This window comes from Solanum verrucosum, unplaced genomic scaffold (assembly GCF_900185275.1).
Source record: "Solanum verrucosum unplaced genomic scaffold, falcon-dt-bn FXZP01000296.1, whole genome shotgun sequence".
Lineage (NCBI taxonomy): Eukaryota > Viridiplantae > Streptophyta > Magnoliopsida > Solanales > Solanaceae > Solanum > Solanum verrucosum.
In genome coordinates, this window is record NW_026020470.1 from 1,839,893 (window position 1) to 1,911,981 (window position 72,089).

At 35.0% G+C, this 72,089-nt stretch overlaps 2 protein-coding genes and 2 pseudogenes across 2 annotated transcripts; 1 reads left to right on the plus strand and 3 right to left on the minus strand.

Moving 5' to 3' along the window:
- Positions 1 to 15,498: 15,498 nt before the first annotated feature.
- On the plus strand, positions 15,499 to 17,835 carry LOC125809046 (uncharacterized; annotated as a pseudogene).
- A 171-nt stretch (positions 17,836 to 18,006) lies between these two features.
- LOC125809029 (boron transporter 1-like) lies at positions 18,007 to 21,882 on the minus strand. The gene is made up of 13 exons (XM_049488702.1): positions 21,792 to 21,882; positions 21,535 to 21,707; positions 21,312 to 21,394; positions 21,036 to 21,228; positions 20,817 to 20,955; positions 20,480 to 20,645; positions 20,205 to 20,371; positions 19,947 to 20,120; positions 19,761 to 19,856; positions 19,514 to 19,651; positions 19,091 to 19,410; positions 18,697 to 18,967; positions 18,007 to 18,530 (listed from the first exon to the last, which is right to left on the minus strand). Exons 2-13 carry the CDS (start codon positions 21,636 to 21,638, stop codon positions 18,243 to 18,245), a joined length of 2,139 nt encoding a protein of 712 aa, XP_049344659.1. The 5' UTR covers positions 21,639 to 21,707; positions 21,792 to 21,882; the 3' UTR covers positions 18,007 to 18,242.
- Positions 21,883 to 34,554: 12,672 nt separating this feature from the next.
- On the minus strand, positions 34,555 to 42,860 carry LOC125809026 (DEAD-box ATP-dependent RNA helicase 46-like). The gene is made up of 7 exons (XM_049488699.1): positions 41,629 to 42,860; positions 41,018 to 41,248; positions 38,582 to 38,650; positions 37,766 to 38,035; positions 37,336 to 37,686; positions 36,411 to 36,688; positions 34,555 to 36,247 (listed from the first exon to the last, which is right to left on the minus strand). The coding sequence occupies exons 1-7, from the start codon at positions 42,826 to 42,828 to the stop codon at positions 35,158 to 35,160; spliced, it is 3,489 nt and encodes a 1,162-aa protein (XP_049344656.1). The 5' UTR covers positions 42,829 to 42,860; the 3' UTR covers positions 34,555 to 35,157.
- A 12,747-nt stretch (positions 42,861 to 55,607) lies between these two features.
- LOC125809067 (uncharacterized) lies at positions 55,608 to 65,038 on the minus strand (annotated as a pseudogene).
- Between the last annotated feature and the right edge of the window lie 7,051 nt (positions 65,039 to 72,089).

The window sequence follows — 72,089 nt, forward strand, 5'->3', positions numbered from 1 at the left end:
TTGTAAGAGTTCTCTGTTAAATTAAAGTGGCAGACATATTGCACTAGAAGCATGACATTGCTTGATCAAATTGTTGTTGGCTATGATTTCGATCTTACATCTTAATCTTTCTCTTGAGTCGTTAAGACTGGCTTCGAGTGAGTGTGAGTCCTAAGTTTGTTAAAGTTGAATATCTAAATTTTCCTAGTTGTATCTGTGAGAATGAAGATGTAATCATATACAATACATGTAGTTGTTCCTCTTTTCGTGAATACGTTTAGACTTCCCCTGTTGTTTAGAACATGTAACAATGTAGCTCTATTTTTTTCAGCACACTAACTCCTGATAAAATTTTACAGAGAAAAAGGGATTTTTGACTATTTAAGGATTTTCAAGTGAGGATAAGAAACTCATTTCGAAGATGTAAGCTCTTCTTCCTCTCTTAACTTTAACTTTTTGCCTAAGTATTGTTCATTGTAAATTTTGATTTGCAATTGCCGTTTATTGATGACATTAGTTAGTATGATGTACTTAGTGCTACAATCTGATCTTACTTTCGGTAAAGTAAACTAAATATGTTAAAATACATGAGAAAAAGCTCAAAATAGTCCATAATCTTTAGTCATCTTTGAACTAGGCTAGTCCATAATCTTTAGTCATCTTTGAACTAGGCTCAAAATGATTCTATTTCTGTCACATGGAGTACTAATAATCCCTATCCTTAGATCAAGTGTTACACTTTTAGTCCTATCTTTAAACAAGCAGAATGTCCTCTGTTCTACATTAAGCAAACAAAATGTCCTACAGAATGTCTTGAGTATTATGCTAAGATATACATGTATATGCTTTCCTACAGGTGGTGTGAGTTAAGTGAGAAGAGGAGTTATGACTGAAAATGCACCACTTTAAAAAAGAACAAGGATTATTAGTGCTCCTGGAAAAGAAATAGAATTATTTTAAGCCTAAGTCCAAAAACAGTGGACAATTTTGAGCCTTTTCTCTAAAATGCACAGTTAAAAGAATGCGAAGGAAGAGTTACAGCTGCTACAACCATTAGTTTCAAGGTTGTTTCTTTGATTCTTTAATTAGTTTCATCGTTGCTTTAAGATTCCCAAACAACAATTTGTAGGGATGGCTATGGATGCCTTCCTCCTTCGGCTTCTTTTCTGTAATATTTGGTCACCACAATATTGCAGTAATTAGTGTTGCAGCAATTGTTACAGCTGCTACAACCATTGATTTAGTTAACAAAATCACATGCACAGATTTTATGCCTTAGAGTAAAACTCCTTCAGTTTATTTAGAAATTGTTATTTGATTTAATCACCTCTTCCTGTCTAAATGAAAGTTCTAATTCTGTTACAGATTTTGGATGCTGAAATTTGCAAAAAGTCGATGTTAAACATGTAGATTGACCATTTTTTGCTGGGAAGGTGAATGCAACTTTGGATTATAGTTTAAGGATCGTATATGATTTTTTTGCTAAGGATTCATGATCACAATATTGTTACTAGCTTACCTCATTGTTGTATAGTGCGATGACTTCTAAGGTGAGTATAATTATACTCACCATATTTTGTAATTACATTATATATGAAAGCGACAACTTTATATTAATTATCGTATTTTCTAGTTGCATATTCAATGTGATTGAAGGACTAGATTTTCAGTCCTTAAAATCCTTTTGAGTAGGAAATCTGTAATGGTTGTGAAATGATTTATGGACCACCTTCAAAATGGTCCCGAAATGATTTAGGGACCAGCTTGACAGTTTTCCTAAATTGATTTATAGACGAGCTACATACTGGTCGCAAAATAATTATGGACCAGCTTCAAAGTTGTCTCTAAGTGATATATGGACCAGTTAGAAACTAGTCGCAAAATGATAACGACCAGGATTTCAATTCCAATAAGTGAGAATAAGTACCAGATATATGGTCCCTAAAAGTATTTTAAGGACCAGTATTGTACTAGTCGCGAAAGAGAATCAGCGACCAGCCCGATAAACTCGTCTCTAATGGTCCTTAGCGACTAAGCCTGTAAGGACAAGTGTAACTGGTCGCTATTGCTATTTTGGGACCAGATTCTCACTTATAGCGACCAGTTTTCCCTTCGCTATTGAGCAGTTTTCTTGTAGTGTTAGTGTTCTAGGCTTGCTTGAGAAAAAGGTTTTAGAACTAAGGTTATCTATTGATGATTGTGGTGATTGGGTTGTTTTGGGTTCATCTCGAGAGAGTGAATCTTAACTCAATCCTACCTATCTAGCTCGAGAGAGTAGATAAATTGAGGTATTGGGCTACTTATAGTGTTATGCTTGTCGAGGTTTGAGAGAACTCACTTGAGTCATAATAGTTGTTCGAGAGAAAGCTATTGCATCCATAGCCTAGCCTACTCACTAAGATTCAGCAATTGTTAGTAAATTATAACTACCCATATAGCGAAATTAGCCTTTAATCGATCACATCCCTAAGTATCTCCTATATATTTGATTACTCCCTTGTTTTTCTTAGTTATTAATTGACAATCCTAAACCCCCCTCCCCCATTTGACACTTGTTGTCGACCCTTAGATTTAATTGAATTATTTCAATAATTTATATTCCTACAATTGATTAGATCACATTTATAACTACGTAACTGAATACTAACTTGTATCACTCCATGTGGGATCGACCCAACTCTTTGTTGGGTTTATACTAGATTGTGATCGCATACACCTAGTATTGGATGAGGTGTAGTTGAGTGGTTATCGGTTCTCTTTAGTGGTAAAGGCTACACTTTATAAGTGTTACCACATCATAATATAATTGGCAACACCTATTTACACATATAACTACACTTTTAAAGTGTTCTATTTTTATCATTCTAAAACAACATTTTACAAGTGTGGCCGTTAGTTTTCCTAAATTTTCACTAAAATATTGTTTTCCCTCCAATATATTTAACTCTCCCTTCAATTTTCAATTGGCCAAAAAAATTTAAAATAATTAACTCTAAGAAAATTTTCCCCAAATCACTCTCAAAAAGCTCTCTCAAGTGACTTCTCAGAAAATTCTCATAATTGACTTTTCACAATTAGTGCCCAAATTCTTTACGAAATTAGTGCCCAATTTCTTTAAGATATCACTTCATCTCAACAATTACAGATCTTTAGATGAGATATCTGATTTACAAAAGAACATGATGAACATCCATTTCATCTCGGAATGATTTTTGTTGGAATAGAGTTTATCAAGCAAAATTTTCTATTGTTAAAGATATGGGTGAAACCGAATGATTTTTTTAGAGTAACTAGAGAAGTACTCAACCAGCTAACATCAAGGTTTATTGTGTGACTTTTAATTTTCTTGTTTTCGTGATCTAAAGGACACCCTATTTAATTTTCTTGTTGTCATGATCTAAAGTACACTATATAATTCATCCAAATTACTCCCTAGACGTAAACATCATTCACAGCTTCATAGATTCTTCATAAATTCATGAAAATTAGGGTTCATAGTCAAAATCATGATCAATGCATGGGTTCATATGGAATTGATTGGAAAGCATGTAATTGGATCTAAATAATCATAATATGATCAAAATCATACAATTTATCCATACAAATAGAACCCATGAGGAATTGAATGAAAACCTAACCAATTTAGGGAAATTGAATTGGAGAATTGGAGAAGTCATTGAAACTCAATGGGTGAATGGGACCCATTGATGAACTCTTACATATCTTGACCTTGAATCCCTAAGCAATTGAGACTTGAACTTGAAGAATCATAAATCCTTGAGAGTCTTTGAGAGAAAACCTTCGAGAGGAAATTTTAGGATTTTGGGGAAACGAAGGAGAATGGATAGATTTTAGGTGTAAATTAGTTATTGGGTCTTATTTATAGGCAAAACGACGTAGTATAGGAATTAGGTGCATACGAAAAGACCCAAATACCCTATAAAAATAATTGTTTGCAGACCCTACGGACTGTACTAGTCAACCGTAAGTCGAGTGACTAGGCCTAAATCTTGGGAAAATCGCACAACTCATTTCAATAAAACGTCAAACTTCTTATGGTCCATAAACCCCATCTGTAGACCTCAACTTTCAACTAAATAATTGACTTAATATGGGACCCTTCTACGGGACCTTCCTACATGTTGTAGTCCATTCGACTGATTGTCCTGGTCAATCGTAATATGAGTTACTAGGGCTTGATTTCCAAAATATTTCTCCCACTTTCTACAAATCGTAGACTTGAACCAATAACCATATTTTCGCCTTCTTTCCTTTACCAAATTCTAAGGTGTTACAATATCTCCTACCCCCCAAGAACATTCGTCCTTGAATGAGACTCAAACTAGCATGAGTAGAGTAGGAGAGAAACTTATAACTCAACATGAATGAAATTTCATCAAAATGCACAGAAACATGGAGAATCACTCCAAGCTAACTCATAATATCAAAAATCAAGTTTTTTAACATGCATACATATGAAAACATGAGAATGACTGAAACACATGCATCCAAAAGAATGAACGATGAGGTACTGATACCTCAAGCTAGTGTAGGTGCGGAGGGAAACAAATGAGGATACTGGGACATCATATTGGCTTCGCCCTCCCAAGTAGCACCCTCAACTATTTGATTCCTCCAAATAACCTTCACGGAGGCAACTTTCTTATTTCTCAACTTCCGGACTTGTCAATCTAAAATCTCAATCGAAACCTCTTCATAAGAAAGATTCTCTTTAACTCCCAAACCTTCCAAAGGTATAATGGATGTCGGATCTCCAACACATATTTTCAATAAGGAAACATAAAACACCGGATGTACTGATGCTGAATCATTAGGCAACTCAAGTTCATAAGCAACTTTGTGAATATGCCTCACAATATGATATGGGCCATCATATCGGGGACTAAGCTTCCCTTTCTTTTCAAATCTCATGACACCCTTTGTGGGTACAAAATTTAAGTAGACCCAATCATTAACCTCAAATTCTATTTCTCTTCTCCTAACATCTAACATCAGAATAAGACTTTTGTCGACTTTGATCTATTTCGAACCTCTTAAAAATAGGTCAAACCTTTTCCATAGCCTCAACCACCAACTCTGGCCCTATCAAATCAACCTCACCAACTTCAAACCAAACTATAGGAGACCTACATCTCGTACCATAAAGAGCCTTATACGGTGCCATCCCAATGCTAGAATGATAGGTATTATTATAAGCAAACTCAATCAAAGGTAAGTGATCATGCTAATTACCTTTGAAATCAATTACCCAAGATCTTAGCATATCCTCTAAGGTTTGAATATGCTTGGCTTTTCCATTCGTTTGTGGATGAAAAGTTGTTCTAAGTTTCACTTAAGTACCAAAACCTTTCTGCAACAACTTCAAAACAGAGATATAAATTAAGTACCACAAATAAAGATAATGGACAACGATACTCCATGCAACCTTTCCATTTCCCTAATATAAAGTTTGGCATAATATTCTGATGAGAATGAGTCTTAACGAGAAGAAAGTGAGCCAATTTCATCATTTTATCCAGTATAAGACCCTAATCAAATAAAATTGTTGGCTAAGTGTGAGATAAAATTGTAATAAAGTCCATATTCAAATCTTCTCACTTCCATTTAGTAATACTAATGTTTTGATCCAAACCATCCGGTTTCTGATGCTCAACTTTCACTTATTGACAATTTGGACATTTAGCCATAAATTGTTCAATGTTTTTCTCCATCCCATTCCAGCAATAGACTTCCCAAAAATCGCAGTACATCTTGGTGTCTCTCAAGTGAATACAATATCGAGAACTGTGTGCTTATGTCAGAAACTGATTCCTCAACTCATCATTGTTGGGAACATATAAATGACCTTGGTATAGAAGGAAAACATCTCCCCCTAGGGAGAAAGCCTTAATGACTTTTTGGAAACATAATTCTTCAATTCAACTAATACCTGATGAAGATCTTTCTTAGCCTTCACATTAGATACAAAGATGATTTTGAACCATTATAAACAACTACACCACCTATATTATAATCAACCAAATTAACACTCAATTGGGCCAGTCTATGAATATCACAAAATGACTCCTTCTTATCATCCTCAACATGAGAAACACTACCCATCGAAGGTTGACTAAGAGCATTCTTCACCAGATTCGCCTTTTTAGGATGATATAAGACATCATGTCGTAATCCTTTAATAACTCAAGTTACCTCATTTGGCGAAGATTTAGATCTTTTTAGAAAACACATATCTTAAGCCCTTGTGGGTGGTGAATACATCTACATGAACACCATACAAGTAGTGTCTCCATAGATTTAGAGAAAACACCACCACTACTAACTCCGAATCATGAGTTGGATAATTTTTTTCATGCACTTTCAATTGACTTGAAACATAAGCAATGACTTTTCCATGTTGCATCAAAACACAACCAAGACCAATCCGTGAAGCATCACAATAAACCACAAAACCATTTGATCCTTCGGGCAAAGTCAAAATAGGGGTCAAAGTGAGTATATCCTTCAACTCTTGGAAACTCTTCCACAAGTTTCCGACACAAGATATTTTACCTTATTTTGAGTCAATGTCGTCAAAGGTGAATCAATAGAGTAAAACCCTTCCACGAACCTTCTATAAGAACCTGCCAAACCCAACAAACTTTATATATCCGAAGCGGACAAAGGTCTAGGACAATTCTTAATCATCTCAGTTTTTCGTAGGATCAACTTGAATACCTTCGCTGGAGACAATATGGCCAAGGAAAGAAATTGACCTCAACAAAAACTCACACTTGCTAAATTTAGCGTACAATTTCGGATCCTTGAGGATTTTCAACACAATTCTCAAATGCTCAACATGTTCATCCTCACACCATGAGTAAATTAAGATATCTTAGATAAACACAATCACAAACATGTCAAGATATTTCTTAAACACTCTATTTATCAAATCCATAAATGTTGTCGGGGGATTATCAAACCAAAAGACATAACCAAAAACTCACAATGACCATACCTAGTCCAAAAATTCATCTTCAGAATGTCACTCTCTTGCACCCTCAATTGGTGATAACCCGATCGAAGGTCAATCTTAGAGAAGTAACTTGCTCCTTGGAGTTGATCAAACTAATCATCAATCCATGTAATAGGATACTTATTCTTAATGGTAACTTTGTTTAATTTCCGATAGTCAACGCACATTCAGAGGGAACCATCCTTCTTTCGAACAAACAACACCGGAGCACCCCATGGAGAGATCCTCGTCTTGATAAAATCCTTATCCAACAAATCTTTGAATTGGTCCTTTAACTCCTTAAGTTTTGTTGGAAACATACGATAAGAAAGAATAGAGATAAGTTGCATATCTGGGAGAAGGTCAATACCAAAGTCTATTTCCCTTTAGAGAACAGTACTTTCAAAAACTCATTCATTACCGGGACTGACTCAAGAGTAGGGGTTTAAGAATTGATATCCCTAGCCTGAACAAGATGATAAATGTAACCCTTAGAAATCATTTTCCTAGATTTTAGGGTCATGTCATTTGGTTTGACCAATGCACCCTCAACTTTTCAATCACTAAAGAATGATATTTTCAAAGATCATTTGCAAAAAATTATTTTAGTATTCTTTGATGATATTTTGATTTACACTAAAGATTATGCTTCACATCTTGGGAATTTGAAGGTTGTTTTGGATATTCTCAAACAGAATCAACAAGAAAAAATGCATGTTTGGTCATCTTAAACTTGAATATTTGGGTCATATCATCTCCTCTGAAGGAGTGCATGCTGACCCCTCTAAGATTGATAGTGATATCTTGGTCATTCCTAGAGATATAAAGTCTTTACGGGGATTTTTGGGACTCACTAGATATTACAGAAAATTTGTCAAAGATTATGGTAAGATTACTGCCCCTTTAACTGATTTACTAAAAAGGGATGCCTTTTCATGGGAAGAACGGGCTCAACAAGCTTTTGAGGCATTGTTGTTTGCTATGACTCAAGTGCTTGTTTTAACGATGCCATACTTTTCTCAACCCTTTGTAATTGAAGTTGATGCTTCTGGATTTGGTGTTGGTGCAGTTTTAATGCAAAATGGTAAAGTTATTTCCTATTTCAGTAGAATGCTTTCTTCCAGAGCGAGACAATATTCGGTATATGAACGAGAGCTAATGGCTATTGTGTTGGCTTTCAAGAGATGGAATCACTACTTGCTGGGGCATAATTTCATCATTAAAACTAACCAAAAAAAACCCTTAAATTGTTGTTAGGACAAAGGGTTATGGAAGAGAATCAGCAGAAATAGGTTTCCAAGCTCATGGCTTATAAGTTTGAGATCAAGTACAAATTGGGTGTTGAAAATAGACGTTGATGCTTTGTTAAGATACGGGGAATCTTTATAGTTATACGTGTTTTCATTTTGGCAATATAAAGACAAGGAGGAATGGGACCAGGAAGCACAATGAGACAAATGGCTTCTATTTTGCAAAATGCAATTTCAAGACAACAAGAAGATGACAACTACAACTTGAAGAATGGATGTCTACTATTCAAAGAACGCTTGGTTTTGCCAAAAGGATCATCTCGAATACCTATGCTATTGAAAGAGTTTCATTCTTCTTCTACATGGGGCCATTAAGGGTATCTTTGCACATATAAAAGGTTGTCTAAGAATATCTACCGAGAGGTATGAAAAGTGATGTGCAAGACTTTATTGCTAGGTGTGAAATCTGTCAAAAGAATAAGTCTCAAGCTTTGAGTCATGAGGGGTTACTCCAACATTAGCCTATGCCTCATTGTGTGTGGGAGGATGTAAGTATTGACTTCATTATTGTACTTCCTAAATCCATAGGTTTGATATTAGTTTGTTTGTAGTGGATCGTCTTACCAAGTATGCACATTTTATTCCATTTTCACATCATTTTAAAGCGAAAGATGTGGTAACTGTTTTCATTAAGGAAGTGGTTAAATTGTGTGGATTTCCTAAGTCTATTGTGTTTGATTGTGACCATGTATTCATAAGACAATTTTGGAAGGAACTGTTCAAACTAGCAAGTATTACCTTACAGTGTAGCTCTTCCTATCATCCAGAAATCGATAGGCAAACAGAAGTGGTCAATAGGAGTTTGGAGACATATCTTTGTTGTATGGAAGGAGAAAATCCTAAGGAATGGTCCCACTGGTTATCTTGGGTTGAGTATTGGTTTAATACATCATTTAACAGATCTACAGGTATGACACCCTTTAAAGCATTATACAAAAGGGATCTATCATCAATTTTTCACATGGATGACACTACTTCAGCGGTGGAAGAAGTAAATGAGAAGGTGTTCACTAAAAATCTGATATTAACCGAACTCAAAGAACATTTGTTACAAGCACAATAAATAATTAAGAATCAAGTTGATCGACATCATAGAGAACTGACTTTTGAGATTGTTGAAATGGTATATCTCTTCGTTCCTACAAACTATGTTCTTTGGCTAAGAAGATCAATGAAAAACTCAGTCCCCACTTTTATGGTCCTTTCAAGATTCTAGAAAATATTGATCTCGTAGATTATCGGTTGGATTTAACAGTTGGATCATGCATTCATTCTGTGTTTCATGATTCACAATTGAGAAAATGCTTGCTTCCAACTACTCCTGCTCAAAACCTGCCTCCATTTCTTACCCAAGAATTGGAGCTTCAAGTTGATCCTGAGTTAGTGAGGCATATCATTAAGCTAATCAATGGTAAATTGGAAGTGTTAATCAAGTGGAAGACCCTGCCAGAATTTGAGAATACTTGGGAGGAATATGCAATCATCGATCAACAATTTCCGAACTTTCACCTTAAGGACAAGGTGACTTTTATAGGGAAGGGTAATGATGAGCCTAAAGTTATAAGAACTTATTCTAGGAGGCCAAAATAAACAATTAAGAAACTTAGTAACTGTCATGATGTATTGGGTGATTTTTTTCGATAGAAAAAGGACAACGCAGTTAGAAAAAGAAGATTCAGAAAATAAAGAAGAGGGAATTCTGGGAGAGTTTCTAGCCTCTCGAATATCTATAAAGGTTGTGATCCTTGTGATTATATAACTAAAGTTCATTACTGTCTTAGGATGTAATTTATGATGTCAATAGTATACTGGTAATTATTTTATTTTCAGATTTCTTGTTGTAATATCAGTGTATCTAGTGTGAAAATACTTTCCTTTATTTACTATTTCAGCAGTAAGGTATATATATTCTCATTTGTTTTATAATAGTAAGTCATTTTGTGCTTCATTCTTCTTCTTTATCTTTTTGTTCTTTGTTGGATTGTTCACTGGGAGGTTACTGATGTCTTTAATTGAAAATATAAAGCTAACGTAGGTTTTATAGATTTTATGTGTGGTTGGAGACACATTCCCACTCAAGGTATGATACATGAATCAATTATTTCCATGTATGAGACTTCATACAGGTAGATGTTTTAGAGTCCACTAGTCTTCATCTTCTTCTAGAAGGGATGATAATTGGTTCATGTTGCTTGAATCTCAAGACACTTGTGGTTGTATCACTGCTTCTTACATTTACAAGAATATGTAAGAGAACTTCTATGTATCAATATTTGTACATGTTGTTCACAGAAACTCTTTTATAAGATGGACTTCAGAGTTATCAAAATTTTGAAGAAATAGTCGATAATGCGCCAAGGGAAGTGTGTAGAAAGGAACATCCTGTTCGACTTGAATTCTATGGTAGATCAATGACAACAAGTTCTCTAAAAAGAAATGAGGATACCAATAAGGTTAAACAAAAGCATGCCAATGAAGTTATTTTCTCAAGGAAGAAATGCATGAAATGAGAGAAGAAATGCAATATGTTTTAGTCAATTGATGCAAAACAACCCTTGATTAAATGTTCAAGATATACTAAGGTGTATCGGATCACATGCTGATGCAAGCAGTGCATGAGTTGTAAGAGGGAAAATCACTCAAATTCTTCCATCTTAATTCATCTTTTGGTTCTTGAAAAGGTATTTCATATTTCACAGAGACTTAAATCCAGTACTTTTAAATCTAACCTTAATTTAAAACCTATTTAAGATAAAGATCAAATCATTTGATCAGGTTAACACATGATGATTGCCTCATTGAAATGTGGGTATATTTATATATGTTATAGTAGGTGTTGACAGCTTCCATACGTCTAACACTATTAATTTTTTTTTGTGTTGGAGTAGTGCTTTTCTTCATTTGTTGTCATCTTGTTGAAATCTTTTGATCTGTTGTGTTGGAGTAGCGCTTTTCTTCATTATAAATTTTAATTTGATAGTAGTTTTTTCTGTTCTTCATTGTTGAATTTTTTTTACTATTGATAGTAATCTTTTTTGTTCTTTATTGTTGATTTTTTTTCACAGTACATATATCTGGTCTTTTTTATATATCAAGTTCTAAATGTAGGGTATCAGTAATGTGCACTTGATACGAGGATTGAACTTTCAAAAGAATTAGTTGAATCTTGCCCATTTCTATGCCTTCTATGCAGTTTTTTGTCTTTCCTTCTTTGTACAGTTGATCGACATAATCCTGCAAATGTTAACATATAACACTATCAATTAACCTAATACAAATCTTGACATCTAAATCTGGTTATTAATTTTACATATAGTCATTGATAACTTCATTCACAAAACCAGTTTTTGACGTTGAACTTTATCCACTATATGTCACTAAAACTTTAATTTTATTTTGAATGAGTAGGTAAATGTTTGTGATCAAATTTGAATGATGGCCACAAGTCAACTCGATCTATTGAAGTGAAAGATGATATATTTTTCAACTATTGTGATATATGTTTGGATACATTTAATTTTTTGAAATTTATTGCACGATCAGATCTCTTTAAAATATTATTTTCTATGTGTAATACAACACATATTTTTCGAATTTATTGCAAATTTGTACAGTTGAATTATTTATGAGCACCTTTCACATTTAGCAAACATAAAAATCATATTTGTATGTTATAACTATAGTTTGCATAATTGCGCTCCATAGCAAACTTTATGTTTGCTATGGAGCATCAGATTGTAGAAATCGTTAGGGGCATCAGATTTGTATAAAATCGCTCGCAGCCTCTCATTTGAATAAATTGTTGGCAGCTTCTCGTTTGTATAATTCGTTGGCAGCCTTTCAATTCAATTTTATGTGTTTGTATATCTGCATAAAATTTGAATTTGTATACAATTGAATCGAAATAAATGTTTGTATATCAAATCTCTCTCTCTCGCTTTATACAAACACAAATTATACATTATATTTTGTATAATATGTGTTTGTATAAAGCGAGAAAGAGAGAAAGGCAAAAGAGAACTAGGCAGGGGAAGATTTGTATTGTATAATTATAAGTGTATAGGATGAAGATATATGTATTTGCATGTGTATATACAATTTGATCTCGCTTTATACAAACAAAAACGTGATTTATACATTTGTGTTTGTATAAAGTGAGAGATGCGAGGGAGAGACTGGCGATCAAGAGAGGGAGAGTGGCGAGCGAGAATTTCAGGGAGAGAGGTGAATGGCAACAGTTTGCTACGGGTTACAATTAAATCAAACTGTAGATATAACATTTAATTTGAATTAATAGTTTGCCATTACATACAATTTTCCCATTATTTATTAGTTTATACGGATGATGAGATTATTTATTTATATAATTATGTGATTTGTAAATATTATGCAAACCAAAATTATTATTTTTCAATTAGAAATTGTGGCAATAAAATTTCTAGACAACGTTTCCACACTTCAAAAGTGTAGCTATAGAAATGTCAATTGTGTGACTTATTGATTATAAATTGTAGCACGTACATAAAAAAAAAGGGTTATACTTTATAAGTGTTGTTGTAGAAGAGGTATAAAAGGCTACACTTTTAAAGCGTGGCCAATAACAACACAAAGATCACTCTTGAAAGTGTAGTTTTATCAAATTAAAATATTTTTAATAGCATACAACAATGCGTGGCCTTTGTACTTAAAAAGACACTTTATAAGCATAGATACTAGGGAAAAAGGACAAATATACCCCCGAACTATTATAAATGGTATATAAATACTCTCCGTTATACTTTTAGAACTCTGATGCCCCTACCGTCTATTTTTTGGAACATATATACCCTTTGGACTAACGGAGGAACACGTGTCACGATCTTAACAACCTATTCAAGATTTATTTAATTTTTAATTCTAATTAAAAAAATTGACCCGAATAATAAAAAACCCACCGAATAATTTTAGACTCGCACCGAAATTATAACCAAAACCCCAAGAGACCATCTTCTCTAATCTTTTCCTTTCTACAGAGAATCCATTAGAGATTTTCTTTTGTTCTTTAGTTAAATCTCATATATTACATATTCCAATTTAGTAAGATATTCTCATCAACACAACATTTGGTAAGATATTCTCATCAACACAACATTTAGTAAGATTCACTTACTTTTTTTTTTAACAAAATAAAGAACAGAAACAGAGTTGGAAACTCATCCATACAACACTTTGGGTGGTTTTCAGTTTGATGAAATTAAGTTTGGTTTTTTTCTGGTGTTAGAGGCAATTTTCCGTCGTTTTTTCTTCTTGCTTACCCATAAATCCTTTTTTGTGGTACATTTTAGAATGTAAGAACATTTCCTCGCCGCAGATTAGCTGTGAATTACAGAGTATTTTCTTGACCTCCATTGTTGAAGCTCTGTAAAGAAAGCTAGAGGTATGTTTGTTCTCTATCCTCCCATATTTTTCTTGTCTGATTTATGACTGATTTTATTTTATATTTCTTAGTGTAGTGTGATTGTTGATTTTTGGATTTTCAGAGATCTCTTTTCTTGACTTTCAGCCCTACAATCTTCATTTTTCAAAGTTTTAGCTATGTAAAAAAGTTATTGAGTTTTGCGACTATAAATCCATTACAAGGTTGCTGGTTTGGTTCGCCGGATCTGTTGGAGCAATGGTGAGGGAGAGATGGGTGAGTGGTGGTCAGGTTTCATGGTGGATTAAAGGTCACTACCCCACTGATTTCGCTGGTTTGAGGGAGGTTAGGTTCGATAGCAATTAGAGATGGTTTCGTATTTGGAGCTACGCCGGAGAAGATGGAGTCGCTGCAGTTCGTCGTGTAACTGGTTCTTGGACCAGAGAAGAAAGGAAAAATTAGATTTATTTGGGTGCGGGTCTAAAATTATTTGGGTGGGTTTTTTATTATTTGGGTCAAATTTTTAATTGGAAATAAAAATTAAATATATTTTGGATAGATTGTTAAAATTGTGACACGTGTCCCTCCGTTAGTCCAAAGGGTATACACGTTCCAAAAATTAGACGGTAGGGGCATCAAAGTTCTAAGAGTATAACGGAGGGTATTTAGATACCATTTACGATAGTTGGGGATATATTTGTCCTTTTTCCCTAGATACTATGACACTTGAAAAGTGTGGCCTCAGTCAAAGGTTACGCCTTTTTTTTTTTGCCACCCCATAAAAGCTTTGCCTAAAGATAAAAAGTCTGGCCTTTTCTCAAAGTCCACATTTTTTTGCTAGTTTAGGCCACAATTATTAGTTGAATGCATTTCTGTTCAATTTCTATCCCTTGGACATTTTTATCCTTTTTCAAAGATAAAATAATATTTTAATCAAATTATTTTGACATTTAAAAAAAGTTGGAGAAATACATAATTATATCAACATGTAAAGAAGAAATGAAAAAAAATAGCATTTGAAAGTTGATTATTTGTAAAAGAGTAATAATCTAAACAAAGTCTTGAGAGTTGTTTAGTTAAATCTTGCTGATTTGTTATATTTGATTAAAAGAAGAGGTATAGGTATAAGAATCTCCACTGTTTGCTTAGAATTGGGTTCGGACATATCTACTCCCATTCTTTAGATTTGATTTGTTGAAACAGTTATAGTTATACATTTGAGTTCTCACATGTGTGGGTAGGCGGAGCTAGGAGTTTAGAGGTTTTAAATTAATTTTTTTGGGTTCATATGTTAATATACATATATTTCTATAATTTTTTAATACAAATATAAAATCTACGAAAAAACTAGTAGATTTGTCCGAACCCATGAACGTAGCTTTGCAAGTGGGTTTCCATCTGGTTTAAAACAGAGAAGCTTCACTTGTGTTAGTTTGATGCTGTAGAATTGTGATATACAGGATTTATGTGTGATTGATTGATTGATTGATTGATTGATTGATTGATTGATTAGTACTGTTGAAAGGACCCTTTGTTTGGGTTTTTCAAATAGTGCACTCAAGGTGTTTGATCAAATGGCTTTATGGTTTTTTTGAGCTGAAACTCATCTTTTTCTCTAATTGTTGCACAACTCCTCCCCACGCCCCTGAAAAAGTAAATTGTAAGGTGTTGCAGATTGGGTATTACATTTTAATTTTCTGGATTTCAATTATGTGCATTTTGAATTCGTTATATTGAAATCAATCTTGAAAACCAACAGGGCTTATATCTCTGTTTTTTTTCATAGGAACCAATTAAACCGAGTTGCATAATGCCATCTCTCCAAACAGCATTGCCTCGGGAACTAGCCAATAATGCTATCGGAGTTGGTATCGTTTAACTGTTAGCTATTTGAATATATGCAGCCTCTACAATTGTTTGCAAAGTCATTTAAGTATCTTTCTTTCTTTTGCTTTGTCCCTTAGCTTTATCGGGAGTGTCTCCGACGAGCAAAATACATTGGCAGTAAGGTATGTTTTCTTCTTTTTGTTGCTCTGAAATTATATTAGTTGTTGTCTAAATGTGGTCCTTAAAATTCAAATGCATGATTAAGTTGCGCAATCTGTTTATGTGATCTAAGATTCTGCTTATGGTATTAATTTCTTTACTTCTATCACATGTAATTAGTTAACTCCATGACATATTGCCCTTCCTCACACCATCGAGTGAACCCTATAGGTCTGAAGATGTACTTCCTCTGAAGAACAAGGATGACTTTTATCTCCAAATGAAATTTTTTAGGTGAAAATCTGAATTTCACTTGTGGAATCATGTTCTCGGATTTGACATTTACTTCAAACTGTAGTTTTCAAGAGCGGAAGTAAGGAACATATTTTTCTTCATTCCTCATAGGAGAGATGACGTGTTTTAGCAAGAGAAGCCAAAAATGAAAAAGGTTGATGCCCATAACCTAAAACCTACCTTTTGGGGTCAGAAAGAGTGGTCATGATTATGTTGGCTTGTGATTTTACAGTCTGGGAAGAGGAGGTGAAGTGAGGAAAAGAAAGGCAGTTCTGCCGTTGTAATTAATTGCAGACATCAAATGTGGTGCAAGTGTGAAATTGGAGCCAGTGCCAGATTCTTGTATTGAAAGTGCCAAAATTACTCCTTTGTTTACTTTGTATTTTGAAATTTGAATACAAAACAAATGTTGTTATACTAATAACACCAAGTACATTTTCTGTTGTTGAGGGTGTGGCTCTATGCCGTTGGCATACGTAAGACATGGATCCATTGGTATGCGAAATCTGTACAACAATAAGAAATGACTTTAAGCTTTCCCCTTTTCTTCTGTTAGTCAAATCCAGTTCTAGAGGGTCCAAGGATGAGCGGTTACCTTCATATTTGATGGCATGCCTGTTTGGAATATGGTACCTAGTTCTTGGAGAATCTACCATATCTGATATCCCTTCATGTTTACTTTGTTTGTAATTCCTCACTTTTCTCAAAGAAGAAAGATAAGGTGGAATACTTGGATGTGGATTGTGACTAAAGCCTAGGCTTAACTCACCTCTCTTTAGGCTTCACGTTTATCTGCAGGGATGGGTTTCCCTTATTTTGTTTTTATTTTCGTAAAGTCGATTTTCGTAAGGTCGATATTTCTACCTGTTAAAGAGCTGCTTCACCTAACATTAGATGCTGGACTTTTAACTCGGACATCGGGCATGAGGAAAAGCTATTACGTAAAAAATCGTAGAATCAATTGAAGCACTTGCACAAGAGCTAGACTTTTTCGTCTATGGCACGGAACTGTCATTTTGCTTACCTACTGTGATTCCATAGCTCTGATGGTTAAGCCAAATCCAGAGTTGTGCTTCCTTTTTCTTTTCAAATAATATTTGACTTGTTTGAACTGAGAGTTGTTCCAATAACGAAAATATAAAAATAAACTCCATTTTCAGTACTTATATAGTTTTGCCTGTCCTTGATTTGCAGCAACATAACACAGAGCTTCTTGTTGGTATGGTGAGAGCAGTTCAAAAAGCAAATGCATGAGACTGATCCGGATAAAATTCAGAAATTAAAGGATGAGTAAGTTCATTATGTCTTCTTCTTTATTTTATTTTTCTTGTTTTTCAATAAAGCACATGTCTTCCAAACTGGTGTGAATTTTCTAATGATTTTAACTTGGATATTCACATCATGAACCACCTACTGATTGAATGATTCTTCAACAAATTTCTATCTCATCCAATATGGTTGTTTGATACTCCTCCTCTTGCAGTTGAAAGTTACTTGTAGGACAACATAAAGTTCTTTGACCTACTGTTCCTTCTAAACTTGATATACTTCACTGCATCCTGATTCTACCTACTTGATACATTTCTTTAAAAAAATTATACGTACTTTCTGAAAAATAAATCCATTCTCATTGTCATCTCTTAAAAAAATAGTTTTTCTGATGATTGCCTTTCTTTGGTGTAGCAGTGCTGCGAATGGGCTAATAAATCACATGTTGCATGAATCTGAAAAGATGACTGGCCGGAAATTCAGCCAGAATTGTTGAATTTGCCTGTTAGCAAACTGCTACAAGGAATTCCAAGATACCAGTCTCAATCTTGGTTTAGGATGTACTAAAAGTTTTCGATCAGTACTAAACCTTGGAGATTACTTTTCCATACCTTAGTGATACAGATGTTGTGTCTAAATTTATAAAGTATTTTAATGATGAATAGTTTTTTCTTTGCAAAGTAGTTAAATGTTCTGAAACTGAAAATCATATAGTGACAACTTTCAGAAATGGTGAAGATTCTCAGGCAAAGTTATCATTGTCTGGCACACAAATAATTTCTTATACTCAATAGTACTACTACATGCTTCATATTCTCTATAAGCATACGCAAAAGAGCCACCTAAAATGCGCGTATGTTAATAATGCTTCATTCCTTTGATAAATCAGAAGATGAAAAAATTGTACAAGAATAATGGCCTAAACTAACTGCGTCTATGAAACAATATTTGGTTGTTTGTGAATGTGGATATTGTAGAGTACTTGGTGCTAGTTTTAATTGAAACTATGAGTTTTTGACAGATTTGATCGTCTTGCTTCCCCAGTTCTGGAACCGAAGGATCCTCCTCGACCAAGAGAAGGACTTTCCCCTTTTATTTCACTAACGCGAGGACTATATACCTTGTTAGAAAGCCTTGGGCTTTGGATGCTAACAGAATCTCTTGTTGGTGTCGCATTGCAGCTTGTAACCTTTGAACTGCACATACGTCGAATCTCACCTCGACTTCTTGTCATCATGCCATCCATAATCTCCCCATCATCTCCAAATGAACCTTCATTTTCCTGCTAAAAGGTTATGAAGATACCGACTTAGTACTAATCACTTCATAGAGACATTTTATGGCATCAAAACTTGTCACACGAAGAGTTACATAAATGATTTATACCCTTTTTCTTTAACTTCTGTTGATAGATACATAAATGCGGATGGAAAATGGGTGAAGCTTACTCTAGTCATGCTGCATGATGATAACGGTGGTGCTTCTTCATACTCAGCAGCATCTAATTCCTGAAGATGTGCTCCTTTGAAGAACCTAGGTAGTAGGTACTGTCTGACTGGAACTAAAAGCATGATCATTAGTGGGAAGAGAACGCCAGCAATGGGAACCCATGTTATCCCAAAACAGATTAGTAAATAGATGCTCTGGAAAATGGTGAAGAACGCTACTGTCTTGTAAGGTACAGTTTCAATGAACACAGCATGACACTCTTCAATTACTCTGTCAAAAGAAAACAAAATGTTCATGAGATCACAATAATAATGCGTGCATTTTCTTTTACTGTCGAATACAAAGTGAAGCACAGCCGGAAAGCAAGTCTAGAAGGATGATAGAGGGAGTTACTTGTATCTTCGGCTTGGAGCTGTGAATAGCAATAGGATCCGTTCCCAGAACTGATTTCCTGGTAAGCTTTCAATGGCCATGAAACCAAAGTATCCCCAAAGGACTGATGTCGGAATCATTTTGAGAAGAGGCATGGCGGCCACACATCCTCCCACCATGGCGGACTGAAGCAAGTTGCTCAACCTTTGCTCCTTTACTTCAACGGGCAACAAGTCATCTATCTCCTTCTCAACATCAAAGATCGTCTCATCAACAGGTTCATCCCTGTTGCCTATCCTTGAAGCCAATTGAATCGTAGACTCTTTCAACTCTTTTAACCCCTGTCCATGAATTAGATATTACTGGATAGTCCTACAATTTGCAAGATCCAGGAAAGGAAAACAGTTGTGTTGAATGAAAGATGTGAAATGGACTACATCATACCCGAGATGATGGTTCTTGGTGAATCAATGGACTCTGCATCTGTTGATAGGCTTCTTGCATACTTTCATACACTTCAGCCAAATTACCATTCTCAGTCATACATTTCCGTGCTTTTGCAACTAGTCGATTACGAAGCAACTGCATAACAAAGAAGGTAAGTCAAAGGATAGCTGGTCCTCTTTCCCTCATATATGTTCAAACACCTGATGATTTTGACACACAACTTGCTCTTGTCAAATGGGCATACCTGATGCTTCAGTGTGGCCAAACTCTTTGTATGCATTGGAGATTGTGGAATGACTCCATTTGCCGGGGGGATTCCTAGAAGACCACAAATGATAACCTGCCATAACAACAGCATTAGATCATATAAGTTGTTGACATTTAATGAAGTAAAAGGCCAATTGATGGTAGGGAGAATCTAACTGCACACCATAAATCCCAGTAACAGCAGATCATAATGGTAGGAAGATGGCTTTCTAAGGTTAAACTCTTTTTGCTGAGCAAGTTGAGATGCCACGCTGTGATCAAAATAATACAGGACCGCTACCATTGTTGCTGGAATAAAAGCACCAATTATGTGAAGTACTGGGACGTCTAGCATATCCTACAAATTTGAAGAGTAAATAAAGTGTCAAGAGATGGAAGATAAGTTTGCTAGATACAGAACAATTTAAAATGGTAGGCATGCCTTTATCACTGTCCAATTCTCATAGGCACCAGGTGACCATGGATTTGGACTGAAAAGTCGTCTTGGAATCCCGGTTGGAACATTTTTACCAGGAATGTAAGAGACAGCTGTCCAGATTAAAACCATGAGTGGCACTCCGTAATCTGCTATGAAACCCCGAAGACAGCCTGGAAGAGGGACAAATAGTTCAACATCATGTCTAGAACTAAATGAACATTTCAATCTTGTCCTATTTAAATGAAAGCTATTGAAGTTAGTTTTACAAAAGAACTCACCAGAGCCATATCGCCAAGATCTTGCCTTTCGACTCCTTAGAGCTGTGAGTAGAAGACCAAACGACAAAACCAATGCAAACATGCCATTTGCAAACCTCCATGAAGGTTGGAACTCAGGGAGATTTGGGTTTTCTCTCTCTGGTACACGAAATTCATATACCAGTCCCTACAATCCATGACAAGTCAAATCACTAACTAAATTCCATCATACTGTATTATCTAAACCTTGTGCAACTAAGTATGGTTTTTCAGCAACCTTACAAATGAACTAACTAACTAAGTATGGTTTTTCAGCAACCTTACAAATGAACTAACTAACTATATATGTTTTTCTTACTTTGATTGCTTGCTGCATGAAAAGCATTGCAATTAGAAGGCCAAACAGTTCCCCAGCAATACGTGTAAACCTATTGATAATGGAACAAGCTCCTAGGACAGCCAGAAGGAAAAGCAAGATTGCAGTCCAAACACACACCCTGATGATGGAAATTAACAATGAAGAAAGGTAATGAAATATGGTATTTGGTGGATAGTTGAAAAAAGAAATGGTATATACCATGCTGTCCAAGCTAAAAAGAGCTTTGGTCCCAGTTCTGGTCTATCTTTTGCAAAGTTGTACATGAATGTGTACATAAGCACAGTTGGTTCTGCAACTCCAAGAATTAACAGAGGTTGGCCTCCAATTATAGAGTGCATAATCCCACATAATGCAGTTGAAGCAAGAGTCTGAACTGCAGTTATCAATCCATCTGCAACTCTAAACTTGTCAAATCAACTCAATATATACTTATTTCTCTACAAAAGTTACAAGAAATACAAGAAGAAAACATACCAGTACTTCTTTCCAACTGCTCACCAAATGATATTACTGGAATTGCTGAAGCAAAAAATATATAGGTAGTGGGAGCTAAAATCCTACACGAATCAAACATGGTTAATGAACTAACTGTTCATGTAATATACCACACATTGAGGGGTAATACCTCTGGTTAAGGATGACTTAACACTCCACAACTTACTATCTAGGTAATGGCATAAAAAAGAAAGAGTTGTACCTGAAGCCTGCGGTGAGACCACTAGTCCAATCTTGTTTAAAGCACATTAATCTCCCTTTGAGGTCATTTTTAATTCCACGAAATGGCACAAAATTATCTTCCATTTTACAAACAACTGATTCTCTTCTTCAATCCAACAGTCTTCACCAGTTCAATTGACTACTTGAGTAAATCTGACAACAATACATTACACACTATTATATTGAAGATCCTAAAATGGAGAAAGCATCCAAGAAAGTAGTAGTATATATATTTACCTTTGTGGAAATGGATACTCATCAAAAGATCTGATGATAACTAAAGGGTAGAATATACAAAGCACCAAAATGCAGTGTAGGGTACACTAGTGTCTGGTCAAGACTCTCAAGGCTGCTTTTATTTTGCATGAGAGAGAAAAGAAAAGGGATTGACAGAACATGACAAGCTGGTCTCTTACCGTGTTGCTTTACTCTTTTGTCTTCATTCTCCATGTCCCACGTCACCAACAACAACATTGTTTACCCTTCACCAATGTTTAACTTGGACTCGAGACATCCATTAAGACTCATAAGAGTCGTTTTGTAGGGAGTATTAAGAGAAATAATATATGTATTAGGTATGATATTATTTAGTACTATGTTTGGTAGGAATTTTGAACCTATGTATAACTAATTTATGAATTAGTTATACACCTTATATGGTATTATAGGATGTATAACTAATATATTTCATTTGATGGTATTAGTAATGCATAGGATTTAATGCCATGAGATTAGTCTATGTAAAGACAAAAATATCCCTCAAATCCTTTTAATCATTTTATTTATTTATTTGATTTTATATTTTATATTTGTACTAGGAAATTTATTTAAATAAATTAGCTTACAAATTTTATTATTTAGAGAGAGTTGTTTGTTGCTAAATAAATCGAATACAAGTCAAATAAATAATTCACTACAAATTCATGTTGGGTATATAACAAGAGTTAATGGGAAATGGAGGGAAGATGAACAGAGAGGAACTTGAAAAGTTTTCTTATACTTTAGTAAAAAGGCATTTCTCTCTCATTGGTTGTGGAAAGAAAAATAGAAGAGGTTAAATAGAGAAACACTTCTATTAGTTGTTAAGAGGTTACATCCACGAAGTTTCTAATGTGCTCATGGGGATCCTCATGAGCCAAACCACTGAAAAGCCCTTTTAGTTGCAAGAGTTGCAACATAGTACTCGTGATGTGGAACACCGCATTTCCTTCGTCCGGAGGCAAGCAAATGGCACCAATACCTCCCATGAGATGGGGGTCATTAGCATGAGGCTCATTGACATCGTTGAGGTTTCTGATGTCATCTGGATGGCCTACTTGGCTACCATTGCTGTCGTTCACACTCATACTTCCATTTTAACACACAAACAAGTAAAACAAAACTAAAATTAGGTAAGTATCTCTATAACTAACAAGAAAAAAGTCCAACTTAACTAAAAATTCTTAAGTAACACCACTCCCTTGCAGCGGCTGCATTTTGATTTCATGTATCAGGACACTACTTCCAGCTCAAGTGCCAAAGATCGTGAGTAGTAATATAACCCAACTAGGGAGTTGGGGTCGAGTCCCAAGGGAGTGGTTCATACTCAAGAATCAATAGAAAAACATAAATATGCTCAAGTCAATTATAGCTAAAACCATTTACGAAGAAAAACATAATTCAAGTTTGGAGTGACACAAGTATCAAATATCAAAGGGGGTTTTGTAATCAATTATCAACTAAGACAACAAATAATATGAAAATACGAATATGGAGACGGGATTCTTGAGATGTGATAGGATTATGGGGCAAGGTAAACAACCGGGTAGTTGCAATTAATAGTAAACAACTGCAAATCAGTGAATAAGCTAGACTTTAGTGGGGGTAAACTTTCTCTCGAACAATTTACCCCGAATCGAATTGGTTTCTCTCGAACACCAATAAGCCGCAATGAAGCATAACCTTCACTTTAGTCCATTCACTCTCTCGAGTTGAATATGTGGAAAAGGGTTTAGGATTCACTATCTCGAGCTGAACCCATGACAACCCAATACCCACAGACCATCGATTCAACAATTTTGGTTTTAAAACCTCTCTCTCGAGCAAGCCAAAAACACGAAGTTAAGATTGTATTTGCAACTACAACCCATTAAATTCAACCACGATTACTGAATGAAATCACTTTTAAACAGCAAATAAACTATCAATTAGCAATACCCAGTAGTTAATTCAACCCATAATCACACCTCAAGAATTGGGGTTTTAGCTAGACATAGTAAAAAGATAGAAATCGATACCAAAATATGTTTCCATCAACTGGGTACGATTAATATTGTCTTTACAAACGTCTAAGATAAAGAATCTTCAATACCCACTTCCAATTTCTTAGAAATAAAAATCTTCAAATCTTCAAAGCTAAAGAAAAATGTCTCTCAAACTCAGTTCTACGTTCTAAACTTCAAAAACTGAGTAATAATATGATTCCCTACAAAATCTGATACTAAGCTAAAAATTTAAACAAGTATTTATAGTTGTCAAAAAGTGTGTTGCGAAGGTTCAGTCAGCGCAGTTAGTTGGGATCGCCGATCCACTCGGCGATCCACCCTTTGGTCATTTGTCTCACCTTTTTGCTTTTGCCTTCAGCATCCTTGAGGTCCTGTAACTTTGGGCGATAAGGCACTGCATCGCGAAATTGTTCGGCGACTCACCGACTGCTCATTTCTATCGCCGACTTGATTTTCTCCTTCAGGGCTTGACACACTGGAATATTAGGCGAGACCAAGGTCATTCGACGACTCGCCCAATGGTTTAGGCGATCCTCAGGCCTTCTTTTCTTCGTTCTTTCAGTTGCCTTGTTCCTTTTTGCTCAATAGTGTCCAGGCTTTTGTCCCTAAGTCCAAATACCTGAAATCAAGGATTTACATCAGTTATTGAGACAAAATATGCATTCGAGGGCACTAAATCTATTAAAATAAAGCCCTAAATGAATTCAAATCGTGGACTCATCAATTGGCCAACTAAAGAACTTGCCCATTTACCTTTATTTAGCTTGAAAAATTCAATTGGGATTGAGAAAGATTAATTGGTGCTAATTTGAGGTGTAATCTCTCATATGATGGATTTGAGCTAGAAATGGTGAAATCCTTATATTGCCTAAAATTAAATTGTCTTAGATCATACCTAGATAGGTTTGAAAGAGTTATAAGTTGAGAAATATTTTCCTACGATGGAAAGATATATGTAGGTAATTGAGATTTCAAGGAAAATTTGATTTGACCCATGATTAATTTAGAAAGTACGAAATTAATGTGCAATGGATCGTATAGATGTTGATTGACTTTTCATTCCAAAATCTCCTTAGTATCCTTGCTTGACAAGGTCAATGTTCATCCTATCCTCTATCTAGTTATCTTTAATTGTGTTCATTTCGTCACTGAAACCCCCTCCCCCCCCCCAAAAAAAATACTTGTATTAATTGTCCAAATTCAAATTAGTAGCTTGTAATTTTTTATTTCTTCAATCGCCTATACATTGTTCTGTGTGGGGTTCGACGCCGACCTCATACATTGGATATTATTTTTCATAAGACCACTTATATTTCTAGTTTGGGAGTGTAGTTGAGCCTTATAAAAATGGAACCTTTGTCGGGGAACAGTTTGGTGTATGGAATTGATTTAGAATTTATGGTTCACTTGTTTCTATTCAAATTGTGAATAGTTATTTATGTTTTCCCGTTGTGTGTTAGTTTTATGTTTATTTTATGGCTTCTTTTGATGAAACCAAATTTGATATTTGCAACCCCAATGTTGATGACCCATCTCCTTATTAGGGAGGACCTCATGTTGGCCTTAGTTGTATGACGCCTCCCAAAGTGAAGAAGTATGTTGCAGACTGCTTATTGCGAGTCAAACTTGGCTTGTGAGCTTGACCCAACAACTTGAAAAAGGTGTGAGGCTACAAAAGGAAATACTCCAAATGAGGGATTAACATGCATCTAAATCGGTGCCATGAACTATCGAACTTAATCTTGCAATTGCGAATTTGAATACCAATGGAAAAACAAAGATTGAAACATGTGATGTTCCTCTTCAAATGGTCAAGAATAGTGAATTGGAATCTGAGTGTCAAGGAGAAGGGGTTGTGATAGATGTGGAAGAAATCTTAGGCCTTTGCAAACCAATCATGCCAATAATAATTCAAGATGTTGAAGTTGAAAAAGTGATACTAGAGTTGCAAAAAAAGTCAAAAATATCATTTTCGACAACTCTAGTTCATTTGTAAGTGAGAATGGTCATCGCTTGAAGGCCAAGAATTATGATATATAACATTCAAGAAATGACTTATTGATCTTGTAGCACCTCAAAAATTTTTAAGCTAAGACCCGAGTCATTTTTCATATGCATGTAAGGTCGTATCGAGTGGTTTTTAATTGTGCGTAGGTTTTAAGGTAAATTCTTTAGTCTGGTAAGAGATTTGGAAATGAATTAAGACCATAAGAATCCTCTAGCATTAATTTGAGTTGAAAGCTTCCTTATCGATTGAATTTCGATATAAGATTTTTCTTGTGGTCAACTTCAAATGACCATATTTGTTAGAATATGAATACTTAGATGACTCATAACCTATCAAATTAAAGGTAGTTTATTCTTCTTTCCAACCCCACTAAATTTTCAACAATCTTAGTTTGGTGTGAACAATTATGACCATTTTACTAACCTGATGTAGTGAAGTGATGTTTTGGCCAACATAAAAATATTTAAAAGGGTCATTTTTTGTCTTTTTCCCCTAGAAAAACTTTAAACGGATTTTTGAACTCTTAAAAGCCCTAAACAATTAGATTTCTATCTCTTAATTCCTTCTTCTCCTCTCTCTCTCAAACCCCAATGCAAAACTCTAAGAAAAAATAAAGCAGACGACTTCCAAGCAAGATCTTTTTCAGGATTCTTCTTCAAGGTAAGTCCTTCTCCAAAGATTTCAATCTTTCCAACTCAAATTTGTTTATACAATTATTAATCATTAATAGACGTCTTAATTCTTGGCCATAGTGTTTTCAAGAAACTAATTCAAGAATCTCAAGAAAGATATTCTTGATTGTTCTTCTTTAAGTTGGGATTCTTCTTCAAAATTCATGGAGCTTTTAAGGTATGTAAGGCTATTCATAGTGTTGGACTAAGTTCGTCCTCACATCCTACATCTAAATTCAGTCAATAAGAGTTCAATCCAGTGTTTTACCCACAGTTTCCATGAAATTATAGATATGAATTGAGTTCCTTATTCTGCCTCCTGAGTACTATTTTATGAGATTTTGATATTTTATGTATTGAGATTTGAGATTCTTGAGTTGTTGTTCATGCTTATATATTCATATGAACCCTACTTATGGAGATTTTTCTAAAAGTCTTTGAAAAAGTACCTTTTTTCCTTACATTGATTTTGGAATTTTAAAGTGAGTCCAAGTATATTTTAAAGTATTATTTTGAGAAGAGTTTTAAGGGGAATCTTAGTGGTTCCAGATGTATTAATTTTATATTTAGAAAGAAAGTATTCTTTCAAGAAAAGTATAGATAAAGAGTTCACAAGCATTTTCAATAAAATAAAATAAAGTTCAATTACCCCTTAAAGAGGTTATTGTTTTTACATTGAGCAAGAGAGTACTATTTTTTCAGAAAGAGCATAAAGAGTTTTCAAAGAGATTTAGTACAACTCAGTGACCTCTTAAAGAGGGCTTTTGAGTAATTAACTCAACCTAGGGAGTATTTTATATGAGCATACAATTATATTTTATATGCTTCTTAGCAACGTGTGTAAAATGTTGTATCATCACGAGGTTCATGGTGATGGATGTCGGTTAGAGAAACTCATGTAAAGTAAAGTATATTTATATATATTTCTTCATTATTTGTTATTATTGCATCTTCTATTGTAAAGCTTAAATGATTTTACTTCATGTTCAGACTTCACTTTCAGCCAGGTTACTTTAAGTTCTTTACAATTTATTTATTCAGTTTAGTTATTTATTTTATTCAGCCCTATTACATACAACAGATTCAGGTACTTAGAATCATCAATAGGCGTTCCGTTGATCACATCATTCGCTCATCAGCTTTTGATGAGACCTTTTTTGCTTTTAGAGGACTCTAGTTTTAGGATTTATTAGTACTAGCATTTTGCAATATCGTGGGTCTTGTCCCGATAGCTATCTTTATATAGTGAAGGCTTCATAGATAGACACTTTTGAATAGACTTTCGGTATTCAGTTTTCAAATGTTTTATTTAAAACTTTATATTTGGATGTAAAGTTTTGTGTAAATCTGAGCAAACAGGCGTTTGAGTTTTGATATGGTAGATGGGAAACTCTTGGTAGATATAAATCTTTTTTATTTATACAAATAAGCATGGATGGGTAAGCTGAAAAATATGACGATAAAATTACACTAAAAATTAAATTCTTATTTACTTACTTCAAGTCCTTAAAAAACACTCCAATTTGATGTTTGGTTCATGCAACTCACCTAATCCCCGTTTCTATTTTAAGCGAGAGAAAATAGACATAGTTGTGTAGGTTTCATGGAGATTTTCTTTGAAGCTAACAAAGAAGATAATAAAGATGAATTTTGTTAGTCATGTGCGGTCTACAATTAAATTTAATACTTTATATTTTTTATAAACCTATTAGGTTTAGAGTAAAAAAAAAACTTAAATAAACACATTTTGTTATATTTTAAAGACCATTTCAATCATATAAAATATATTAAGGACCAAAATGAACACTTTATTAAGAACTATTTCAATAAAGTGAAATATATTGATCAAAATAAAGCATTAACCATATATTAAGGATCATTTTAATCATATTCTCAGTATTTTACTATGAAAAAACATATTATTTTAAAATGTATTTTAATTTCAGAAGTTAACATACAAATCAAATGATTATTTTTAGGATGAGACTAGTAGTGTAAAATGAAGTTGTATACTTCCTCTTTGTTTCATATAAATTGATCACTTTTCATCTTCCATGATGCTTAATAAATCATAAATAAGAAGATAATTTTACTAATTTATCTTTTAAAAAACTTCTTGAATTTTTTTACAAATAAATGTGAATACTTAAAAAGAAATTAATTACAAGATTAATATAGAAAAAAATTAATTAATATTTTTTTCTTGATTGAATAAAATGATCAACTAATATGGCTATATGAGATAAATAATTATCAACTAATATAATAAGGAGCGAGTATAAACTAAAGTTGGGATTTGTTACTTACTTTGGTATGTCTGTCTAGTAATGGTTGTTCAGTTGGCAGGTGAAGAAGATCTTAATTGTTCATTAATTAGTTCACACATTCCTAAACAACTTGTTATTATAAAAATAAAATTTAAAAGACATTACAGTGAGAGATATTTGTCGTTGTCTAAAAATTGACTTGAAAGACCAAAACCGTGTACACACAAAGCATTTAAAATAGGGATGGTAAATGTGGGGTCGGGATTGGGGAAGACGTGGAGATGATTGTGGAGCAAACTCAAAAATTTTATCATGGGGAAAGGCACAATTAATAAAAAAAAATGTGTGAGGCTCCACTGTATTTTTTGACACATAAAATAGTGATCATACTTATCTTCTTTTCCAAATAAAGTAATGAATAAGAGGGAAAAACATATTTATATCATTTATGTGGATTAATCAAACATAATAAATTATTTTAATAAACTTATGTTTATACAAATATATAAAAAAAATTACTTAATCAAAATATAAATTCATGAACTTATTTTTGTTCTTTTTTACTCACTCATTTTATTTGTGCAATTATTAATTATCATCTTTTGTTGAAGTTTTAAATCAAAAAATAAGAAATTATTCGTTAATGAACCTTATTTTGGTACATAAATATCATTGATAAGATTTATTTTTTATACATAACTAATTAAACTAATTATGAGAAATTATCTATATAAGTGTGTGAGAGATTGTAATTATCAACTTTTTGCTATTTATTGCTTAAAAAAAGTATTTTGATTTTTAAAATATAAAATCAAAACCAAATCAAATTATTTCAGTTTTGTTAACATGTAAAACAAAGAAAAATCAAATAAAAATATATCAAGGTTACCTTTGATTTTTTTTTTTAAAAAAAATCGTGAACCCCCTTACCTTTATCACTTATTGAATTTTGTTTTATCAACATAGAAATATCATTCCCTTCATTCTATTTGGAGGAAATATTGAAAGAAACTTCTTATATTTTGTATATTTGACTAAATTCTTGAACAACACATACATTTTCAGAAAAATAAATATGAAAAAGTATAGAAACGAAGAAAACTAATATATATGCAAAGGTACTCTCAATTGCTCATAATTAATTATGTATAATTCTTATTGATAATCTATATGTACCAAAATAAGGTTCACTAATGAATTGTTTCTCATTTTCTAATCTGAAACATTGGCAAGAAAAGATAATTACACAAATACAATAAATGAGAAAAAAAAAGTTAATAAATTTACTATATAAACATATTTATATTTATTTAATATAATTTATTATGTTTGACATGAATTGTATAAATTCTTTCTCTTTCTTGTTCATTACTTTCATTTGAAAAAGAAGACAAATGAGATTCACTATGTAATGTATAAAAAATATGGAGCCTTACACACATTTTGATTTGTTGGTTGTACCTTACACACACTAATTACAAAATTAACAAGATCTTGAGGTAGGTGATGTTATACTACATCATGTTGCTATATTCCATCTTCCATGAAACAACTAAGATCATCCGGTCTTTCATCATAATTATAATGACTTGGCAGAATATAATACAAAGGACCAAGCCCTGTCCAGTTCTCAGATCACAGATTTGCTGAGCCAGAGTGAGGTTCCCACCAAATATACTTCTCTTAATTTCATCTCTAACTTCCATGATTGTGACCCCCTTTCCATTGGACTATGTTGGGATATATCTTTTACAATACTTATTCCACGTGTAGTTTGCTCAAAGGGATCAAGTTGTCCTAAACTTCCACCAAATTTTGCAAAAAGGGCTTTAGACACATCTAATAAGGATCTAAACCCTACACCCCCTTTTGATTTGGGATATCAAACATTCTTCCAAGAGGACCAATGACTACTCTTGCCCTCCTCCTTGTTACTCCAATAAAATCTTGTGTAATTCTGAAATGGTATATTTGGTGGGGGCTAGAGCTGATATAGATAAATTGGCATTGCTTTGTAGAACACCATTGATCAACACTGTCTTTCCTCCATATGAGAGAAACTTCCCCTTCCAAGTCTATAGATTCTCCTTCACCTTTTTAATCAAATCATTATATATAGTACTCTTTCTTTTTCCTTGAGTGAAAAATTGGACAGCTCAGGTATTAACACTCCGTTTACAAAACCCGTCATTTGTTCAACATCCTGCATCAACCTGACTGCCACATTTTTGAACATATAAAATGCACTTTTATCTCTATTAATCAATTGTTTCATATTCTTTAAGAGTTTCCATAATCAAACTGATAGAGTCCTTATATGCAGATGTGAAAATGGTAGTATCATCTGCATATCTAACACTCCACCTTGGCAATGGCCATATGATCATTTATACAACCCATTGTCATGCAGAGAATTTAGAGCCCTAGAAAGCACTTCATCTGAAAGAACAAATAAGGTTGGTGAAAGAGGATCACCCTGCTTCACACTACTAGTAGAGTTAAAAAAAAAAAACATGACACTGACCATTGAGCAAGATAGAAGCCAAATCAAATCAATGAGAACATCTTGAAACCCCATTTTCCTCAGAACCCTAGTAAGAAAATGCTAAGAGACTCTATCATAAGCCCTTGTCATATCTAACTTTATTACCGCATTAGTTGGTTTTCCCCTCTTCCTGATGTCTATAACTATCTCTCGAGTAAGTAGCACATTCTCAATTATACATCTGTCTTTCACAAAACAAGACTGATTTGAGGAGATAAGTCGCAACAGTAAAGGATCAAGTCTTCCATGCATCACCCTTGAGATTACCTTGTTAATGAAATTACTCAAACTGATTGGTCTCAAATTCTGAACCACCTCTTTTTTAGGAATTAGGACCAAGTTAGTATGAGTAAAACATTTGGGGAGAGAGTATCACCACCAAAAAATTGCCTCTACTACCTTATGAACATATATACCAACCACTAATTCCCAACAAGATTGAAAAAAACTCCGGATAGACCATCAGGTCCACTTGCACTTGACCCATCTAAAGCCAAGCTAAGGTTGTTTTTCTCAGTTCTTCCAAGACTAGTGGAATAGAGCACAACTTTGCATTATCCTCTTCAGATACCATTTCAGGAATATGATTTAGAATATTAAAATCAGAGCCCTCCTTTTCTTGCTGAAATTGATTTCTATAGAACTTGATGCCCTCTTCTGCAATTGCTGAGTCTCCCTCTATTAAATTTCCATGTGTATCGTGGATCTTTTTCACCTGTAGCCTTTCCTTCTACTATTCACTAGATTATGAAAAAATCTTGTGTTTCTATCCCCTTCCACTTGATTTCTGCTTTTCCTTTCCAAAATTCCTCCTCATAATGTAAATATTTCTTCACTTATGTCTGTGCATGGTGAAGAATCATTCTATTGTCTGAACTAGGATCCTCCTTGAATAATTGCTCCTTGATTTCGACTAACTCTTCCCTTGAAATAAATTGTTTGAAATATTTCCATAGGTATCACTGCTTCACTTAGACAGCCTTTTTGACATTTTTTTATCTTCTATTTGAACATCAGAAAGGGGTGTCCCTCAAAATCAGCAATCCAGTCCGTAGCCAAAAGGGTCACTTTTTTCTTCCAAAATGCATAAAGAGCAACTGTTTTTTTTAAAATACCAAGACGGATAAATTGCTACTGGATCAGCGATATCCTTGCTCAATTTAAACATCGTTAACACCATGTAAAAAAATTGCTTTCTTGAAATCGCTGCATGGGCAACGATTTCATTAAAAACAATTTTTTTATTAAAATTGCTTTCCGGGTAGTGATTTCCGAAAGAAATACTTTTTTAAAAAAATTTAAAATCACTCCTGGGTAGCGATTTCCAAAAAAAAAAAAAATCCCCATTTAGCCAAAAACCCTCTTTCTTCTTTCTGTGTTAAAAGAGAGTTGCAGAATCTCAAGCTTTCATCTTTACTAGTTTTCTCTTGCTAGGTAAGTGTCTTTTTTTCCTTCATCTGTGATTGTTACTCTTTAGTGGTTGCTTGAAGGTGGGATGTTAAATGGAAATCGATGTATGTTGTTTTTTAAAAAAAATTTGATGAAATTGCTGACCCCAGCAGCGAGGAAATCAAAAAAAAAATCTAATGAAATCGCTGTTGGGATTTTAAGAAAACTAATATTTTTTACACAGCGGTTAACAGTGTTAAATTTAAGTAAGTATTTCGCTGCCCCATCAGCGAATTATCCGTTTTGGTATTTTAAAAGAATCAATGGCCCTCTATGCATTTTGGAAGAAAAAATTGACTCTTTTAACTCCGGACTCCAATTTTCGCGAACTATGCTTTTGAACTCCTCCTCATATTCAGCCCAAAACGTTAAAAACTTAAAAGGTTTTCCAATATATGCATTCTAACCCCTATACTAATGAGGAGAGGGGCACGGTCCGACCATGTTCTGGATAACTGTTCAACCTCCAGATTGCCTAAACCGTCCAGTAACAATTGGTTTTTCAACACCCTATCCAACCTTTCAAAAATACAATTCATCATCAATTCTCCCATTCCACAATGTAAAATGAATCCCAATTCAAATAATTCAAAAGAGTTTATACAATGGGAAAATTCTTCACAATCGTCAGGTCTTACTGGTAGTCCTCAAATCTTCTCCACTTGAGATAAAATAACATTAAAATCCCCTCGTACCAATCAAGGAGGTGACATGTTAGAGGCAGTCAAATACATGTCATTCCACAAATCAATCCTATCAATATCATTGCATTTAACATACACTAAAGTTATAACGATGGACTGGTTGTCCTCCAGAATTAATTTTAGTGTAATTTGCTTATCTGAATCCCTAATCACTTCCATCTCTACAGAATTAAAAAATTTCATACTACAGCATACTGCAAATCTGCTAGGGCATTCATGCGATCAACTTTTCGTTCCGTCCGTTGAGTTACTGGCACTCCTTCAATATAATCTATTGTCTTTGTAGGAATGGGGACAATAGCTTCTTTGCCATGGACTTTCATACTATTAAGAGATTTAGTGCCCTTAAAATTCAAAAAAGTCTGTTCCAGGGGTTTACTAGGAGTTTGGGGGGTTTTTTGAGAGGGTAATGGAGGGAATTGAATTTGGCTAAGAGTGTTCTCAGTCACTGTCTCCGGCAAAGAGCCCGGCAATGGCTGTGGGACTATCGTAGATTTTGCTCTATTTTCATCAAATCAGAACAGCATCACCAAAAGTATGACTCCATTCATTCATAAATTCGCCTATCACAACAAAATGTAGATCTTCAAGATGATTCATTCTATCGACTTCTTCCTCTATCCATTTGTTCTGTGGACTATAGTAATTTCTTCATGAAGACTTTCATGAGATTGTTTATCTGGTTGAACAAAGAAAATCTGCAAAAAATCTCTTTAAGCAAACTAGGGTTCAAGACATTAGGATTATAGATGTCATTAGAAGACAGGTGGGAAATTTGAAGTGGCCAGCCACAATACCACAGATGATTGGGTTCATAGGCTAGGTTATGTATGCATGTTTAGGAGAGAGGAGAGAGAAGAGAGAATTTTATCACCAGATTGTAAGAAACAAGTTTGTAAAGGACTAGAAAGCCATTTCGCCCTTAGAAAGAAGTCTCACCCAAATCCAGAAATAGAAATTTATTTAGATAGTTTAAATCAATTACCCGCATTGGCCAAACTACTATTACAAAATCTACAAGTCTTGCATTAAAATGCCAATCCAACAAAGAAATGCACGTAACCCCTCAAGTATGCCCAAGGCTAACCCACTTGATCAAGAAATAAACTTCAATTTATCGAACGACATGCACAGGTTCTCATGCACTTGTAACCTTAATGATTAGGGAATAACAAACCCAAAATCCGTCCTTAAAACTAGTCTATGTTTCCCTGACCAAGCAAGAGAGATTGAAAAATGAAAATGTGAAACAACAGCTACAATTTCCCAATTGTCTCCAGTTTTTAAAATGATAACTCCATTGAGTTGATATTTAGGTATAAGCAATTTTGACAACAATTAAAGATATGATCATCTAAACCAGACATGATTCTACCCCCATCCCCTCCCCAAAGAAAACTAATGATGGCAAGTCCTCACTGAAAATAGTCTAGAGAAGTGAGTGAGCCGAAGGTTTGATAGAGAATCAATGTCTCTGTCCACCATCAGCATTCCTCCTCCCTGAAAAATAGCATATACCAGGCGCATTTAGGTCCCTTGCACATGCATATGGCTGCAGCAAAACATCAAACTCGACACTCTATCTACTGTCGTCTCTCAAGAACAGATATATGCATGCTTACTACGCAGCACCTCCCTCCCATAAGGTTGTAGAAATGCATTGATAGCATGAGTGGAGCTTCCAATTCAAGGGTTCTACTCTATGACCTCAGATCCTGGCAAGCCATTTCCTCGAGTTCCTGGAGACATAGGTGACATACCAGATTCTGGGGCTACCTCCATATTTGGTTTCGATTCCACTGACGTAGCTCCAGAAAATCCATCAACTGGTGCACCTATAGGCAACGGAGGCATCACAGATGGAGGAGCAACCTGAATGCTTGACATTCCTGGATCTGGATCCATCTGATCAAACTTACTTTGGCGAGGCCTCCTTTGATATCTATCACGACTACGACTACGGCTGCGGCTACGACTGCGCCTAGGGCTGTAGCTGCGGCTCCGGCTTCGGCTGTAACTCCTACTATAACTCCTGCTTCTGCTGCGACTCCTGCTTCTGCTTCTACTACCCCATGTTCGAACTCTCTCCGGACTAGGGCTGTAACTTCTTCCTCGACTCCGACTTGGCATGTCTCTTCTATTGTCAAAACGTCCACGCCCGCGACCTCTCCCACGTCCTCGCACATCTGAACTGTCATACCGATCATTCCTGTCCCAAACACTTTGAGCACCACCCCTGCCACCACGGCCACCAAAATTGTTGTCCCTCATCCCAACACGGCCACCAAAGTGACCATCCCTTCCACCACGGCCACCAAAGTTGCTCTCCCTTCCACCACGGCCACCAAACCCGCCATCTCTCATCCCACCAGGGCCACCAAACCCACCATCTCTCATCCCACCAGGACCACCAAACCCACCATCCCTCATACCACGGCCACCAAACCCACCATCCCTCATTCCGCCACGGCCACCAAATGCACCATCTCTCATCCCACCGCGGCCACCAGAATCCCAACGTGTGCGGACACCATCACCATCGACAAGATCAGAACGGTTCATGCCACCTCTATCCCTGCCACCAGCACGTAAAGCCATCTCCCTAACATCCGGAGGCACTTGCTGATTTGCGCCTTCCAGAACTTTAACAAGATCAGGAGCATATTTCCAGTCCTGATCAGATAAAAAGGTGTATGAAACACCAGTTGCACCAGCCCTACCAGTTCTTCCAATTCGGTGAACATAATCCTCAATCCCAGTCGGAAAATCATAGTTGATCACCACTCTGCAGCATAGTGAGAACTTAATATGATATAAATGGTCTACTACTATTTCAAATAAAAAAACAAGGGAATATTATTTAGCAGTACACATTGATAGTTTTTTTTTAAAATTTCCGAAGAAAGCATCCAACACACTCAGATATCAAATGAAAATGAGGTCCTCACCTTATATCAGGTATGTCCAGTCCTCTAGCAGCTACATCTGTTGCTACTAAAATTGGGGTCTTACCAGCGCGAAATTGATTGAGAACCCAGTCCCTCTCACCCTGGGACTTGTCTCCATGAATAGCTGCAGCTCCAAAGTTTCGACCAATACTGCGTGCAAGTTGGTCGCACAACTTCTTTGTGGAACAGAATATAATAGCTTTAGAACCCCTTTCTTGGGATCTAAGAATCTGCTCCAACCGTCTCTGCTTCTCCATTTGCGGGACTACTTCAATGTACTGCACAAGTATTTCACATTTGGAATAACCACTTCAGTATTTAAAATAGGAGGATGCTAGTTTCACAACAGAGGGATCTTTGTTTAAGCAAGCAACACTTCCATTGCTAATTAGTTTCACTCAAGATTGATGCAGGAGCTAAAACCCTCAACAGTACTCACTTGTTTGGACTACCAAAATATTTAAACTTAGTTTCCACATAAAGCATGAAGAAACAAAAAGTTAGATGGATAAATCATGTTTGGCTATCTGCATTAGTGTCATGTGTCAATGTTTCAAATTTGATAACCATCTGGGATGCAATCGCCATATCATGTTACCAAAAACTAAGAAACAAAACTCAAACAATAAAGAAAGAGGGTAATACAATTAAGTAATAATGAGAATACAGTGTCATTGCCCGTTTATCATATATCATATTCAGATTTTACAAAATCGGAAGATCAATAATTGAAGGACACGTTTCAAACCAAAAAAATATCACTTTTTAAGTAGACCATGGCAGCCTAAAATCAGTAACTAATTGCTGGGAAACATTGCTGCAGAGAAATACATAAGGGAAATGTCATGATAATATATTAGCTGGTTGCTTAACATGGATATCCAGGCATTGCACATCAGTGTGGAAATAAACTGCTTCAAATTACCTGTGTGATAGACTTGTTTGCTGCAAGCTGATCAACGTTACCAATATTAACCTGGACAGGATTTCGAAGAAGATCACCGGCTATTTTTCGCACTTCTTTGGGCCAAGTTGCTGTGTACATAAGTGTTTGTCTTTGTGGGGGTATCTCATTTACAATCTTGCGGATCTGAGGTTCAAAACCCATGTCAAGCATTCGATCAGCCTCATCTAGCACGAGAAGAGAAACCTGTCTAAAGTCAATTCTTTTCATTTCAAGGATGTCATTAAGCCGACCAGGAGTTGCAACAACAATATCTGTTCCGCGCTCTAGTTCTTTCAACTGGTGAACTTTGGGTGCACCTCCATACAAGCACTGAAATGAAAGAGTTGATCGATATCTTCTTCAAGAATCAACAGAGTTCAAATGAGAAACTGTTCATACATCAACTCACCGTGCAAGAAACCCTTGCAGATCGACCAAACTTCAGCGCTTCATCTTGTATTTGTGTGGCAAGCTCTCGTGTTGGAGATAAAACCACCACTGTCGGGCCATTTTGAGGATTGTTGCGCCGTCGTTTAAGGTGGACAAATGCAGGAATTAGATAGCCCAATGTTTTGCCAGAACCTGTCTTGGCAATGGCCACTATATCCCTATTTTGCAACGCTATGGGCCATGTTTGTGCCTGGATGGGAGTGGGTGAAGTGAATCCCGCAAACTGAATCTGCAATACATGACCCCTAATGAATAGAGAGGAGTAATGGTGAACACATCTACACATACTTAAGAATTCCAAGCACAATACTAAAGCAAGTAGCATGAAAACTAATTTAATCTTTAAAGAAGAAAAGGGAAAGATAGAAAAATGGAGGAATCCTAAAGAAACACATGGGATGCAGTTGCTTACTGAAGCAACTCGAAGCAACAAAAGGGAGCAACTAAAACAGAAGACCCGGAGCAATAAGCTAGAAACCCCAGTCATCTAGTGGAATTTGTCTTAAGGGCCAACCACCCTTCATGAGCTATGCAACAGAGGCTCCAATTTCCATTTTGCAGCCTCAAAAACTCAGAACAGTTGTTGCCAAATTATGAGGATAGCATTACAGCGTACGACATGTGCTCCTCCTGCGGAGCAGATATCGCACCTGCGACAAGCGACAATCGATAAGCTTGTGGCATGTTCTTAAAATAAAAAATGGAAATGAGACGAAGCAGATCCTAAAATCCTTCAAATAACCAACAAGTGATCAAATTTGAGAAGAACACTTACCTCTCTTAGTATTTCTGGCGGGAAGCCAGTATCTTCAAATGTCATGAATGGAGCAGGGATATCACCACCCTAGACAATTAATTAAACCAACAAACGTCAGAATAACCAATGAAACCCCCTCGATAGCAAATGAAACACCGACAAGTGTACTCCAGACTATATAAACCACAAAGCTTATACCAATGACTGACAACAAGAAAATAACATCAAATGCAAAGAATTCTATGATAAACCTCAACTAGAACTCAGAACACTAGAAGCATAATAGTCAACACAAGGCCCCAAAAAATTATGACTTGTACTACACACTAGAACTTCAATTGCAGCTACACCAGCCATCTGCTAGCATACCCCCAAAAAAGATGATGAACAAGCTAACATGACCACAAAGATAAAGGAATTTGAACCCCTAAACACCATTAGTCTAGCTATTCAGAACAACTTGTGAAAAGATTGAGTAAGAGGTTCAAGCAGAAGAAGAAAAGACATGACAAGATTCAAAATAACATGGCATATTCAATGATTTAAAACAATCCAAGCAATAGATAAAAATAGCATGGTTATCTAACTCGCTCTTCAGTTACTTCAAAAAGTTTCAGAATCGTTTGTCATGGCTGCTGCTGCCTCTTCTTGCTTCAATGTTATCAGTTTTGTTTTGTGTCAGTGGAGGCAACCACAGTTTTTTGAGAATGTTTTAAATTGTTCTAGAACTCAAATTTAAGTACAATTCACACAAAACAAAAGTCTAATTGACAAAGACAAGCCTCTTTGACACTAACATTTTGCGTTTGTGTTGTAAGTAAAGCAAGTATTGACTTGGATGGGCACAAATTCTGTATATTCTTAGTAATATTTTGCACACTTAACTTCAAACTTGCTACTGAGAGAAGTTCAAGAAAGTTCCAACTTCCAGTCGGTCATGCTCATCTATCAACTACTTACACATATTATAGGATATAAAGAAACCATGCCAGAACAATATAAAAATGTTACACTGGCATCTAATTGTTCTCCTAGAAGAGTATAGATCACAAGTCATAGCCAAACAAGAAAGAAGAAAAATCAGAAAAACGAGATAAAAAATTTAATGAAACATATCCACTTGCTTGATGCCAAAAAAAAATAAAATCAGTAAAATTAACAGCATTCTCAACACTACTTTTTAAAAATAAACTTAGGAGATAAGATGAGCTAAGGCAGCAATAATGCCATCACGACGAAAAGTTATCCTACTAGTCAGATGGCCCTCGGTTTCAGAATCGTTTGTCATGGCTGCTGCTGCCTCTTCTTGCTTTAATGTTATCAGTTTTGTTTTGTGTCAGTGGAGACAACCACATTTTTTTGATAATGTTTTAAATTGTTCTAGAACTCAAATTTAAGTGCAATTCACACAAAACAAAAGTCTAATTGACAAAGACAAGCCTCTTTGAAACTAACATTTTACATTTGTGTTGTAAGTAAAGCAAGTATAGACTTGGATGGGCACGCATCTGTATATTCTTAGTAATATTTCTGCACACTTAACTTCAAACTTGCTACTGAGAAGTTCAAGAAAGTTCCAACTTCCAGTCGGTCATGCTCATCCATAAACTACTTATACATATTATAGGATATGAAGATACCATGCCAGAACAATATAAAAATGTTACACTGGCATCTAATTGTTCTCCTAGAAGAGTATAGATCACAAGTCATAGCCAAACAAGAAAGAAGAAAAATCAGAAAGACGAGGATAAAAAATTTTAATGAAACATATCCACTTGCTTGATGCCAAAAAAGGAATCAGTTAACAGTTAACAGCATTCTCTAACTGCTTTTTAAAAATAAACTTAGGAGATAAGATGAGCTAAGGCAGCAATAATGCCATCACGACGAAAAGTTATCCTACTAGTCAGATGGCCCTCGGTGCAACACTTTTAGTTGTGCTTCGACAAACACAATGTCACAGCCATCACATAAATTGCTAGAAATATTCCCAAAGCTATCAACTAAAGCATGCATTACAAAAAAAAATATATATATATATATATAGCATAATGAGCCCCCCTCAAACCCTCAAATCCCCTTCTCTCTTCTCAGATAGTTGAGTTCAATCCTGAGGGCATCATATTTTGGGGGGGGGGGGGGGGGGGGGGATACACATAATGCTTCGTTGATTTATTTTATATTCTAAATACACCATTACCTAACATAATGCTAGTTCTACTCCATAACTATATGGCAACCACTGATCGATCAAAAAAGCTATAAGACAAGTAATTGGATTTCAAATGATAATGTTGCTCAAAGGTGCTAATTTAGAACATTGCAGAGAGAACATGAAATATGCAAGAGCTCAAAACAAGCCACACTGACTGATAAACATGAACAGGTACCATTCCTTTAGTTGAAGGGAAAATTGGATCAAAGCACAGATGATGATGATGGGATACATACTGTTGCAGTTACTTCATGCTTCTGCAGGTAAACCTCAACAGATGATGGATGAATGGATCCTGGAGGTCCTGTGAGTGCTCCAGGTGGCCGCATGAGGTTAGGATTTGAAAAAGGAGGGCCACCAGCTGCTTGACCATAGATATTTTGCATCGGAGGACCACCCATGCTATTGAACCCACTAGGAAGAGTTGGTACTGGATTTTGAAGCGGAGGATCACCCATTCTCATTTCCTAATTAACAATTGCAACAACAAATGTCTATATTTAGCGTCGCAGTGGTTAGGAAATTTTACAAGCAATGCAAATGCCATCCCAAAACATTCTCAATTGGAAAAATATTAACTGTAAAATATCTTAAAACTGCCTAGTAATATATATCATATTTAGCACAAAACTTCCCTATTTCAAAATAAGTATGAAGTAAAACTTCCCTATTTCAAAATAAGTATGAAGCAAATATGCTTCACAATGGAGTTGACTGGTTCTGGCAACATGTCATATAAAGTTATTAACACAGACAAAATGTATTGTGCGTAGAAAGTGATGATATAAATGGACCTGGAAAGTTGCATCTAATAGAAACAGCAACAAATGATATGGAAGTAACATACATGCTGATTTCTTGCTACAGGTATAGCTGCAAGCTTGGGTTGCTGAGGTGGAGGCCTAATTCGACTATCCATGTTACTGTTGTAATAATAGTCATTTCCTCCTCTTCCGACTGTGTTTTCCTCATAACCCTTTGATCCAACTGGGGGTGTATCCAGCTCATGACCATGTGACATACTTGAGCCCATCTGACCGGGAAAGCGTGGACCAGGCGGCCTCTGACCTGAATCATTTGTATTTTGCTGCCATTGACCCAAAGATGATGGTTGTTGGACATTTACAGAAGAACCGCCAAACTGCAAAGCTTGAGCAGGCTGAGCAGACATCTGAGGTCTGATAACAGAACCAGTCCCCACTTGCGGATTCTGAGCAGATGACGCACCAGTTTGCTGAACTTGTTGTGGCGAAAACCCAACTTGTTTACCTTGGGGGAAATCAACATCTTCCCTTTGCTGAAATCCCACTTTATGCTCTTGTTGATGAGAAAACTGTTGATTCTGCGGAACGTGCTGATTTTGCTGCTGTGGAATTTGCTGTCCCTGTGGAGGCAAATTTTGTGGATACGCAACATGCTGTGCCTGCTGATGAGAAAATTGATAACCATGTGGTTGTCCCATTTGTACACTTGGGAATGCTTGTGCTTGGGAGCCTAGTTGTTGTGGCATTATTTGTTGTACTGCTGGTTGAGAAACATGCGGCCCTGGCTGATTGGGAGTTTGTCCCATTTGCAATGGCATCTGATGACCAGGTTGGTGGATCATTTGAGACCGAAGTTGTGGCATAAAGCATACCTGTTGCATGGCAGGACCAGCTGGTGATCCTTGTTGCTGCCCTGTTGAAACACCTTGTGATCCATGTGGTACCTGTTGTGTTACTTGTGGATGTTGTGACATGTGTGTCATTTGGCCTTGTTGAGCAAACGCCTGTTGGTTCTGTTGGCCTTGACTATCATATTGTTGCACAGTGCTAGCTCCTGGTATAGGAGCCAACTTAGGTGCAGAAGCTTCCGGAGGTGGACCAGGCGGCAGTGGAGGAGGTAAAGCTGATGGCTTCTCGTACTGAGTAACATTAGTTTCTGGATTCCAGAAGTACAATAACCCAGTACTACCATCAACTAAGCCCTTCCAAGGTTGGGGTAAATTTGGATCATCGGGTGCATAACGAGGTCCCAAGGAAGCCGTAGCTGCCTCAGGAGTTGTCATACTTGAGCTACCTAAGGCAATCCACGGAAAAGGTCATATATGAATTGACTAGATATAATGACAAGCAAAGGGTATTGTAGTACATACTAAACGTGAATATGCTAACAAGCATACTATCATCAAGTAAATCAGATAATAATTAAACAGATATTTCCCTATGAAAACAATCCAAAGTCCTAACCAGATTACTGTTCTCGAGCATAAAAGGCCAAATGACAGTTTATGCCTATTGAGTTGAAGTACAAACTTAGCTTAAGGAGACATTACTAGCATTCTGAGCCCCATTTCAGCTGTGAATAGTGAACATGAGTAGATAAACTGAAGGATTGGTCAATCAACTTAACAGACAATCCCCTCGTTTTGTTTGAAACAACTCAAAAAACAAAATAGCAAACGGTGCAAACTCATCATCATACACACCAAAACCAAAACGAAAAAAACAGATAAATTTTTTGTAAGAATTTCTGAGATTATAAGCCGTTCAAGCTAATCAGACCGTGCAAACTTGAATTGGAAGGACAACATGAAAGAGAGAGAAACAAAATAAACTAGATTTGCTGCTTTTAGATACTCAAAACCTAAAAACATATACAAAATGCACCACTTCAAGCCAAAAAAAATAAAAACTTTAATGGACCATCAGAACTAGGAAATTCAAACTAGTTCATGCATGTAGGAATCTTACTTCATCGCTCAACCGAAAAAAAAAACAGGCAGATAGTAGCTGAGGACAACAACGAAATTGATGAACGGAAATCAAACCTCAATTGAGTAACCTTCACGGAAGCTTTGTGTACGGCGAGCTCCAAGTGCCGAGTGCCGAGTGCCGAGTGCCGAGTGCCGAGTACCGACGGCCGACGGAAGAGGATTGTACGCTTAATTTGAAGTTTAGGGTTCAGGTCTTTCGAGAAGAAAATTGCCTGCTTGTTGGACTATATTCTTTCTTTAAATATGGACCTGTTGGGTTGGGTTGGGTTGGGTTGGGTGGGCTGATTTTCTTCTTCTAAACAATCACTTAAAAATATCTTTGCTAGAAAAATAAAATAAAAAATCAAACACTACTAATCCTTTTCCTTTCATAATTCAACTAGTCACTTTTACCATTCTTTTGTGTGATGAAAGAGGAAATTTACATTGAAAAATAAATAAATTGAATGCATAGTCATTCAAAGAACTTGTTTGGTCGTTTTTCTCATGCTCTTTTTTAACATATTTTGATTGTTGAAAGTATTTGATGGAGTATTCATAGCTAATAATTATTTGATTCATTGTCGGTTAACAGTTATTTGATTTATTCTAACAATAGTTGAATCTGTTAGTATTTACTTGATTTTAAATATTAAAATGTATTTCTTCTAAATTATTTATGGTCTGTCGGATGCTCTGTTTTAAAATTTCAATTTTTTATTGTCTGCAAAATTTAAAAAAGGATATAAAAATGTTTAGATAGAAGAATCTAGGTTGTCATCGTGTTATTGAAGTTTAACCGGTCTTTACACTGGTGATCTTTTAAAAACTTAGAACTCAAGATAAGTTATTGAAATTAAGGCGATAACTCAATGGACTGTGTCTTGTTTGTCATCAATGGATTGTGTCTTGTCTGTCAAACAAACGAGAAATTGATTGAATACATAGTCATTCGATAGAACTTGCATGGGTTGTCTTTCAAATGCTTTTTGTTAAACATATTTTGATTGTCGATAGTATTTTATATTCATAGTTGACAATCATTTGATTCATTGTCGGTTAACAGTTATCTAATTTGTTCTAACATAATAATTGAATCTGTTAGTATTTACTTGATTTTAAAAATTAAATATGTTTTTTTTCTAAATCATATATGATTTGTCAGATGCTCTGTTCTAAAATTTCAGACTTTTATTGTCTGTAGAATTTAGAAGGGGATATAGAAGATGTTTAGGTAGAATAATCTAGTTTGTTACAATATTGTTAAAGTTAAACCGATCTTTACACTACGGTTATTTTTTCATGAAAAACTTAGAACTCAAGATAAGTTGTTGAAATTAGGGATATAACTCTATGGACTATGTCTTGTCTGTCAAACAAACGAGAAAATAATTGAATGCATAGCCATTAGATAGAACTTTCTTGGGTGGTCTTTCTCATGCTCTTTTTAAAACATATTTTGATTGTCAATCGTATTTTATATTCATAGTTGATAATTATTCGATTCATTGTCGGTCAACAATTATCTGATTTGTTCTAACATAATAATTGAATTTGTTACTATTTACTTGATTTTAAAAATTAATGTATTTTTTCTAAACCATAAATGGTTTGTTAGATACTTTGTTCTAAAATTTCAAATTTTTATTGTCTGGAAAAATTTAAAAGGGGATGTAGAAATTGTTTAGGTAAAAGAATCTAGTTTGTTATAATGTTGTTTAAAGTTAAACCGGTCTTTACCCTATGGTTATTTTTTCATAAAAAACTTAGAACTCAAGATGCCTTGTCTGTCAAACAAATGTGAAATTGATTGAATGTATAGTCATTCGATAGAACTTGTTTGGATGGTATTTCTCATGTTCTTTTTAAAACATATTTTGATTGTCAATCGTATTTTATATTCATAATTGACAGTTATTTGATTCATTGTCGGTCAACAGTTATCAGATTTGTTCTAACATAATAATTGAATTTGTTAGTATTTACTTGATTTTAAAAATTAAATGTATTTCTTCTAAACCATATATGATTTGTTAGATGTTCTGTTCTAAAATTTCATCTTGCAGAATTTTAAAAGGGGACACATAAGATGTTTAGGTAGAAGAATCTAGTTTGTTACGATGTTGTTAAAGTTAAACAGGTTTTTACACTCTGGTTATTTTTTCATGAAAAACTTAAAAGTCAAGATAAGTTGTTGAAATTAGGGACATAACTAAATTAATTGTGTCTTGTCTGTCAAACAAACGAGAATATTGATTGAATGCATAGTCATTCGGTAGAACTTGTTTGGGTGATCTTTCTCATGCTCTTCTTTAAACATATTTTGATAGTCAACAGTATTTTATATTCATAGTTAACAATTATTTGATTCATTGTCTGTCAATAGTTATCTGATTTATGCTAACATAATAATTGAATTTGTTGGTATTTACTTGATTTTAAACATTAAATGTATTTCTTCTACGCCAATATGGTCTGTCAGATGCTCTGTTCTAAAATCGTAGATTTTTGTTGTTTGCAAAATTTGTAAATGGATATATAAAGTGTTTAGGTAGAAGAATATAATTTCTTCCAGTGTTTTTGAAGTTACATCGATCTTTACATTATGATTATTTTTCCATGAAAAATTCAGAACTCAAGATAACTTATTGAAATTAGGGATTTAACTCAATGAACTATGCCTTAGTTGTCAAACAAATGAGAAATTGATGATCGTCTTTTCTTCGTGTGTCCCTTCGCAAGAGATATTTGTCAAGAATTTCTCAATTGAATGTATGAACAACATGTAATTCATATATGAGATATGAAAATATACCAGCTCGAAGACTTTGAACTAAGGGTCCTATCAAGAAGATTGGACTTGGTGTAGTGATTTACATTTGTATTGAAAAAAACACTCAGATAATTTCGTAGTACTTGAATGTTGAATTACTATAATACCCCCAATTAAAAATACTTATTTTATTTTATTTATTAATTTTATTATATTGAAAGTAGATAAGTTTTCAAAATAAAGGATTGTGACTTTTTCAATGAGTTGTGCCTTTTCTGAAGGGTTGTGATTTATTTGAAGGGTTGTGACTTTTCTAAAGGGTTGTGCATTTTCTGATGAGTTGTGCCTTTTTTTAAAGGGTTGTGACTTTTCCAATAAGTAGTGACTTTTTCGAAAGGTTGTGACTTTTCGGTTAAGGCACAATTAACACATATTCATACTACTATTTGGTAGCTATAAATAGAGGGGTTTCCTCACACTTTTAAACTACAATTTCTTTAAGTTCTCTACTCTTCTTCTTCTTCTTAAAAAATCTCAAGTGTTATTTACAAAAATTGATTAAGTTCGAAATTCAACATAATTCGAGGTACCTCATACAAAAGAGTTGGTAAAAAAATTGTAGCAAATCATTCATCAATTCACACTCGTATTTTTTCTAACCATTTTCATGAGTTAACAGTGACGAAAATTTGTGGGAGAGACAATATTATTAAACAGATATGAAAAAAGTCATATGATCTGAGTAAGATATTCCTTTTTTGTTTTTTTTTTATTCTTTTCCCTCAAACGAAGGAGTTTCTTCCTAATTTTGCTAAAACAATGGGTATCAATGTAGTTCGTTGAATTATTAGTTTTGATTTTAAATTCACTATTTCAAAAATAGATTTTCACTTTTAATTATAATATGATAACATATCCATGATAATAATTATTTTTTAATAGATATGTATGTAAAAATTAACGGAGAAAGTAAAGTGTTGGTGGCAGGAGATTTAAATCAAATGGAACACTAGAGTGAATTTATCATGAACATATATTTTCGTCTTCCTTCTTCATTGGCTATGTATTGTTCCATATAATTTTTCTTTATATCACAAGATACACTCCTTACTAGCTATATAAAAATAGATAAGAAAATAGTGAATGATCATAAAATGATCTTAAATCAAATTAATGATTCTATAACTAATACTTTAAATTTAATTCATCTATTAATTTTTATTATTGAAAAATTTAAATATACAACTTCTATAAGATACTAGATACTTTCATTAGACAACAACTATATGATATCCATGCGGCAGAAAAAGGAGAAGACTACAATTTCACAAAGATAAGGTAGAAACTTAATGTAATAAAATATTTTTCACTATAGGTTATTCATAAATTAAAATTAAATTATTCTACTGAAGTATATATATATAACCATCATTCATGATAACAACCAAGTACACTTTTTTGATAAAATTACCTTTCTATGATAGCCTTACTCAAAGATTAATTGAGTAATAATATTTTGTTATAGATATGTTGCATATAAAGATAAAATATTGAAATACTTATGGTAATCCATATTAGTGTCATGCACCTACTAAATTTCAAGTATGAATATTTAAGACAAAATTTCTACTTAAATGGTGTACATTTTATATTCATAACCTCAAGAGGAAAGGCAATTGGTGACATTTTTTGAATGAATATTTTTTTTATATTTTGTTGGTTAGATTTGTTTACAAAATTGAGTGAAGTAAGAAATAATATTATTAAAGAAATGTCACTTTCTCACATATTTAAACTTTGAATGTATTTTGAAATGTTTTCATGATATCTGGTCATTTTGATCTCAAAATACAAGTAACTCTATGACAATATGTATTAATAATTAAAAAACACTTGTCCTAGGTTTGTTCAATTATAATTATTTACTAAAAAGCTTTAATTTAGTAATATTAATTCTGTTTTACAACATCATATACTACATATACGATACACATGTGCAATGCACGTGCCGTAAAATTAGTATATATACAAAAGCAAACCCTCAACCCGGTGATGTGGCGCTCTCCAAGGAAAGAATGAATATTTTTTCCTTTTCTTTTAAATCTTATATATATATATATATATATATATATATATATATATAAGATCCTAAACTCGGTGACATGGCACAATCACAAAATAGGAATTGCATTTTTTTAAAATCAAAGTTTTACCCTTTTTTCATTATTAAAATAATGAAAATATATATATTTTACTATGCCAAGATTTTTATTAAGGAGTGTCAAAATATAAAATAAAAAAGTAAATGTTGCTATCAAGAATAAAACACACAACCTAGCTCCAACTTGATCTCTATATATAATGTAATTTTTTCGATCCGCCCCTTCTTTCCGCCGCTTTACATTACACAGATAAAAAAATAAAAGAAAAACGGTTACAAATTCACCTATCTTGTCTCCACTGAATATTTAATCTCTCAACTTCATATCCTCTTTTTCCTTTCTTCATCGATCCTCTTTTAAAATCAATTAAACTAATTTGTCCTTTTTCTTGCTTCTAATGTGTTTACTTTGTTGTATTCACTTAAGTGTTTATATTCTTTTCTTATTTTCTTCTTCATCTTATGTATGCTAAGTTACTTTTGTTTTTCTTTTTTTATCCATTGATCTTTGTCAGGTTAATAGTAATAGTTATTAATAATGAAATATTTTGCTTCTTTTTTGGGAAAATACTATTTATGACAGCATTTAAAAGTTTTTTTTTAAAAATGAATTACATGCATGTGGATATATTGTTAAAGCTGTTAAATTTAGAATAATTACTTTTTTTGTAATCAATAATACTCCCTTAAGAGTGAACTTCTTGATTTCTTCATATTAAAGATAAACATTTGTCGATGATTACTTAGTACCATAATCATAATTGACGTATAAAAGATTTAACATAAACTCTTCTAAAGTATTCTCACATATTATAATTATTCTGATATTTCTAGTTTTGTGATTTTCCTGTAGCTAAGGAAATAAAGTTAATGAACTTTTTAAATTAAAATTTTATAGTACACTAATATTAAGTTTAAGATTGAATTTATTGGCTAGGCATTTCAGTCCATACTCATTATGTGAAAATAAAAAAAAACTATTTCGAAATGTTATTGTAGAAAAGACAAAGGATTGGAGTTCGAAAGTGTTTGGTAAGATATTTCAATCGGATTAGATAATTATACGTTGGTAATTTTTCTCAAATTTTGTGATATGTTTATCTTTTTAAGTATGGTAGTGTTTGGTTCGGCATAGCGGTATGTTGAATAATTCTTACTTCTAATCTGTGAATTGTGATATGTTTATCTATTCTAATATCTGATTAACAAGAAATTTTGTTTGTTTGATCATGGATTCAGAATATTTGGATGAAAATAAAACCTAATCGTTATTTGTAAGCTAATCTCTCAACTTGCACTTTTATACTTTCAACTTTTTCAATTGGTGGAGAGAAAAAAAAAACAAAAATCATGCAAAAATCAATTTCCCGGCTTAATACCGATGCAAATCATGATAATTGAACAGGGGAGGTTTACTACTATACGAAACCCCAAATTGTGCTTATGGCCTCTTTAATTTCTACCTCTTATGGTCATACCTGCATATTAAAGTGTATGACGATCTCATCTAAAGAAATAATAATTATTAGATAAAACACATTTTTATTTACTTAGCTACATCTTTAGACAAATTTACATGTTTTAAAGCAAGTTCAGAAGGGAAAATTAGGAGCCAGGATTTCAGCTCTACACGGATTAGTGGCATCTTTCGGCAAGGTATGTACTTTGTATTACTTATAGAATACTTTCTGAAAGACATTTGCATTTGAAGACGTTGATAAACATTTCGATGGGTTTATTCCAACAAAACTCTTGCAGAACACTATTTTGGGTGGAAATCTCAAAAAAAAGAAACATGAATTATAGATGTATATTACTCCCTCCGTTCAACAATATTTGTCCACTATTCTATTTTGGGATGTCCAATAATACTTATTCACTTTATAAAATCAAGGGATAATTTTACACTTAGTTCATAATTTACCCTTATCATTAATTATAGTCATTTGTCAATTACATTATTCAAAGACATTATATTTATTATATTCAAAGGATGATATAGTAAAATTAACATTTTATTTATAGTTTCTTAAGAAATGTGCAAAGTCAATAGTAGATAAATATTGTTGGATAGATGGAGTATATAAGATGAATGATTCTTAAGGATTCTACATATAACTAGGCATACACGTGCAACACACGTGCTGAGAAACTAGTACTACTAAAAGTGGGAACAAAAAAGCTGAAAGTTGAAATACCAAAATCGTATGTATGTATGTATATATATATATATATCATCATCATCATAAAAGTATTACCATTTGACCCTTCCACTAAATACAAATAGGGAAAAGACATAAATTTCTCCCTAACTTATACCGAAAAGTCACTTAAACGTTTAAACTATTATGATGACCTATTACACACCTGTACTATTCAAAAGTGAATTTAATACCACCCTGAGACGTGTAACACCACTCTCACAAGGTGTGGTGTAATACACTCGCCGCCGCATTTGCGCTACGTCAGCGCCATGTCAGAAATTATGATTTTTTATAAAAAATAAATTGTTTTTTTTATTAATTACTTTTCTTTTGTTAACAATATTTTACACTAATTAATCTCCAAATAATTATTAAAATTCTCTAATAATTATACCTTCTTCATCACAAAATCTCACCCACTCCATCTCTTATCTCATGGAAAAAATCATATCCGGCTACCTTATTCACTATTGATTCTTTGTTCTTCACCACCGCCATATCACCTTCAATTCTTCTTCTTCTTCTTTGCCATCCATCACTAAATATCACAATCACCATTTCTAATATAATTTTTTTCTTCTTCACCATCTTTAATTTCTACTCTTTTTTTTTCTAAAATTGTTACCTAGCGCCACCACACTCATAAAGTTGTCATCTTCACCAAATTCAAAAAATGATTAATCTTCTTCACCACTTTCAATTTCCTCTTCTTTTTTTCACCCATTACCTAGAACCACCATACCCATAAAGCTACAATTAGAACCAAACCTAAAAATTGATTAACAGCCAAAATTTCTTTAACAAAGTCAAAAAATAGAAAAGATAGAAACAATCAACCAAAATCACCTAAAAATAACTTAAGGATTTATATATTTAGGTTTATCCGAAATTCTTTTTAGATTAGTAAAAATGATCACAAAATACAATTATTCACTAACAAATCTATGAGAATTAACATAATTGCTAAACAAAAAGAAAAGTTGTGCTTTGAGATTGTGATGTATAAAGGATGAAGAAGATGAGATGTGAAAAAGAAGAATAGGTGTGAAGAAGAAGAGGTTTGAAGAAGAGGTGTGGGGGTAGGGGTGGGGTGGAGGAGGGTTGGGGGAGGGGGTTAAAAGCTGATTCTAATTATTATTTTTATTTTTATTTCTAACTGATGCGTTTAGTTTTTATTTTTATTTTATTTCTTTGCCAAGTCAGTTTTAAGGGGTAAATTAATTTACTTTTGAATAGTAAATATGTGTAATAGGCCATCATGATATTTTAAGCGTATAAGTGACTTTTCAATATAAGTTCAAGGTGGAATTTATGTCTTTTCTCATACAAATATTATAAAATAACTATTTATTTAATATTTTAAAAAACTAATATTATAAGTAATATTTATGGATAGAAATATAAATACTCATTAATTATAGCTCTCTTTAAAATTAAATTTACATCCCATTAAATAATAAACAAATGTATACATTCAATGAATTAATAATTGAGAAACGAAACTTTCACTATTTTAGAGAAGTTATACAAATTTCATTTATTGCTGCACCTTTTAGGCATTACATCTGTCGATTGGAATAACATCTCTTAGAAATTGATGGTCTTTTTATTATCTAATAAATGCAAGGTTGGATTATCATTTAACCCCTCTACTAAATTAAAATATTATAAATATTTAATTAATTAAATATTATATAATAATCATATCTTATTATATTAAAATGCTAAATATGGGAAAATGGTAAGTCAAAAGTTGAAAGAGGAAAATATCCATAGAAAGTTGCTACACATTTTCACCCTTTTAAAAATTAAATTAGTTACATTAAAAACTTTTTGTTATTATTTTCATTTCTCTCCTTTAACATACTTAAACACAATTTATATATATCAAAGTGATGTTGTCTTTAAAGAGAGCATTTTCTTTTTCCATCTTAAAATTAAATTGATATGTTTTTGAACAGTCACTAATACAATGAAGAGCCCAATGTAGGAATTAATAATAAATGTTTATATTGTACCATATGTTGCCTACCAAGAAATTTTGTATAAATGCGCATATTTTTTATTTCAAGATTAAAGTATATTTTTGTTCTTTCCTTATTGATTTATGTTGTTATTCTTTTTCAAATTGAACAAGTTCTCAAATTGAAATAAATAAAAAAAGACATTTTGACTAATCTTTTTCTCTTATTCATTTATTTATTATTTTACTTTTTTATTTGTTTTAAACATTCACCTTCATGACTCATATCTAATTATCTATTCAATTGCTATTTTTTAATATTCATAAATTTCATGCTTTTCATAATCATAACCTTCAAATATTTAATTTGAAACTTTAAGATATCTTTTGGTATTCCAACATTTTTATCTATATAAGTTCATTTTTTAATTTCATGAGACCCCTACCCAAGGTCATCCTTTTCATTCTATAATCAAAGCAATGAAGCGCTTATATCATTATTGTAATACTTGATTCATAATTTAGTTTGACTCAATGAAGAAGACTCTTCTATTTCGATTGGTTATGGAGGAAATTGTCGACAAGAATTCGAAAAATTATGTATTTTGTCCCTCTATATTGTTATGCTTAAAGTCTTAAAAATAATGTGTATGTTATATTTTTTTTTCTTCTATGATCACTTTATGTGTTTTCTTTATATTGGACTTCTTTGATTTAATTTTTTATCAATCTATTCATCAGTTTCAACTTTCAACTAACATTATTTTTGGCCTCCAGACGTTATGTGTAACTCATCACACATGTTCTAATAATATTATTACTTTAAAATATTTTTATACTAATTAATATTGAATACATGTACAAAGAACGTAGTTAAAATAATATTGGTGTACCCAAAATCTTCAAATCTTGGATTTGCATATATATATATATATATTACAAACACATTCTGGGTATGAAGGTAATCGAGGGAAAATGTTTTTCCAAGCAAAACAAAAAGAAACAACAAGAAAATAGAAGACTACCCCATAAAATGAAATTTAAAAGCTCCGCTCTGTTCAAATTATAAAGCTCTCCTGTACCCTCTTAAAAATAGTGAAACTTAGAGAAGTAATTGTTGAATGCCGAGTATGAACTATTGAGGGAAAAAGGTTTTCCCAAGCAAAAGAAAAAGAGAAAATAAAATAAAAAGATTCCCCAATAAAATGAAAAAAAAATTCATTCCATTCTAATTTGTATAGCACCCCAGCCACCCGTTTAGCTATGAAAATTGTGAAATTTGTAAAAAAATATTTTAAAGTGAAAAATGGTATTTGAAAATTGGACAAGTTGGAAATTCGGGAGAAGCAACACTCTTAGTCACTCTAATTCATTCTTGAAGACAAGTAGAGAAACTGATTTTTTACTTCACTTTTACTTGCTTTCTCAATTAAATGATTCTCTTTGAAGAGAAGTGGACTTCTACCAACTTTACTTACATTTTGCCTTAAGAAAATGACTATTATATCTAAATAATAATATACCTAATTTAGTGCATGTACCATCACTTAATTATATTCTTTCCTATTTTTCTTAGAGATGTATTAAACCATACATGTATCCTCGAGCTCCAAGTGACCAACAATAAGGAGATGGCATCCTTCCCATTCCAGCTTAGCATAATCGATAGAACAGGCTCCAGATGGTTTGCATTCCTCCTCCTGAATGTGAGCTACCCAGCCTTCCCGAAACCTAAGGTATGACTTCAAAATGTAAGAGGTATTTTAACCTGTATAGAACAACTGAGAATGAAAAATTAGAGGCCAATGCTCTTTACTTGAATGGTTTAGCTGAGACATGGTACCATTCATTAGTTTTGAGTAGGGGTGTGGTGACTTGGACCGATTTCAAAGAAGAGTTATGTGATAGATTTGATGCGGAACACTTAGATGATATAATGGAGGAATTTAAATGGCTCGAACAGACTGAATTTGTGGATATGTTTCTAGGCAAATTTGAAGATCTTAAGGCTTAAATGTTGGTGAGAAATCAACTTCTTATTGAGTCTCATTTTGTTTCCAGTTTTATGGGGGGTTTAAAAGAAAATATAAAGTTTGATGCAAAGATTTTTAAGTTCACATCTTTTAGATTTGCTATTGAGCAAGCTAGAATGCAAGAGAGGGCTATTGAAGCTACCCTGTAGAAGAACAAAAATACCTTCAAACCTATTGGAAATGCAGTTGTTGTTAAGAGCACTAGTATGCTAACAACTAGGCCTACTACTTACAAGTTGAACATTGACATTTATGAATACAGGAGGAACAATCACTTGTTTTTAGATAGACCTGGCCATCATGCAAGAGGAAACAACTGAACTGTCGAATAGGAGAACTTGAACCTAATCAGGTAGTAGAAGAGGCTAATGCAGAGGTTGAGGATATCACTCTGTATATAATCATTGAAGGTGATATAGAACAAGCGATACAAGAAGTTGTGTGTCTAAGTGCACTCTTAGGCAGCCATACGATGGTAAACACTATTTTGGTCAAGGGACCGTGAAAAATAGGAACCTGGCCATACTCATAGACTCTGGAAGCACATACAAATTCATTGATGAGGGTAATGTTAAAGAGACTGGTCAAAAAGTGAGTTATTGTCCTCTAATAAGAGTGACAGTTGCTGACAAAAACTATGTCATGTGCACTTCACATTGCCAAGAGTTTTCTTGGAAGATGAAGGACAGACCCCACTGAGGAATTGTGAATTATTCCTTTGGGAGGATGTGACGTACTTGGTAATGATTGAATTACCAACTCACAATCATTAATAAGAGAAGTATAAGCAAATATGGATTGTATTAAAAAATCTAAACTTATTAAACACTCTTTAGTAAAATATATTCTTAATAATAGATTTGAAATCACACTTTCTTTTGAGACATAATTAAGTTTTAGAAATCCACAAGAACACTTCCATTTTGGTATAACATAAAGAAAATAAAAGTTTGATGCTTCAATTAGTTCATAGTAAACACAGAGGCAATCCTGCTGTATCAAGCTCCCAGAAACCTCGCAAGCTGCCACCTCTCTCTTCTGTTAGGCGAAAAGCAGGAATTCGATGAGAAAACCTGAGATGCTCTGATACACATATTTTCACTGCTTTGTCAGCCTCTTCTTCTTCCACTCGAGCCTTATAGACATACTTGAAGCCTTTTACCCACTCTAAGAACTTCACATCTACATAATTATCGGAAACATCCACTATTTCAACAATCTCATATTCAAAATCTTTTAGATTATTACCTTTCATCAGCTGAGCACTCTAGTTTTTGTATACTGCCCAAACTTCACCTGTTTTGGGGAAGATCTTGTATACACCCTTCTTCAAAGGTTCTGCAACTACTACATGTGAAAAGTTGTTGGTTATAGTATATTTGTTTAGCTTACTATTTAAAAACTTAAACAATCCACAACCAATTGGCATTGTTTTATCATGCCATTGTATTGTACTTTTAGGGAGTGGACACGCATAAAACCATGCCACATGCAACACAAATTGAGGGAGAAGATCTATCTTTTTTATCAGCCCATAGTAACGGGGCAAGGCATCTTCATTGCTGTATATTGCCCAACATTGACCAATTTGAAATTTCTCTGGTGATCTCTCAACAGCAAATCTGTAAAACTCAAGTTCAGGAACCTGATTAGGTATTGGTGCAACCCAATTTTCAGCAGAATTTACAGAGTCCATGAAATTAGCTATCGTACTTTGGTCTATGGATGAAACAGAAACATCTACTTGGTAAATAGGTAAGGAGGTAGGGTCTAGTTCAAAGGATCCTTCAGGAACATCATCCCTTTCCATCCCTGTCATTTTCATAGAAGGAATTCGATGAGAGAATCTAAACATACCCTTTGCTGGAACTAGAAATGGGTCTCCTACCCTATGGAAAAGACACGTAAAGCCTTTTGTTTTATCCAAGTATGCAACATGCACACCAATAGATTCATTAAAGTTTGACAAGACCTCAACAAATTCATAGTTGAGATTTTTATTGCCCCAATCTTTTAGGAGGGCCCAAGTTTCTCCTTTCAATGGAAATATCTTTATTGTATCATTGCTGTTTCCATTTGTTGCACATACTAAATGTGAGAACATAAGATGATCTTCAATGTGGTCTAAGTTTCCTATTTTGAACCTACCATAAGAAGGTAGAAAGCCCTCATATAGCCATTTGGTTTCATTTAGCGGCTCTGGCTCTAACCATGTTATGCGCAATTTAAATTCCGGAGACAAAATCTCCCTGATGATGCCATAAAATCTAGGCATGCCATCCAAGGTATCATAAACAACCCATACTTGCCCAACCTTAAAGCAGGACTCGTCCTTGTCCTTGTCAAAATTGCTAAAATCTGGATCTGGATATTCAAATGATTTTGACTCAGTCATTGTACAAAGTCCTACACCAACACTTCTATTTGCAGTCTCAATTTCCATCTTTGTTTTCTGGAAGCTCTCTTCATAGGACAAACAATCTTTTAATGTCTTTCTCTCTCCATTAGGAGTTGCTGCATTAGACAAATGTTGCATCTCAGACACCTTAGTAGAAGATGGATATCCAACCCCCTTAAATCGCTTAGAAGAATCGTCATCATCACTTTAGATTATCACAGTAATTGATACGATGTCTACGTCGCGTAGATCTTAGTCAATTTTCCTCGTTGGGACACTGGAGAGATCAGATACTGCCTAATTTTCACTTGATTTTGTTGATGCCCTCTTTTTATTATTTCCCATCATTTCTTCAGCAACGCCTTTAGCCTTGATAGCCTTTTCTTTGTTGAAGTCCATCACTAGTCTAGACAATCTGTCAATTAATTTTTGATTTCTTTAGAAAAAAAAGACAGAGAGGATTGGAAGCAAAGGGAAAGTGAATAAATTTGCATATATAGGAAAATTGTCAAGATTATGGTAATAGATTATCTCTTGATGAGTAGGATCCTGGAGGATAAGTAATTTCTCTTAATTGCTTACAACATTTTATTTGATTTAACTTGATGAGTAGGAGTCACGAGGATAAATTCTAAACTTTATTTGATTTAAGTTGATGAGTAGTGATATACCGTGAGTTTACGGTATTTCTAATACATTTCACTTACAAGTTGTGTGTGTCTAGGGCCTTTTTATATTGGTTTTTATGTGTTTTATCATGTTTTGCAGGAAAGGTGTTCAGGCGCGGAAGTTTAGAGATAGCTGAAGGAAATGCAGAAAAAGGCATCCACGGAGGTCATCTATGGACCGTAGGTCCATTCACGGTCCGTAGATGATGACCGTAGATCAGCAGGAAGGTGTTGAGGACAAATCAGGGAAATCTGACCAAGTGTGAAACCACGGTGCCCATTGACGGTCCGTAGATTAATCTACGGACCGTACTGTTGATCCGTAGAGTAAGACTGCGAGGGTTCCAGTACCTGATTTTTGAAGATGCTAAGTATAGAGCTACGGAAGGGATTGACGGACCGTAGGTCGATCTACGGTCCGTGCTGCTGGTCCGTCGTTTGCTTCAGAGAAGCTGATGGTTGGATGCTGAAATATTTTCTAAGTCCCGAGTGACGGAAGGGACTTACGGACCGTAGATCCATCGACGGTCCGTAAGTCAGTCTCGTGGTTCGAAGACGCGTACCTGAACAGAACTTTCCTTAATTTATTTCCTTTTTTACTTAAGATTTGTTTTCTATAAATAGGGCATGTAAATCTCGTTTTTGGGGGTTAGACACTATTATTCTATTTTTGCTTTGTAACTTTGGAGATTAATTTGCAACCCTAGCAATTATTGATTTTCCAAGTTCGTTTTGAAGATTTTGGCTTTGCAATTCAAGTTAATTTTCTGGGTTTATTATTCTCTTTACGTAAGTTCATGATTTCTCCATCTACAATTATGAATTGTGTTCTTGCTAATATGAGTAACTAAATCCACAACTAGGGTTGTGGGAACCATGATCAATTAACAAAGTATGAATAGTAAATAAACAATTCTTGACTAGTATTTTGCATGCATTGATAATTCTTTCGTTTAGAAGTCTTTTTAACGGTGGCCAACGTTAGAACTCGCCTTGTTACTACTTGCCGGACCAAGGAGGTAATTAACAAGAAAAGAATTATCAACATAAATTTAGTGTGATACTATCTAATAGGCTAGTGTCGATTGGTGCGAAGTAATAACTAAGCCAAACATCGATTATGATGTCTAATATGAGGTAAACGTAAGGGTTAGTAAATTATACACACGTAGCCGGACCAAGGTGCGGGGTGAAATTCTCTAGATGCCGGACCAAGGATTTAAAGATACCTAACTTATCACTTTGCATGTAATACACTAGAAAAGGATTGCTATTACTAGGATTATTGCGTTATGAGATTATGGGGAAAACGTATACCCTAGTTATTTCTCTTATCTTGATAACAACCAAAGTTAAGTTTAATTATTGATTACAATATTAAGTATTACTATTTGTTTTACACAAGCACAACCCCTCTTTTTATTACCTGTTTTTGGAAATAATTTGACTAATCGAATATAATTGTTGGTTAAATGTAAATTCTGAACCATTTTCCTCGTGGGATCGATCCCAACCTACAAGTTGGGTTCTTTACTTGATAACAATATTGAACGTTAGTCAAATATTTCCTAATTTTTTGTTTTTTTTTTTGTTTTTGTCTCTCTCAGGTTCAGACTCTAGTGTATGCCAAGTACACGGAGCCAAGGCGAGCCACTTACTCCGTACGATCCAGAGTTGAGCAGAACTTTGCGGAGAATGAACAATCAAGGACTTCCAGTTCATCCTATCGGAGGAAATCTAGATGAAGCAGTTGAGTTACAGCAGCCAAGAGTAGTTGGTGGGGAAAATCGGGGTTTAGCTGAAAATCAATTGGGAGATGCAATGAGAGTGCATGGTCCACTAGGCCCACAACACCATGACAACTATTGGGGCAACGTCGACATAGCAGATTCCGATGGACCCATCGTCCTACCTCCTCTACATCCAGGGCACACATTTGTGGTGACTAGTAGTTTGATGCAGATGCTTACAACAAGAGGCTTATTTTCAGGATCGCCATCGGAGGATCCACATGCTCACTTAGCCAAGCTCAGGGTGGTTTGCAAAAGTTGTGTAGGCAGACTAGACTTGGATATGAACGTCATTGGGTTACGAGTGTTCCCTCTGTCACTGACAGGCGATGCTGCAGTATGGTTCACTGAGCTTCCTTATAACTCAATTTTCACATGGGACCAACTAGCAGAGGTGTTTAAAGCAAAGTACTATCTAGTGTCTAAGAAGCTCAATCACAAAGATAGGGTCAACAATTTTGTGGCATTACCTGGAGAGTCTGTAAGTAGCTCGTGGGACAGATTCACTGCTTTCGTAAGAAGTGTCCCAAACCACCGTATTGATGATGAGTCACTGAAGGAATATTTCTATCGAGGACAGGATGATAACAATAAAGCAGTACTTGACACTATTGCTGGAGGTTCATATGGTGATTGTACATATGCACAAATTGCTGAAAAATTGGAGAGGATCTCTCGCAATAATAAAGCGTGGAGCACTAGGAGGTCAGATACTGGGAGAAACATATTTGCCGTTCATAATGCAACTGTTAACTCTGCAGATGATATTCGTGAGGAGATGGCTCAGATGAGGACAGAGTTGGGGTTGGTATTGAAGCATGTGAGTGGAGGAGCAGAAAAGGTAAATGCTGTAAATTACTTAACTAGAACTCCACCACCAGTTGAGGAGTGTTACTATGAAGAGGACACTTATGCGGTGAATGATCAGATGGGGGGTTTCCGACCAAACGCCCAAGGATCCAACACGGAAAATTGGCGCCAAGGTCAAGGGAACCAAGGTCGGAACTATGGAAATTACAACCGAGAGGGTCACTATGTCCGAGATGGGAACTTCAATCGCGACAACAACTACAATAGGAACAACTATGGCAACAAAAACGATCGGGTTGGACCCTATGTTCCCCCTCAAAATCGGGAATCTGGTGCTAGGGAAGTTGGAGGTAATATGACGCGTATTGAAGATATGCTGTAGAAGATGATGAGAAGGTTTGATGCTACTGACGAGAATGTGAAGGAGATGAGAAACGACTTATCTGGTATTGGTCAAAAGGTTGATGCCCATGCAGTTTTAATAAAGCATCTAGAGCAGCAGATGACGCAGTTGTCTACTACAGTGAACCCGCGTCAACCTGGCACTCTTCCTAGCAACACCATCCAGAATCCAAAGAATGATGGGCATTGTATGGCAATTACCACTCGAGGAGGTAAGCAAACCATAGATCCACCTATGCCGTCTGTGGTAGAAGTTGAGAATAGAAAAGAAGATGATGTGGTGAAAGTGAGAGAGGAGTCAGAGGTTGTGACAGAACAAGAAGTGGAGGTACCTCAGAAAGTGGTTCCCATACCTAGACCTCCACCACCTTTTCCTCAAAGGTTAGTGAAGAAGACTGAAGATGGGAAATATCGCAGGTTTATCACTATGTTGAAGCAGCTTTCTATCAATGTCCCTTTGATAGAAGCCTTGGAGCAAATGCCTGGATATGCAAAATTCATGAAAGATATGGTGACAAAGAAAAGGTCTGTGAGTTTTGAAGATGATGATAGATTGCATCATTGTAGTGCTATTGCTACAAGATCTCTGGTGCAGAAGAAGGAAGACCCTGGTGCTTTCACGATCCCATGTACTATAGGGTTATTACACTTTGCTAAGGCATTGTGTGATCTTGGTGCTAGCATAAACCTCATGCCTTTATCTATTTACAAGAAGATGGGTTTAGGGGATCCAAAGCCCACTGCAATGCGGTTACTGATGGCTGATCGGACTGTGAAGAGGCCCATAGGTGTGCTCCATGATGTGCTGGTGAAAGTAGAGTCTTTCATCTTTCCGGCGGATTTTGTGATCCTTGACTGTGAGGTTGACTTTGAGGTTCCCATCATCCTTGGGAGACCATTTCTTGCCACAGGGCGTGCGTTGGTTGATATGGAAAAAGGGACAGATGAAGTTCAGACTGAACAATGAAGAAGCAACTTTCAATATCTGTAGATCCATGAAACAGAATGGTGAGCTACAAACAGTATCTGCTATAACTTACAGAGTGGAGAGTGGGTCAGAAGTGTAAATTGAAGAGCGATTAGGTGTTGAGGCACTAGCAGCAGTCATGATGAATTTTAGTAGTGATGGTATTGAAGAATATGATGAGTTGGTAGCCGCACTTGATAAGTGTGAATACCGGTCCAAACCAAAGAAGTATGAGCTAGACATGAAGAATCGCGAGCCCCCACCCACAAGACCATCTATTGTGGAGGCACCGAAATTGGAGCTTAAAGCTCTACCACCGCACTTGAGGTATGTATATTTAGGCGAAGAGAATACTTTGCCGGTCATCATTGCAGCAGATTTGAATGCAAGACAAGTAGAGTGTGTGGTGACTGTATTAAAGAAGTTCAAGCGAGCGATTGGGTGGACTATTGCAGATATTATTGGGATTCCCCCCGGTATCTGTTCTCACAAAATCCAACTCATGCCAGATCATAAGCCCAGTGTTGAGCACCAGAGAAGATTAAATCCACCTATGCAAGAGGTAGTCAAAAAGGAGATCATCAAGTGGCTGGATGCGGGAGTTATTTATCCCATCTCACATAGTAATTGGGTGTGTCCTGTGCAGTGTGTACCAAAAAAAGGTGGTATGACTGTGGTTCCAAATGAAAGAAATGAGCTTGTTCCGATGAGGCCTGTCACTGGATGGAGAGTTTGCATGGATTACCGGAAGTTGAATGCGTGGACTGAGAAAGACCACTTCCCTATGCTATTCATGGATCAGATGTTAGATAGACTTGCAGGCAAGGGTTGGTATTGTTTTCTTGATGGGTATTCGGGCTACAATCAAATTTCTATAGCTCCAGAAGACCAAGAGAAGACCACCTTCACTTGCCCATATGGGACTTTTGCGTTCAAACGAATGCCCATTCGGATTGTGCAATGCTCCAGCGACCTTCCAGAGATGTATGATGTCGATATTTTCTGATATGGTGGAGGACACTATTGAGGTGTTCATGGATGATTTTTCAGTGGTAGGTGATTCGTTTGATCACTGTCTAAAACATCTGGCCGAGGTGCTCAAAAGATATGAAGACTGCAACTTGGTGCTGAATTGGGAGAAATGTCATTTCATGGTAAAAGAAGGTATAGTGTTGGGTCATCGAATTTCAGAGAAAGATATTGAGGTTGATAGTGAAAGGCGAGCTCTACCGAGTTCACTAAATGGGGTTCAAACACTTGATGCCAAAATCAGAGAAAAGGCGAGCTAAAGGACTAGATGACGATCTGCCGACTCTGCTAAGCGAGTCTGATTAATGGCTCCGAGTGGGTTACGAAAGGAAATTTCGGTTAATTTTTGGTAGAGTATAAATAGCCTAAAGAGAGAGAAAGTGTGTCTATGTTCATGCTAACTTTTTCATATTCTGAAAAATACTTATTGAGTTTCTTTCTTTTAGAATTTTGAATTGAAACAATTTTGTAAATAACAATTGTGGGTTTAATTCAATGTGGGTATTGAAGATTATTGATGATCTCTAACTATTCTATTGATGGAGTCATGATCGATATACCTTCACTCACTTTTATAATGATTGGCTAAAACCACAATTCTAGGGGTATGATTATGTGGTTGGGTGTTGATTTAATTTAGTGGATATTTGGCTTTTCCTTTGTTTTATGGATTTTTCTCCACTGATTTGGGGTTTTTAACATGAGGTTGATTTAGGGTTTAAGGTGGAAAACTTAATCCTAGTCTAGATCTTCGATTAATGCTCAAAAGAGATCAATTGAAGTGGTTAAACAATTTGATTCTTAAAATTTAGTTTTGATTCTTGTGGTTTGCTAGAAAGAGAGATTATAGGTCATTTTTAGTTGCCAAATTTGCTTGAAAGAGAGATTTTTGAAGGTATTGGGTTTATTAGGAAGTCACATTGAAGAGACCAAAAGGGGATTCTATGATATGATGCAATGAGATTGAAAGAAGATTTGTGTCATTGAAGATTACACAACTTATCCATGGTTGTCTAGCATGATTGAGAAAGCATTCATACTCCTATTGGATATTAATACAAACCCATATACCCTTAATTAATTATTTTATCGTTGTTTGTAGTTAACTTGCAAAAATTGATTCCAAAACATCCTTATTAAATTTGGTGTAATCATCCATCCATTTGTTTTATTCCTACAATGAATTAGTTTCATTTTATCTTCCTCTGTTAATTCTTATCATCAATTCACTCGGGATACGACCTTGACTCTTAGTTGGATATTTTTATTGATAACAATCGCTTACTCTTTTGTTTGTTTTAGAGTAATTTGAGCATTATCAAATAATGGCACCATTGTAGGGCAGCGGTAGCTAAGACTTCAGTTTGTGAAATTAACTTGAGAACTTATTTAGCTGAGTGGAATACATTTCCTCTTGGTGTTGTTGTTGTGCCCGAATTTGCAGCTAGAAAAATGAGTGTAGATAGTGGCCACAATGCTAGTCGCAATGGGAAGAACCATGATATTGGTGATAGAGATTACACAAATCTCAATGTCATCGTGAGTTTTGGAGTTGGTTACCCCTACCCTAGGGAATGCTACCTTTATTGTAACCGAGAAAATGTAGTAGTTGTTCTATATGAGAGGGATGTTTGGTGGTCTTGCCCATAAAGACCCCCATGATAATCTCTGACAATTTGTGAATTTGTGTGGGCTCTTCACTATGAAGAGAATTACTCAATAGTTGATATGATTACGACTATTCCCTTTCTCCTTGATGGGTGAAGCAACAAAATGGTTGTCTGAATTACCAAAAGATTCTATCATTTCATAGCAGGAGCTCACCGAAGCTTTTCTTGAAAAGGTTTTCCCTCCCTCAAATATGGTGAAATTGAGAGATGTTATTCTAAACTTCAAGAGGATATACAGTGAGCCGCTTCATGAAACATAACTGTGTTTATAAAGGTTGACATTACAATGTCAAAATCATGGTATTACCGATAAGCTGTTGCAACAAGGTTTTTATCAGAGCCTTGATATTTTGAATAAAGGATTGACTGATCAACTTGTAAAAGGGGAAATAGTACGACAACCTTTTGATGAAGTTGAAAAGTCGCTTGATGAGTTGAAGAAAGTAAACCAAACTTGGTATACAATTTGTAACACCTCAGATTCGGAAAGGGTAAAAATTGCAGCTTGTTGAAGAATCTGGTGCCAGTCTGACGGAGTCACCCTTGGACCATGATCAGACTGATGGACCGTAGGTCTGGTCCATGGATGGCCAGTCAAGTTTTCAAAAAATGCCAAGTTCCAATACGTTTTCAATGGTTCACCAGGACAGTCCATCGTCCAATGCATGAGCCGTAGGTTAGGGTCCGTAAGTGAGTCTCAAACTTAGTCTAATTTAGTATCAAAATGTTGGGACCTACAGTCGTTGTCCACGGTCCGTCATTGGACCCAGGGCCGTAGGTGAGTGTCGCCGATGGGGGTCTTGATTTTGGTGTCTCTGATCTCAAACCACAGCTGACCAGGACGGTTTGTGGTCTAACCAATGGACCGTATGTTGAGCCGTTGGTAGGATCCGGCAGTTATTTTCCTAGGGGATTTTGGGTCTTTTCCTAATTATTTTAGCCTAATACTATGTCGTTTTACCCTTCACCTTAACCCATATATAAGTGTTTTAACCCCCAAATTTTCCCAATTGAAATCATTCTCTCAAATTCCTAAAAGAAGAACAAGTCATCCTCTCAAATAATTCTCTTTCTAGAAGTTGAAGAAGAAATCTAGGGTTGCAAGTCAAGTCTCCAAATCCACCATTGAAGTCATGATTTTGGCATTGAGGTATGATAGTTTTCATCCATGGAGCCCTTTCCTCCATGGAGTTCCTAAATTCTCCAATTTACAAAGCTAGAATTCCCCAATTGAGTTAAGGTTTTCTTCCATGTCTTGAGTTCTTTTCAATATTGATTTACTTAATTGAATTATGAAATTTTATGAATGAATTGATATAATCTCATGATTTTAAGATGAATCCCCATGAACCCATGTCTAACTCATGCAGTGGCGGAGCCACTTTAGAATTAGGGGGGTTCATCCGAACCCCATAATAATAACACGGGGAATCTAGAAAATTGTAAATTGCAACTACTTGATAAAAAAAATGAAAATCAAGACCTCAAGTAGAAAAAAGTAAGTAATAAACTAATAAAAAGACAGAAACATAAGCTAAATACAAGAAAAGATAAGAAGAGATGCGTCCGCCCCCTATATATTTGATACCTTCTCCTACAATGAAACTAATAACCCCTACCCCGTTAGTCATCCCATCAATTACTCGTCGATCTTCGGTGTAAAATTATAGGATTTATACATGGTTAAAATAATTTTTTAGGTATATATAGTAGATGTCGAACCCCCTTCGACTACTTCGTGTGTCTATTTTTTCAGATTATGAAACCCCTTATTGAAAATCCTTGCCCCGCCACTGAACTCATGTTTTCTAGATATTGATGATTAAAAGTGGGTTTTGAACTATGAAAGATGAATTATGGAATTATTCATGTTCTTATGAAATTGATGAGATATGATGTAGATTGCTTTGAGAGTAAAAACCTATATGTTGTTATTATGGTTAATTGTTGTGAAAGTTTTTTTCACATAAAGGGTTCCTAAGGTTGAAAGGCTTTCTCACCTAAAATGAACCAATGTTAAGGAGCTATTATAATGTTGAGGCAAGAGGCGATAACCCATGCTCTCTATTAAAAGACAAGAGGCGATTACCCATGTCACATGATGTAAGGACAAGAGGCGATTACCCATGTTCCTTTAAAAGATAAGATGAATATGATTAAGAACTATTCATGGAAGTTAAGCTTAGTACTGAGTGGACAAGTGGCGATTATCCATGTCCCATAAATTATGTGCCAACATAGGATTGTCTAGATATACATTAACTAGTGGATCCACATAAGCTAGAAGTTCATGGTCCTTACATTAGCAAGTGAGACGACCATTTTTGGTGTGAGAGACACCGAATTCCATGTTAATATCTCACATGGTCTTATATATCGATTAAGGCTACTTCCCACACAAGCAAGTTATGATGAACTAAGGTTACTTCAAGAAGTATCTCACATGTGTCTTAAAATAATGTGTATTTGCATTGACCATGTTTTATTATTCATTTTTTTAATTCTCTTGTCTCACATTTTAGCTTGGTCATAGCATCTCATGAAGATATCTCTTATTAAGCATGTTTTTAAATCTTATCATACTTGGTACATATTTTGTACTAACACATACTCTTGCCTACATTCCCCAAAATGTAGGGACCGACCTCACAGATTCACACTTACATGGCTAGGGATCTCATATAGAAGATTGAAGATTGGTGAGCCCTCAACACCCGAGGACCAAGTTGATTTCCATTTTTTCTTTACTTTTAGTTTTGGAACTTGATGTACCGGCTACGCCCCAATAAATTCTTAAGTACTAGATGGCTTTGAGACGATGTTTAGACTTCCGCTTTTCTCTATAAAATTTTGACATGTTGAAACTATTTTTTAAATCTCTTATGTTCTATTATTTTGTATGATGAATGCTAAGTGACTTGTATGGGTCCTTTCAGGGTCTTATACACCATGTTACGCCTAGGGGCTACCTTGGGTCGTGACACAATTGAAGACCCAATATTTCCTCTTCAAATGGGTATGACCAAGAAACATGAAGAGAACATGGCTAGGGAGGAGGCGCAAATCGATATGTTTTCAAATCATGTGCAAGTACATGAAATTACAAAAGCTAAGAAAAAAAAGGAAATATGTAAAGCACCCAAACCAAATAGTTGCTAGCCAAAATTCTTAATAAGATGGAAGGATCTGATGTGATGTTGCAAGAATGAGAAGTAACAGGCAAGTACAGTAACCCCTAATCCATAAAAAAATTGGAAACTTTAGGAGAGAATGCACCATCTTTCCACCATGGTGAGTTCAAGTTCGAAGGAAGTGGCAGCTCATCATATGATTGTTGATCCAGATATTGACACCCAAGTGTCGGCGGGGACAACTCGAAGTGGCAGGGTGTTGGAAAATAAACCACTTATTTACAAACAAAATAGTGAACTGGTGGCTGCCAAATATGAGCCACCCAAGAAAGAAGATGAATCAGTGATTAAGGAGGTTGATGATGATCGAACGGCAAGCAATGGTGGTGGTGACGTTAGGGCTCCTACAGTGAAAACTCCAATCAAAATAACTCATCCATTCCCACAAAGATTGAAACAGACACATCAAAGCCTTGTGGTGGTCTACTGCAAACACCATGGGGATCTCTCCAGGAGTTTGCACTCATAAAAGTCATAGAGAATTCTTCAATGCAAGAAGTTTTGAAGAAGGAGATCATAAAGTGGTTAGATATGGGTGTAATCGCCCTGATTGTGGATAGGCAATGGGTAAGCCCTATTCAATGTGGCCCTAAAATGGAGGTTTTATGGTAGTCCCAAATGAGAAGACTGAGCTTCTGGACACTACACTTGTGAAGGAATGAAGAGTGTGTATGGACTACACGAAGCTGATTCTATGGACAGAGAAAGATCCTTTTTTGATGCCCTTCATTGATCAAATGCTTCATCCTCTCACGGTAAAAGGGTGTTATTTCTTCTTATAAGGCTATTTGGGTTACAATTAGATCTGTATATCACAGGAAGACAAAGAAAAGACTAGTTTCCTGATGGGATATTTTCCTTACAGCGGATGCTCTTTGGGTTGTGCAATGTGCCGTACACTTTCCAAAGGTGTATGCTAGCTATTTTTTCTTATATGGTAGACGAATCCATGGACGTTTTTTTGGTTGATTTCTCTATGGTTGGGAACTCATTTGAAGAATTCTTGGACCATTTGGGGAAAGTCTTGAAACGATGTGTTGAATTAAATCTAGTCCTAACTTTCGAAAAGTGTCACTTCATAGTGAAAGAGGGGATATTCCTTTGACATAAGAACTTTTGGGAAGGGGATTGAGGTTGATCAAGCTAAAATCAATGTTATTGACATTATACCTCCCGCTATATCAGTGGAGGGGGGAAGGAGTTTCCTTGGCCATGCTGCATTCTACCGGCAATTCATAAAAGATTTATCCAAGGTGATTGTTCCCTTGTGCAGGTTGTTTGAAAAGGAGAATGTGTTTGATTTTGATGCAAGTTGTAAGAAGGCATTTGTGAGCTTGAAATAATAACTTATTTTAGCCCCCGTCATAATTGCACCTGATTGGAGTCTTCCATTTGAAATGATTTTTGATGCAAGTGGAGTGGTTCTTGGACAGCGTAAAAATAAATTATTTCACCCCATTAACTACACTAGCATGACATCAAATTGTGCTCTAAAAAATTACAAAGTGACAGAGCAAGAATTGCTCGCTCTTGTGTATGGCTTTGAGAAGTTTAGAGCATACTTGTTGAGTATAAAAGTTGTAGTGCACACTAATCATGCAGAGCTCAGAGCCTTAATGGAAAATAGGGAAGCTAAACCACAGTTTATTATCTGGGTTCTTCTCCTTCAAGAATTTTACTTCGAGATTAAAGATAGGATGCAACGTGAGAATCAAGTGGTTGATCACTTATCGAGGTCAGAGCTGGCCGCTGCCATTGCAGGAGAAGTTTATATTGAAAATACTTCCTCGATGAATTGTTAAAGTAGGTCTCCCACACTTCAATGCCATGGTATGATGATTATGAAATTTTTTGTTGTGTGTGGACTGGTGCCTAATAATTAAAGAGCCATGAGAAGAAGAAGTTTTTGTTTGAGGTCAAATGGTATATTTGGGATGAACCTTATCTTTTCAGGGAATACGCTGATCATATCAATAGGCGCTTCATTTTAAAGGTGGAAATAAATGATATACTAGAAGCGTACCATACATCACCCATAGGTGGGCACCATGGAGGGATCCACAACACCTCAAAAGTGTTGTAATGAGGTTATTATTAGCAAATGTTTAATCAAGATGCACATAGTTTTTGTAAGAGATGTGTGCAATGTCAAATGCAAGGGAGTATTTCAAGAAGATATGAGTTGCCTCTTTCACAAACTCTTGAGGTGGAACATTTCGATATGTGGGGGATTGACTCCATCGGTCCTTATGTGAGCTCCTTCGGAAAAATATATTTTCATAGAGGTTGATTTTTTCCCAAAATGGGTTAAAGCGCTGGATATACCCAACCTGAAGCACGAAGTGTCACTAGGTTCTTAAACAGGTACATTTTCACAAGGTTTTGTATACCAAGGGTAATTATAAGTGATGTGGTTTTCGATTTCAACAATCGTAAATTTTAAGCCCTTTTGTCTAAGTATGGGGTGAAGCACAAGGTTGCGGCACCATGTCACCGGCAAATAAGTGCACAAGTTGAGGTGTACAATATATAAATCAAGAACATATTGGCAAAAACAGTGAACATCAACCGCACTGATTGGTCTAGCAAGCTTAATGATGCACTTTTGGCTTGTCACACAACCTTCAAGTCTCCAATAGACATGTCTTCTTACCAAATTGTGTTTGGTGAAGCCTGTAACCTATCTATAAAATTGGAGCACAAAGCCTTATGGTATTAAAAAATGGTAAATTTAAATTGGGAAATTTCTTCGAAGAGTCATGTTACCCAACTATTCAAATGGAGGAGTTTCTCTTAAAAGTCTATGAGAGTTCTGCCCCGTACAAAAAAGGTGAAAAGATGGAATGATCCTACACCAGGAGTTTGGGTAGGTGATGAAGTGTTTCTATTCAACTCAAGGCTGAGACTCTTCCTAAGAAAATTCAAGTCAAAGTGGGCAGGACTATACAAGGTTACTGACTTTGTGGTACTGTAGGTACTGAGATCAATGTAAACGTCAAAATGTTGAAAGTTTATTTTTGGGAAGGGTGCGATGTGAAAGTTATTGAAATGGTGTAATTGAATGATGCTTGAGAGCATGTTAGTTGATTTCAATAATGTTTGTCACTTGTGCTAGAATTAGAGGATCATTAGGCGTGATGATGTACCATTCAGTGATTCTCTTTTCTATGTGGGTCAACCACTTCTGAGTTGGTCCTTGGGACGGTGCAAAGGGCTAAAGGTTCTATCAACTTTAGTTGTGTGTTGATATAATGGGTGATCCACCGTTCATTGTATGTGAGCCCGAATTAGCATGCCTTTTAGGGTTGAATTTCTAACAAAGTGCACCGTCATTTTGGGCGATCTATGGCACAATTCGGCGACTCGCCGATCACTATTAGAAATGATCATTATTTTCGTCAATCGAGATGAGTAATTTTATGGTTGCTACAGGCACAGTTGGCGGATTGAACCCATTGGACGATTCGCCGATCAGGTAGGCAGGCTGCAAAACAGCAGACCTAGTTGGAACCTTAATCTATTTACTTCTAATAGGGAGACACTCAGCCTACCTCTTCATATTTTAACTTTTAGCATTTAGGACACTACGTTTATCTTTTTGGCAGGGTGAGTGGCACTTGTAGTTCTTAGCCCTTGTGTATTTGATTGATTTAATTCCTTTTTAATCTCACTATAAATTGGCCCCCAGCCCCCATAAATTTTTGGAATTATGAGATTGCTTGGCATCATTAATATTAGAGTATAATTTTTTTACAATATCTATGTCTTGGATAGTGCTCATGTTGAGAAATGTGTTTCGTGTTGGTGATTGCGAGAAGAAATACTTTTGAATGATATTTTTGATTAATGCGTTGACTAGATGTGTATTGATAGGAGCCTTGAAATGTACACGGCGTGACAGGTTCTTAATTGCTTATAGCTAAAATAAATGATCGTGTTTGAAGTGCCATGTGTGGTTAGCTCCTACTTGAAAGCATGTTTGTCGAGTCCTAGAATCTGTCGTTTTAGTCTAATGGTATATCCTTGGTGAATGCAAGAAATTATCTAGGGCATGAATTTTGAGAGGGAAGACAATCACTCATACCTTTGTGACTACCTTGTGAGGGTGTGCAACCATCTTGTCACCATTTGAGCCTAAACCATTTGTTATCGACCTTATTGAAAGCTCTTGGTCCAAATTTTCCCTAACTTCCCACCAATAAAATAACTAGTCCTGGAAACGTGCGTTGCACGTTTGTCCTGTAATTGACATTAAAAAAATTAATTTATATAAGTAAATATATCATAGTGGAGCGTACATAAATTAATCGCTAAGTACAAAGCTAAGTCCTTTTGTATGTAAGTTTGACATAAGAATATATCTCTTCACAAAATATAGCATGAAAATCTTGTGTCAGGTTTGATATTTTTAATGTTTCATCAAAAAGAAATCTTCTATTATATGAGAGGAATTAATATATTTTAATTACTAAACGTAAGTTTTAATAATAAAAAAGTTGATCTATAATTAATACT

What these genes read in the sequence shown, in the direction of transcription:
- LOC125809029 (XM_049488702.1), bottom strand. Translation starts at nt 21,638, where the DNA reads ATGGAAGATAATTTTGTGCCATTTCGTGGAATTAAAAATGACCTCAAA. An exon ending in GGTCTCACCGCAGGCTTCAG is followed by an intron (nt 21,395 to 21,534) that starts GTACAACTCTTT and finishes TGATTCGTGTAG; the next exon opens with GATTTTAGCTCCCACTACCT. An exon ending in TTTTTAGCTTGGACAGCATG is followed by an intron (nt 20,956 to 21,035) that starts GTATATACCATT and finishes TTCCATCATCAG; the next exon opens with GGTGTGTGTTTGGACTGCAA.
- LOC125809026 (XM_049488699.1), bottom strand. Translation starts at nt 42,828, where the DNA reads ATGACAACTCCTGAGGCAGCTACGGCTTCCTTGGGACCTCGTTATGCA. An exon ending in AGCATGAAGTAACTGCAACA is followed by an intron (nt 38,651 to 41,017) that starts GTATGTATCCCA and finishes TTAATTGTCTAG; the next exon opens with GGTGGTGATATCCCTGCTCC. An exon ending in CAAACAAGTCTATCACACAG is followed by an intron (nt 36,689 to 37,335) that starts GTAATTTGAAGC and finishes ATACTTGTGCAG; the next exon opens with TACATTGAAGTAGTCCCGCA.